Below are 72,089 nucleotides of genomic sequence, written 5' to 3'. Positions count from 1 at the left end.
AGAAGGTAATTCATACAAGTAATCCAGACTTATTTCAGTACTCATGACGTCTTTTACGATTGAAGTCGTGGCCGTTGGAGCTATGAGGCATCCTTGTTGTACTATGTATTGGGGGTCTAAGTGCGCATATCCTCTTGCTATGTAGAGGAGAATCCATAGCATAAGTCCCTTCATCGCTACCTACCGAAAAAAAATAATAATTTCCTAATATGGTCATGCTGTGGTCGATGAGAGTGATGATGTGCGTTACGGTTGATTGTTATTTCATTTATAGAAGGAGTTTAAATCGATATTTAATTCTCGTAAATGATGTACTGTAGATTTTATTGGAACAGTTGCACCTATGTTTGATTGTTTGGTATATGACCTTAATTTCTTTTTGTAATCATTGTTGTTTTCTTGCTTGGTTTTTGAGGTACGTTCGCCTTTTCGGTTGTATCCGATGCTGAATAATTATTGGATAGTTCCTTTGAAACTCGTTTTAAATGGTCAATATGAACTTGTTTCTCTTCGCCACTTGACAGTGACTTAATTAAAACTTTGTTTGCTTTTATGTTAATTACTCTGTATGGGCCCTCAAATTTTGGGATTAATTTATTGTCTCTCGTATGAATGATACCATAAACAATGTCTCCTAAGCTGATAGGTGAATTTCTTCCTTGGACATCGTTAATTGTTTTTTTACTCTTTTGTGTATGTCCTGGAATTCACGTAAACGGAGTTTAGAGTAATCATCGTAATTGTATATGGGCAGAATGTCACCTTCTAGGAGCTCATATGGTAGTTTTTTATCTGTCCCATATATAATGAAATGTGGTATGTCACCTGTAGATTTATTTATAGTTCCATTAATCGAGGCTTCTACTCTGGGAATCCAATCATCCCAGCTTGCATAATTTTCACTGAGAATGTGTCGTAGTACATCTAATACTTTTTTGTTTTGTCTCTCTACTAACCCATTAGATGCTGGGTGATAGGCTAAAATGTTAACCTTTTTGGTGTTGTATTGTTTACATATTTCTTGTTAGATCTCAGAATTAAATTCTCCTCCATTATCACATATTAGTACCTTTGGGGTAGTAAAGCGACATATTACATTATCTGTTATTGCCTTTGCTACTGTCTCTGTTGTCTTATCTTTAATTGGAGCTAAAATGACCTAACGGGAAAAATGATCCGTTGCTACGAATAGGTATAGGTTATTATTGTATGATAATGGCATCTGAGTAAATCAACAGCGACAACGCGACAACGTCCCATGGCTGATTAGGTACAGGGTAATTACCCATCGGTGCAGGTGTGATTGGGTATCCTTTGTGTTTTGCACATGATTCGCATCTGTCTATATGATTGTTTATATCTTTTCATAATGAAGGCCAGTAATATAACAGCTGGGCCTGTTTGAATCTTATCCTTTCCAGGATGTCCTGCATGTGGGCTATCGTGTATCGTTCATAATACTTGGGGTATCATGTCATTAGGTACTACCAACTGGTTAGTATTTCTTTGGCGTTTTGGTTGTTTAGGGTTAATCTTGTATAATGTATTATTGACCATTGTGAATTGTCCGAGTGGTACATGCAGTTTGGGTAATTGTATGTCATCTCCACTTTCTAACTTGTATATAACTTTAGACCATATTGGGTCAAGTTTTTCTGCTTTTGCGATATCATCGTGGTTTGGGATATATCGTTTGAGATCTAATGCCGCGACTGAATGGTGTTCGGGTTCCTAGATAATGCGTCAGCTACTATGTTCATTTTACCTTGTATATAATGAATTTGTACATTGTAGTTTTCAACCGTACATTTCCATCTTGCTTTCCTCCCAGAAAGGAGTTTTTCTTTAAACATACCCCCTAGTAGTTTATGGTCGGTGAATAAGTGGATTTCGTAACCATATACCAAATCTCGAAACTTTTGTAATGCAAAAAGCACTGCAAGTGCCTCTAAGTCTGTAGTGCAATAATTTTTCTCTGAACCTTTTGTTTGTCTGCTGGAAAATGCAATTGGTTGATTCTTTCCTATTTTATCTTCCTGCATCAGTAGAGCCCCTAATCCTTTAACTGATGCGTCTGTACATATAAGAAATGATTTTGTGTAATCCGGATATGCTAAACAAGGTGCATTTGTTAGTTTAATTTGTAGATTGTTAAATGCCCTTTTTTGTTCTTCTTCCCATTGGAATACAGCATCTTTTTTGAGTAGCTGGAATAGAGGAAAAGCTATATGAGAGAATTGTGGTACGAATGACCTGTAGTACCCAGCTAGACCTAAAAATTGTCTAACTTCGTCAGTCGTAGTGGGTTCAGGAAAATCTCTCACTGCCTGTATTTTGTCATCAGTGGTCTGAATACCATTAGAACTTAATTTGTGGCCTAAGAAATTTATTTCCTTAAAGCAAAATTTGCATTTAGAAAGCTTAATTTTTAAACCAGCATCACTAAGCTTTTGTAAGAGTAAGTCTAATTTCGTGAGATGATCCGTAATATTCTTCGTTGCGATTATAATATCGTCAAGATAAACAAATATTCCTTGTCCTAAAATTCCGGACAATACGTAATTCATAAGACGCTGGAATGTGCCTGGGGCTGTTCTCAGTCCCATTGGCATCCTCGTATATTGGTAGTGGCCTCTGTTTGTGGAAAAGGCAGTGTATTTACGTGACTCCTCTGCAACCGGTATTTGATAATAGCCATTTAGGAGATCGATTGTAGAGAATATATTATTCTCCGGTCCAATATTCTGTAGAACGTCGCTTAGCAATGGCATGGGAAATCGGTCTGGGATTGTGTGATTGTTTAGTTTACGGTAGTCTACTACCGCACGCATTTCTCCATTTCGTTTGGGCATGAAGTATAATGGGGCATTCCACGGGGAGACTGAAGGATCAATAATTCCAAGTTTTAACATTTCATCGACATACTGATTTGCAAGTGTACTTTGGGAGTGTGGGATGCGGTAGGCTGTTACGAAAATTGGTGGTGTTTCTGGGTGCACATTAATCTTATGATTAATCAGGTTAGTACACCTTAATTTTTCTCTGGGTAATGCTACGGTGTCCCTGTGTTTCCAGCAGGGTTAACATATCATTTTCTTCATCAAATTCACCTGAGTGCATTAAATTCTCTTTTATGCTTTCTCTATCCGCAGATTTTATCTCACTTGTCACTCCAGCTATAACTATTTCCTTCACAGGGGCGGGACATTTTTCAATATTAACTATGCAAGTCCCCTATTCAACTGAACTTCCCCATTCATGTGATTAATTATGAATATCTGAGTTTGCCCTTCGTCGTTCATCTGACATAATGCGTTTTCTACTGACAATCCCTTTACTTTACATAATTCTTCTAAGACAAGACCAGTACTATTCCGTAATTTGCTCTTTATGGTAACTTTCATAGAGGAATTAGGTGGTATAACTAAATAATTGGTGAGATGGGCTGGAAAAACTGATAAATCAGTACTGTTATCTGGGTCACTAATTCTGGAGGCTGGGGCTGGTGGTGGGAGTGGATCTATACACTCATCTGTTTGTGTATGTTTGTTTAAGCTTTTAATATTACCAATTCTTTTTGGTTCTCTTTTACTAATCGGTGAGGGCTCTAATGGTATTTCCTCTATGAATTCATTGTCAAAGTCTATTCCATTCATTTGTGGGAGTATAGTTATGTTCTCAGCTCTCATGGATCTTAAGCCCAGTAACATATGAGCTTTAATTGCTAAGTTTTCAACGATATAGAAAAATGCAGAGAATGGTCTTGTAGTCTCTGTGAAACTGATATTTAACCTTATCATACCTTTTACTATAATTTTTTTGCCATCTACCGTATATAAATCTAAATCAGCTTCTTCCAGAAAAGTTACTTTCTTCTTACTTTTAAGAATTCTATTTATTTCTTCTTGTGTTATTAAGTTCACTGGAGAGCCTGTGTCTAAAAATAAGGAAACGTTTTGATCCTTACGTACAGCTGGTATCAAAATACACTCATTTCCCAACATGCCTCCTATGTGAATTTTAGACTTGCTTTTCATTACGTTTGTTCGTTTTTTGTCATGACTTGGTCTTCCCCCGATTTAAACATAGACACAATTTTTTCTACTGTTTTGCAGTTACTGGTCCAGTGCCCTTGGTATCTATGATGCCTACAGTAAGGACCAAATCCTTGTGTCTTTTGTCTATCCTCTTTTGCTTTGATAAAGCATTCATACCTTGTGTGTCCTGGTTTTGCACAAAAATGGCATAGAATGGACCTATCTTTTGTCTGTGATGTACGAGATGACTTCCCAAATGTAGTGTTGTTTCTGGCGCGAGAACTGCTCGGGCTGCGCGAAAACTTATGAAACTGCCTGTAGCCTGGTGTTTGTGATCGAACCCTCATCACGTTTAGTTGTTTGCTCTGCCTGCTTTCGGGTCGCGATCGATTTTGTTCTCTGTTTGGGGTCGGTGTAGATGTTTTCACAGCTGATACTGTCTCAGGTACTCTCATTCTACTAGAATGTGCAGGTGTGTCGACCATACCTGCTTTACTGCACTGCATCTCTACCTCGTTCATTAAGTCTAGTAAGCACATGCCTGGGGTGTACGCGATCGTCTTGGCGATCTTAAGGGTCCTATCAGGTAATTTACACAAGGCAGCTACATAACCAATGATGTCCACGACGAGGTCTGGGGACATCTTTCCATCATCTGTTATCCAATTTGAGTTTTCCAAAGTAACTAACAATGTTCTTTTGATTGTGGAGACATCAGCAGTTATTTCACTGAGCACATGGTTTGTAGTGTGCTCCCTGACAAGATCTACAATCTTATGTAATTCTGGAATTATACCTGGCAAGAAGTTCATACCTCCAGAAAATTTCTTCAAAAATTCAGTTTTAAATTCATCATATGTCCTAGCCTTGAGAAGCTTGTCTGATCTCAACAAATTGCTTGCTGGACATCTTTCCTGGCTTATGCAAGATGAAAAAGTGTCCATTTTCTTTTGTTCATCGAGTATGTGGCGCTTGATGAACATTTGTTTGCACTGACTGACCAATGAAATGACGTCAATACGATCTATTTCTGTGCCAGAGAATTTTGGGGCAGTTTTATCTTCATAGTAAACATAAACATGAGGTGGGGAAGTTTGATCCGTGGTATTTGTTTTATTATTCATTTGCACTGTATGCTCTGTTAATTTAACTTGGACTTGTTTATCGTTGTGTGAGGGAATGGTGGAATAGGTTCGGCCGGAATGGTGAACCCTGTTAAGTGTATTGGCATACGTGTGCAAGTCAGCGACAAAGTCCTCACTTGCTAAGTCAGGGGGGGTTTCCCACTCATCACCTGGAACTGACGTATTTGTTTCTTGATCTTTAGTTTCTCTTGAGTTTTGTACAATGGGTGTGTTGCCTTGGTGCTCTCCTAATTGTGAATCTGTTGTTGGAGCTAATTGATTTTCATCTGGTATTAACGTGGGTGGTGGCGAAAATATCCCTGTCATTAAGATATGGTGTTATGAAATACGCCTTTTGTTTATGTCTTAACTAAATAGATGAGTAAATGAGTTGTAATAAATGATAGACAGTGAGTGTATAAGTGTATATATAGAAATAAGTAATGGAGTTGAATATACCTAATTTTAGCACTGAGAAGAAATGAGTAAGTATAATTTCACCCACTTGATACAGATCGGAGAGGCGTGTCGATGCAACTGTCGATCTCGGAAGAAAAATGCAAGGTTGATTGAAGATCTCTTGCTAATTCTAGGGCTGTGTTGATGGACAATATTACTCAGGGAGTTCCATGGCCTGGTGCTTGTGGTGGTTAACAGCTATTACAGGCAAACCTCAGCATAGAACGTCGAATTTCCAACTCAATACTGTGGAATTAATGAGTATGAGTAGGAGCTATGTGAATAATGAGTAATGAGTAGTGGGTGAGAAGTGCCTGGTGTCAGTCACACGTTGCTTGGCGTGGCATTATGTCAGCAAACTCGCGTTGTGATGTCATCTCAGCATTCTTGGCACATGGTGATGTCGGCTTCCCACACTGGTAGCTGTGGTGAGTAACTGAGTAGCGATGCATAACCTGGGTGAAGAAAGGTGAGTAAGACGCGTTATAAATGTGGCTCTGGTGTTTTGCTGTGTGTCTTGACCTCTGCGTCAGCAATGGAGGTAGGCGGGAGAGAGTGTTGGGGTTTTGTGTGCTTGTTGCTTTGGTCTTTCTTTTTCTTTACTTGCTTTGTTTTTTATTCTTCTTGCTGCTGCTTGAAGTTACGTGAAGATTATAGAGTTGTTTTGTAGACTTGTAGGCTCATTGCCTTGTAGGCTGTATTATGTAGGAAATCACTGTAGAACTGAAGCTAATCTTGTAGAGTCTCGCCTGCTTTTGTAGAAATTCACTGTTGATTCAGAGACAATATCCGTACGTTTGCTGCCACCAAATGTAGTTCTCATTTCTTGTAGTAGGAATTAAAGATGAATACAGGGAGTTTATCTTGGTTTATTATCTTCAGAGAAAATCTTAAATTGAGCAGTGTATGTATTACAGAGACTGAATACACTAAGTAAGTCTAGTTGGACCCCTCTTCTTGTTCAGTCTCTCCACTACCTGTCGGTTCTATAGCTCGCCTCCTTCTGAGCTCTGCTTCCTAAATTCTGGTGAAGCAGGGGTCGTGTCACGTGTGTTACACTGTGGTTGGAAAGTTCTAGAAACCTGTGTGTGAGTATGTGTGTGTATGGTCACTAGGCTTTGTTTGTATGCTATCTCACTGACACACTACCTATATCATCCCCTGACTTGCTACTTCCTGTGTATTGTCAACATTTCCTCAGTTAACTTGCAAGATCATTTCCCTTTCCCAGGCTTGCCTGGAGCTCTGTCTATCTATTTATCTATCTATCTATTATGATTTGTAATTATAATATGGAGTCCTAACACAAGCTGCTCAAGGTCATTAAGGATAGAAAAGATGTAGGCTTGTTCACCAGGTGGATCAGTGAATGGAGAGGAGAGCCAAAGGTGGTGGTGAACATTGAAATCTCCTAAAATGGATATATCAGAGAAAGGAGAAATGGACAGAATGTGTTCCATCGTAGAAGTAAGATAGTCGACGAATTTTTGATAATCAGTAGAATTAGGAGATAAGTAAACAGCACAGATATATTTAGTCAGAGAGTGACAGGAAAGCCGAAGCCAGAGTGTAGAGAATTCAGAAGAATCGAGTTTAGGAACACGAGAGTAAAATGTGTCTGGATACCTCGAAATTAACAGATCTTGAAATTTACTTTTTCTTCCTTTGGGAGAATAACATTGTAAACTTGTATCCTTTAAATGCTTCTAGAAAAAAAATATCAGAATTCGAAACTTTGTCCTCTGAATGCCTACCGCTCAGTCCACAACACCTGACAGCTGATTTACTGAGTGGAGTCTCTTTTACCCAAGTTACATACATCTGTGAATACACACTATGTTGCCAGTTCAGTATCTCCGTCTGTCCCGAATCGCTGCCAAGGGATGGATTGTGTGAAATGAAACAAATTAAATTAACTGCCTGGTGTAGGACTCGAACCCGTGCCTCCAACACATCTGATATGTGCATTTTACCACTGAGCCATGGACAACGCTCATACTGCAACTCTGGCTATTTTATAGAACAAGTTGTATATATTTTGTGTGTATACAAATGCCCCTTTAACATCAATTATGATCTAGTAAGCTGAAAACAAGTTCAGTTCCACAAAAACATTACCAATAATAAGACTAGCTTTATAACAAGGCAGTTGCCTGTGGAAAACTCCCATCTGTCGAAATTTCTATATAAATTTTATTTCAGTTATCCAATATATGAAAATGATCAGTGATGGATGATGTATAAATATATCACTCAGGTGTTAGCTGCTTGATTGGCGTGATCAGCAATATATAGACTGGGCTAACATTTTATTACCATTCTTGAACCAGTTTTCGAAAAACGTTATATTTATATATCCGTCCAATACATGTTTTACACCAACAGATTATGTATATATATATATATATATATATATATATATATATATATATATATATATATATATATATATATAACCATTCCTGCCAGCAATTGATCCAAGGTATGGTTGCCGTTTCAGCCCAGTGTCGGTAAAAAGTTTTACAGTATTTATATATTGGCCCAACACAAGTTTTACGTCAATTGGCCCGATATAAACAGAATACTGTATTATGGCCAGGAATCGGTCCAGGGCATGGTTGTAGTTTTCTCTTAGTTCCATTATATGTCAGTGCTGGCCCGTCATTTCAGTGTTTGATGGGTATGTGTCGATTCATGTAAATATGTACAGTTGTATGAGACCTATTCATGACCATTACAAAACCATCTGTTGGCAAAGCTGAGAATAGCGCCGCTACTATTTTAATAACGATGGTGGTAACGCCATTACTTTTTTTAGCCAGTAGCAGAACTGAGAACGCCGCTACTTTTTGGCTGTCCTCAGCGCGCTCCTCACTACTCATGCAACAAATGCAGGTCCGGAGTCGGTGAGTACATACAGATAAGCCGACGGATTGGTTGTATTTATTATTGATGAAAAATACTTTCGTCAATTCTGTGAATTAATGATGTTTGTTCTGCATGACATTAGTAGTTTATTAATTATTATTTATTAGTAATGTGCAATAATTAGACAGAAATTTGCTAGTTAATTATAGATCATTTAAATTAAGTAAAGATAAATAAGGATGTCAGCCAGATGTAGGCAACACACAAACACACACATCTCTAACTATATCTGTCTCCCGCTCTCTCCCCCACTCTCTCTTTCAGACTAATTCTTACTCACTACGTTATTAGTTCGTAACAGTATGTTACTTTCAGTTTAAAGTAATGAAAAAAAAAAAAAACATTGCTATTGTATAAATAGCCTTTAAAAGAAAGCTTCAGTTCATTTTTACTTTCGTTTTCGTACACATCTTAAATAGGTATCATTGAAAATATAAAAAAATCTATATAATATGTATCAATGGTAGGCCACATTTTTTTGCCTTTTATTTACGTATGTTACTTTCAGTAGGTATACTAGGTAACAATGTAAATGAACATTTGTTACATTATACAGAAAACAGCTTTTTCCTGTACCTTCGGCTCTAAGCATCATTAAAGTGACGCCGACATGTATATGATGATTTTTTCTTTTTTTTTTAATTTTCAGTATATATTGACATTATTGGTGCACAACATATCCACTCAGACTGACTAATATTATCGAAAACAGTATATAATGTATTGCTATATCACATATTTTTGTTAATCCTTGCTTTGTCTACCTTTTTCTTATCCAAAGTAGCAGGAGCGACGCTACATTTCATATCAAGTAGCGAAACCAGTAACGCCACTACTTTTTCGTACCAGTAACAGGAATGGGAGCGCCGCTACTTTTTATTAGTAGCGTCCCCAGTATTGTCTGTTAGCCAGCATTGGTTATGTATCAGACCATCAAAGGCAAAACTGCAAATCCAGTTTTTTTCCCTCTTTTTACAAATTGAGAGACCACCTCTGAATTACCTTGGACTGAGCTGAACATCATTCATGTTTTTGTTCAATAGTGATATTCAGCACAATACAATGTGATTTGAAGGTGGCTTTGCAGCTTGGAAAAAGTTTGTGATAAGTCTGCTTATGTCTTCCAGCTCTCAAACATCTGCAGCTTATAATTTCTGGTTCTTTGTTAAAACATGTCTGATATATATTGCACACACAGTTCTACTGGACAGACTGCTAGACCTGTAGAGGAGCCAGTTAGTTTGAAATAATAATAAAAAAAAAAGTTTAGCATAGGAAGAGGGAAAAAAGTACAAACTACACAAAATCCATATTTAATTTACAACAGTAATAACAAAGCGTCTATTGAACTACTAAGAACACACGGAGTTTTGCCAAGTCAAATTTAGTGTAAAGAGTATAATTTGCCCAGCAAATATTGGGATGATAGACATCAGTGGTACTGCGGGTGGTGGAAGAAAGTTCGGAAAAATAAGGGGAAAATCCAGTGCAAATTCTTTGTTTTCGATGATAATAATAATAATAATAATAATACATCACCAATTGTTACTCAGAAAAGTTATTATACAATGCATAATTTTCCAATTATCAAGTAAGAATAGAATGTTTAAGATTATCGATCAACTAAGCATTTTTTGTTTCAGTGGTCTCTACTTTAAATTAAATTAACTTAAAAACTGTATAATTTATATATATAGGCAAACATTAAACAAACAGCTGGAAATGGCGTGATAAAGATTTGACTATAATTATAGACCACAATTCAGGTATATGCTAGCATTGGCAACAATATTCAGTTTCAATTCGGATTTGCCAGAATTGAAATGGAAGAGTAGTTTGTGTATTAAGCCAATGCAGGTCACATGCGATTTGCCACAACCCGGCGGTACCAATACTAATCCAGAATGAGCCGATATTGGCCCAATAACCCCATGTTATCTGGGTCCAGTGAATGGATAAAGAATCAGTATCAAGCTCATTGAGATGGGAGCGATACACAGTACCCTCGTCTAAAAGTACTGATGGTGATGATAGACGATTGCCAGAGATGATAATGATAATATCATTTGATTGGGGAACGAGTGTGTACTCTTGCTGACATTGCCAATTTTGTTACTCTCCTTCCCCCAATACACAAAAAGATGATACAAATACTGACACGGCCTCGCGGGGGGGGGGGGTCCCTACCTTTGATAATAAAGTTTATAACAAGGTTCTTACAATTATTACTTCTGGCTGGTGCAACGGGTTAATTACTGAGCTATAAGGGAAAGACTGGCTTACATTGCCAGTTGATAATTACGTTAACGAGCTAAGCAAGCTGTGAAAGCTAGAAGTTGATTTAATATTACCAATGACTGACAAATGAAAGACTGTTTAGCATACTAAAACTAAATATAATAATTACAAAATAATGGAAGTGCAAAAGTAAACTTAGTAAGGGATATCACTCGCTCTGTCACACCCTAACAATAACCTACGATAAGCACTAACCTATCAGTAAGTCTAATCTAACACTTAAATCTGTCAATGCACCCAAAAAATAATAATAATCATAAAGTAGCAAAGCAAACACTACGACACGGAAAATTTTTGCCAGAACCGTAGGTAGACTAGATAGATGGTTATCACTGCGTTGAAGAGGTGTGGCTCTCTTGCTATCGCTCTCCAACATCCATGAACTTCATGCTTTACTTGCTGGGGTCCGTGGCAGGGCTAGGATCTGCTCCACTCTGAAGTCTAGGCAAGACTAGTCACTAGAGTCAATCCATTTTATTTGGATTGACACTAGTGAAACAGGGTTGCCAGACACTTGTGACCAAAAGTGGCGGAAACAGGCCTCAAAAGTAGCGACTTTCGGTATAAAGAAGCCCAACATAATTATGTACAGTATATATACACATCTATCAATCAGTCTATCTACAGTCTCTCTCTCTCTCTCTCTCTCTCTCTCTCTCTCTCTCATATACATATATATATATATATATATATATATATATATATATATATATATATATATTGTACACTATATATACATATCTATCAATCTATCTACAGTATCTCTCACATATAGATAAATGGATAGATAGATAGACAGACAGATAGATAGATAGATATACACACACACGAGTATATACTTACAGAGGCAAATAATTAAACTATACACAGCTTACCAGTTGAATGTTGCTCCAGTGCACCTGTAAGGTTGTTCAAAGTGACGTAAGCCTAAAGTTAATTAACACAGAACTCCTTAATTACTGCATTAACTAAATTTACTTCTCTATTCCTTAAATTATTTAATTTCCTTTACATTCTCGGAACGAAGCTGTTTTCTTCTTAAAACATAACTCTGTCTGAACTTAGTAATTTTTCAACTTAACGAAACTATTTTTGGAACAAAAGAAAAGTATTTTCTTGTACATCTCATTATTATTGCATATTTAAATAATTCAGTAATTCTCCACGACTACGTCTTTACAGCTGAAGATTATCAAGAAAAACTCGCTGATGCAGAAGACAGGACTGACTATGGTGGTTATACGTTCAGTTCGAATTAAATAGCCAATCAGGGATATTACGAGAGTGCAAGAATTTTGAAGAAGGAGGATATGATAAATTCTGAATCATTTCTTTGTGTGTCTTTAAAAGGTAATTATATTTTAAATGATACATAATCACGAATCACTCTTTGACTTTTGTCTCATAAGTAGCCCAAGTCAGCCCAACTTATTTTTCAAGTAACCCAAAAAGTCGCAATTAGCGAAATTCAAAATTTAGTAGCGCAGTGCCTCCAAAAGTAGCCCAATTCGCTACTTGTAGCCCAGTCTGGCAACCTGTATCAATCTCGTGTGAATGGACTAATGGAGATGATAGAGGAGTGGAATGCAGGCAGGGGTAACGGTTTCATAACGGCTTTCTCTCCAGTGGGAGTGTAAATATACATAACGTTTGCTGGCTGGCGCACAACTGTCGTGGATTTAATGGTGTCTTCTGAAACAGTTCACTAGTTTGTAAAAATTTACCTCTATTCGAGGCACAACGTGGGACGAACGAACCCAACTGAGAGTTTCATTAGTTTCCGCACATTTCATTACAGTTTAGTCAATCTTCTAGTTAATGTCACGCACACACTAGTAGTTAGTTGTTTTTACTGAATGATGGTGCGAAAATCGTGACAGATGATGATGGTGATGACAGCATTAGATGATAATGAGAGACAGTGGATGATAAATGATATACGATTGATTACGGTGATGACAGATGAAGGACAATGGAGATGGATGAAAGATGAAAGATAATGACGGTATTATAATGGATGAATAATGGTAGACAATTAATGATGATAATGATAAAGGAGGAGGATGTTTAAGCGATATTTTTATCTAAGGTCAGTGTTTGGCAGCTGTATAAGACAGTAATATTGAAATATCTATTTTTAAACAACCGCTTCAATCTTTTTTTTTTTTTTTCTATCGAACATTAGACCAGTTTATTTTCTTTGGAGATATCCTGCAATGAAGGAGTAAGCGAAGTACGTATGTATTAAGATCTCCAGCACAAAAATAAAATTTCTATTTATCTGAATACAGTCAACTGTAAATATAAAGAATATAGTAGAAAAATGCGTCGACTTCTGTAATCTACGTTTGGTGTATGTTTGGGAATTTTTGTTACGGCATTCTTTTTATTTATTTATTTTTTTTTTTATATACTTTTGGCTCCTCGGCAAGCGACATCGTTTTTGCATTTCGCTTTTATTCTGTTCTCGCTTCCTGAACTAAACCGTTTCATACTGCACTTTTGTTCATAGTTTTTTTTTTTTTTTTTTTCCGGGCAGGTATTTTGAATCTAACATTTGGCCGAAGGCATTTTTGTAATAATAAATATATATATATATAAATATATATATATATATATATATATATATATATATATATATATATTGTAACCAGATTGACCACATTGCAATTAGCAGAAGGCATAGGAGTTATTTGCAAGCTGTTTGCGTAAGAGGGGGGCAGATATAGGTAGTGATCATCAACTTGCTGTGTCAAAGATTAAAATAAAACTTGGAGAAACGTTAATGGTAATTGTACAGGAGGTAATAATTATGATTTTGATGAGCTGAGAAGTGATGAGAACACGAAGGAAAAGTTTCGGTGGGAATGTAGGAACATGTTTCTAGTCCTGCAGACTTTGATGGAATCTGAAGACAAAGATATTAATCAAATGTGGAAAGAGGTAAAAGAGGTTTCGCATGAGATTGCTAATGTTACTATTAAGAAAAAGTGAAAAGCGAGAAGGAAAAAATGGATGTCAGATGAAACATGGAATGCAATTCAGAAAAGGATAGAGGCGAAGTTAAGAAGCGGAGAAAAACATGTTGATGGCCAGGTAGTTGAAGCACTTAGAACAAAGTACTGGAGTTTACATTCTGAAGTAAAAAGACTCGTTAGACGTGATAAGAGGAGGCTATATGATGAAAAGGCAACAGAGACAGAAATTAAATTAAGTAAAAATGACGGTCAGAGCACAAGAGCAGCGTATCAGGCCATAAAGGAGTTAACTGGGACTGAAAAGAGAAGGAAGGAAATACCTGTACGAGATAGAAATGGTAATTTGATGACTAAAGATTTCGATATAAAAGGAAGGTGGAAAGAGCATCTTGAATCTGTTCTAAATAGACCAATCCCAGCTGAAGAGAACATTTTGCCAGCCGAGAGAGATTTGCAGATAGAAATAGGGGATATAACCTTGGAAGAGGTAGCAAAACCTATAAAGAAGTTAAAGAATTATAAAGCCCCAGGAGAGGATGGAATATTTCCTGAAATGCTCATCGTGGAAAACGATGAGCTGATGAATGCGCTTTTGAAACTTTTTAATGTGGTTTGGGATAATGGTGGAATTCCAGAAGAGTGGGAAAATGGAGTGATTATAAATATACCAAAAAAGGGAGATTTAAGTGTGTGTGGCAACTGGAGGGGTATAACTTTGACATCTGTAGTTGCAAAAGTCTTTTCCAAAATCTTGTTGAACAGAATAGAGCCAATAATTGATAAAAGTTTAAGAGAAGAACAAGCGGGATTTACAAAGAGTCGAAGTTGTAATGATCAGATTTTTATTGTAGGGCATCTAATGCAACAAGCTAATGAGATGAAAATGCCACTTAATATGTGTTTTGTGGATTTTGAAAAGGCGTTTGATAGTGTTTCACGTGGAGCTATGTTGAAAATTATGAGATTCTATGGTATACCAGAAAAGTTTGTAAATACTATTAGAAGCCTGCATGAAGGTACTTTTTGTAAGGTAATGGTAGGTGGTTCTTTGAGTGATCCATTTGAAATTGGGTCAGGCGTGCTTCAAGGAGGAGTTCTTTCGCCATTGTTGTTTGTTTTGGTTATGGATTATGTTATGAGAAAGGTTGTAAGGAGAACAGGTGGAGGAATTAACTGGTAAGAAAATAAGAAGCTGATGGATTTGGACTGTGCTGATGATATTGTACTGATTTATGGAAGTATTTACGAGATGCAGAGGGTGCTTGATTGTCTGGTGGAGGAAGGAGAGAAAGTGGGATTGGTAATAATTTGTGGAAAGACTGAAATTATTAATATGAACGTGGAGAACCAAATTGATTGTGTAATTGGGAATAATGTGATGATGAATATAGAAAACTTTAAATATCTGGGAACGATTGTATCATCTAATGGATCATTAAACAGTGAAATTGAGGAGAGGATTAGACAGGCTTGGCGAGCTGTTGGAATGTTGAAATCTGTTTGGAAAAATAATAATATGCTTTTGGTACATACTAAAGTGAAAATTTACAAGACCATGGTTAGACCAATTTTAATTTATGAGCATGAGTCATGGTACAGTACAATTGCAACAGATCAGCAAGTATTAAGATTTGAGAATAAAATACTGAGAAGGATTCTTGCGGTCAAGTGGCAAGACAGAGTTACAAATGAAAGAGTGAGGGATATTAAGATAGTGGAACCAGTTAATGAATATGTGAGACTGTCTCGCTGGAAGTGGCTGGGGCACATACACAGAAAAGAAGGCAGTTTAATACAGGATGTGCCAGAGTGGACTGCTAGAGGAAGTAGAGGTAGAGGTAGGCCGAGGGAAACATGGTTGAGGACAAAGAAAAGAGAAGCAGGAGAGGAGTGTTGGTGGGACCTGAAAAAGATGGCAAGAGACAAATATTGGTGGAGAGAGTTCATCGAGGCCCTATGCATCCCATGGGGTGCCACAGGAAATGATTGATTGATTGACTGATTGATATATATCATCTTTTGGCCTATTTATTTCAGCTTGGTCCCATGCTTTATATACCGTGTTTGATACGTTTCAAGTTTACGTTTTGTTGCTCAATTATTGGATTTTTTTGTTTACCTCTAATATTATTATTATCATTATTATTATTATTGTTATTAATATTATTGTTATTAATATTATTATTAATAATAATAGCAATAGTGGTGGTGGTGGTAGTAGTAGTAGTAGTAGTAGTAGTAGTAGTAGTTGTAGTAGTAATAGTAGTAGCATCCTTATCATCATTCAGTTTTCCACTAATTATTATTATTATATTATCTGCTCTATTATCATTATTATATGTGTATGTCATCGTTATTAATCACCCGTCCCCGCCTCGTAGGGGTTCGGGTACGGGGATTGTTTTCACACGGTTTGTATGTATGTCTGTCTGTCTTTTAACAACTTTACGCGAAAACTACTGGCGCAATTTTGACGAAAATTACAGACCTGATCACCTGATTAAATTTTGGGCCAAATTGGGCCAAGGCCCAGGCTGTAAGCCCCCCAAAATGAAATCAATCAATCAATCATTTCCTGTGGCACCCTCGGGGATGCATAGGGCCTCGATGAACTCACACCACCACATCCTATCTTGTGCTAACTCCTCAAGATCTCCCCAACACTCATCTCCAGCTTCCCGTCTCATTGTCCTCACCCACGTCTCTTTTGGCCTTCCCCTACCTCTCCTACCAAGTGCCACCCACCCTGGTGTACCTCGTACTATTCCCTGTCTCCTATACACATGTCCTAGCCACTTCCATCGTGAGAACCTAACATATTCATCGACCGGCTGCACTCCCGTTATTTCTCTAATTCTACTATTTGGTATCCTTTCCCACCACTTAACTCCTAATATTCTTCTAAGTGCTTTATTTTCAAACACCAAGAATTTATTTTCCATAGTCACTGTGCTGTACCAAGACTCGTGTCCATAAATTAAGATACTCCTAACCATTACCTTATAAAGTTTGATTTTTGTATGCACAGAGAAATTGTTATTATTCCAAATATTTTTAAGCATTCCCATTGCCTGATTAGCCTTCTTTAACCTTTCCTCGAATTCAAAGTTCAAAGAACCATCCTTGGCTAAATAAGTACCTAAATATTTAAACCTATCAACTTGCTTTACAACCATACCTCCAATTACACATTCCTGCGCATTTTCCATATTCATATTGATTATTTCAGTTTTTCCACAATTAATAACCAAACCCACCTTGCGACCTTCACTCACCAAACAGTCCAACACTCTCTGCATCTCTTCTGGCCCATCACAAATCAAAACTATATCATCTGCATAATCTAAATCCAAAAGTTTCCTGTTCTCTCCCCAAAGTATACCTGCACCGGTTTCTGTTCCAACGCGTTTCATAATGTAATCAATGACCAATATAAATAGTAAAGGCGATAGAACACCACCTTGAATTACTCCGGACTTGACTTCAAACGAATCACTCAGACAACCATCAACCATCACTTTACAAAATGTGTCCTCATGCATGTTCATAATGACCCTCAGAAACTCCTCTGGTATTCCATAATGTCTCATGATCTTCCCCATAGTCTCTCTCGAAACACTATCAAAAGCCTTTTCAAAATCAACAAAACAAAGACTTAACGGTACTCTCATTTCATTAACTTGCTGCATGAAATGCCTAACTATAAAGATCTGATCATTGCAACCACGTCCCTTTCTAAAACCAGCCTGTTCATCCCTCAGAATACCCTCAACCACCGGCTCCAACCTATTTAACAACACTCTACTGAAAACTTTCAAAGCTATCGGTGACAAAGAGATTCCCCTCCAATTACCACATTCACTAAGGTTTCCCTTCTTCGGAACTTTAACAATTACACCATTCTTCCAAACTGATGGTAGTAACCCCGTCACCCATATCTTATTGAATAGCTTGGTCAAGATCATTATTAATCTATCCCCCTCCACTTTAAACATTTCCGGAAATAAACCATCCTCCCCTGGTGCCTTATTATTCTTTAACTGTTCTACTGCTTTCTCCACTTCTGCAAGCCTCAACTCTCCTGTTTCTATATTTAAATCTTCCTGAGCAGACGGTATATCCTCTTCTGGTGGTATTGGTCTATTAAGAACTGTCTCAAAATGCTCTTTCCATCTGTTTTTAATATCTCCATCTTTGGTCAATAAATTTCCTTCCCTGTCTCTAACTGGTATTTCCTTGTGTTTACCTGCATTACCACTCAGTTCTCTAATAGATTCATATGCTATTCTTTGACTCTGTCCATCATTTTTGTTTATTAAGATTTCAGTCTCTGCAACCTTTTCATCCACACATCTTCTTTTATCTCTCCTAGCTAACCTCCTTACTTCTGAATTCAAACTCCAGTACGCAGCTCTTGCTAATTCAATCTCTCGTTCATCAACGCATTGCATCTCACTCCTCAATTTAGCCTCACCTCTCTTTTTTATCATATCCCACGTTTCCTCTGATATCCATTTCTTTCTCCTGAATCTATGTCTCCTTCCAATCGTACATTCAGCAGTCTCATGCAAAACTTTGTTCACATCCTCCCACATCTCATCTACACTTCTCTCCCCCTCTTCCAACGTTTCCAACACCAAAAACCTATTTCTGCATTCTAATCTCTATTCGCCTAACTCCTTTCAATTTCGTCATAAAGACATGAAACCAAAACCTAAATGTGCGTCTTTCAAATCTGCATCCTCTAACATGCCTCATTACGCCAGGGGGGCCACCCCACAGTTAGTGGTTGGGTGATCAGTGTCAGGTGGGTCGGGCCTAAATTTTCAAATCGGCATAAAATCGTCAATTTCACCTGATTTACTCCAAATCTGATATGTGACATGTTTGACTTGATATCCTGTTGTGTTGTAAGGTCAGCACTAAAATGACTGCCGGGGACGGGTTTGCTGTGCCTTGGCATCGTTTCTTCTTTCTGTTTTCTTCTTTTAATAAATTAAAATGTTATTTGTATCTGCTGTATTTGTTAGTATAGCTGCCATTACTTTTTATATATTGTTCCTTTTGGTAGTTTCATAGTATTGATATTTTTTGCTGACTTCATTCTTCGATTATAAATTATGACATCCGAAAATCATGGAAGTTCTTGTGCCTCCTTTTTATGCAGTTTTATGAGCAGTTTTATATCCGTTAAAGTTATGTAATTTTGTCAGGGTACTGGTCGTACATCTGAACAAAAGTACTCTGTACATCTCTTTTTTTCTTTGTCTTGTTATTCATGGATAGCTTTTTCTGTTGAGTTACAAACCTACACATTACCATGATTTCCTGCTATATCACCAACAGGACTCGCTAATGCATCCATTCCTTCTTCAGTCATTTGTAGTGCAGCTCTTAGCTTTTGGTTCTTTCTTTCTTGCATGAAAAAAGCATTCTCATTGCTCTAGTGGCTTGTACGGCATTACCAATAAATGTATTTACGATTATATTCACTATTCTTGATTTTTTGCCTTAATTCCAAAAACATTTAACACGTCTTCCGGCTCTCAATGGGCGATAAACACTTCTGATGGTTTAAGATCTGTCTAAGGCAAGGTGTTTCTCTTTTACGTAGCATTTGGTATTTCAGCAAGTTTGACTTTCATAGGAATACCGTCTCTGATTTTTTAGGCCTATCGATGATGCTGCCTGCAGTTGCAGTTGCAGAGAATGGCACCATTACGTTGTTTTGACAACACCTGCACACCACAAGGCTGAATAGCTCATAGTGCAGATTTTCAAATGCTTCAGGAAACCCCTGTTTACCCCAACTTCAAAAGGGAGGAGGTGGAGTTGAGGAGTATGAAGTCTAAAAGTGAAGCACTTGTGACTATTTGTGCCAACTGCAAAGTTGGCCATTGTATGAGTGAGTGCTTCCGTGACTAGCACACTTGTGAATGCTTGAACGTTTTGGAAAACATTGTAAATACAGTAGAACCCTAGAATTCGTTCACAATTCGTTCATGGAGGCTGTACGAGTTGCTAATTGTTCGAAAACCGAATCATTTTTGTCCATAAGAAACAATGTAATTTGCATTAATCCGTTTTTTAGAATGGATGAAACGGTAGATTTCGCCATACTATAATGAATGGCAAGATCGGAGACACGGGTTCCACTTTCAAACATTGCATTGAGTTCTTTTTTCAGCTCAATTGTTGTTCTCACTGCTTTACTTTTAGCTCCAGCTGACTCACTAATCTTCTTAGGGCCCATGATTATGTACAATTTTCTAACGAAAATACGTAATTCATCACAAAGTTTAATCGAGCCTAGAAATCATGCAGAAGCTGTATTAAATCTAGCTAAATCAAACTTTCTTCAGAAGCAACCATCAAAACTACTTAACAACCCTAATAACAATAGAATATTCTGGTGAACTCTAAATTCTTTCAATAATAACTTTAACAAGTCATCTTCCATTCCCCCACTAAAATCTTCAGATGGCAACATTACAAATGACCCGCGTGGGAAAGCGGATATTTTTGCCAGCACATTTTCCAGAAATTCTATCATAGATGATACCAGCCAGAATATCCCAGTACTAGAACTTGACTCTCCCGAAATAGCCCCACTTAAAATACAGACAAGATACGTAAAATCCATTCTAGACAATTTACTTACCAACAAAGCTCCAGGCCCAGATGGAATTCCGCCAATTGTTTTGAAAAAGTGTTCCCCTAAACTTGCCTCTGATCTAGATAAATTATTCAGACTATGCATACTGTATGTACTTCTTTATTCCCAAATTCATGGAAAGAAGCCAATATCTGTAGGACTACATAATATTGTAGATAGATAGATAAATAGATAGATAGAGAGACAGATAGAAGCAGGAAGTCAAATGATGAGAAGGTGTTGTGTCTGCGAGAATCGAGCAGTGCTAAACATGCTTACACACTCTTAACACTGAGGAAAGCTGACGACAGCGGCCAGTAAGAAGATGATGCACTTAGCTGTCAGCAGTCCTCTCGTGAACAAAGATCTAGTCCACCCACGAGGAACACACGTGACACACCCCTGCTACACCAGAATTTAGGAAAGAGAGCTCAGACGGAGATTAGCCACAGAAGAGGCAACAGAGAAGGAGACAAGCGACCCTAGAGAGAGGTTGAGACGGAGATTAGCCTTAGAACAGAGAGAGAGAGAGATAGCGAGACAGGGAGGTAGCTACCCGGGACTTATACTCTTTCCATGTGAGAGACCTGTTTAATATTTCCAAGACAAATAAAAATAGTCCCATACTATTCTTTACCTCTCCCGTCACTACATGACATCTGGTGGGGAAGCTACTACAAGATATAAAAGCCGCTCGACCACAAGTCTAAAATATACTTCTCTACAAGTAACTACAAAGTCCTTATGACATTTGGTGGCAGCGAACGTATACGAACCTCGTCTACGAATCAACATTAAATTCCTACAAATTATCAAGATTAAAAACAACCAACAACATCAGCTCCTGACAGTATTCTCTCCATCCAGCCCCCTCCGTCTCCCAGATCATTACGCTGATGCAGAGGTCAAGAGATCACTCGACGCTTTGCAAGTAGCTTAATGACAAACCAGCAAATCTGCGGACATCGTCTCCAAATTAAAAGCAAATTTCTACAAAAGCAACCGAGACTACAAGATTAGCTTCAGTTCTACATTGAAACCTACAAAATACAGCCTACAGTGCAAATAGTCTACAAGTCTACGACGAATCAGCGAACTACAGCCATCTACAATCAACTACAATTAACAACTCTACGTCGTCTGTATAATCTTCTACACGCACCTACAAGTAGCGGCAGTCTTCATTCCACAACGAGTAAATCACTAGAGAAAAGGACCGAGAAAACATCGACATAGAAAAACGGAACAAACAAACGAAGAGTGAGACACGACTCATAACTCATCTTACTCACTCATCTTCACTCAAGTTACTCATCGCTACTCATTCACTCACCACAGCTACCAGTGTGGGAAGTTGAGGTCATCATGCGTGCTTGCTGAACAGACGCCACGTCAGTCAACACACCACCTGCACCACCACTCACACCATTCCCACCACGGTAAAAATTAGTGAGTTACATAGTTACTTCATTTATACAATACACAGTGATAGACAATAAGCTTCTGCACAAACATATAAAACGTACTGTATAGTTACAACTTAAATTCATATACCTACTTCAATTATCTTCATAATTCAATCATTAAATACTTGCACCAACAATAAATATTCTACACAGTTTATATTCATTCATTTATTATAACATTTATTTACTACCAACGAGTGTTACCATTTATACCTACATAAAATACGTGTTTCATACATACAACTATACATTATTATATCTACAAAGTGATAAAGAAAATATACCATCACAGTTACTCAGTGAGCGATTAAAAGAACTGTATTAAACATTTATTAATTAAAGCTACCTAGTGGAAACAGATAAATTAACTTACAAGGAAAAAAAAAAATGGCCAACACAAATGCCGTTAGCAAGAGTGAACATCTTCCACACAATCGTGAAGACAATGATTTCCACACAGTGCTGACACACATATTACCCACGATAGGTACAGGTGAACAACAAATCAGTGTGTATAGTTAATACTGTATATAGTGTATATATTTTTTATATAAAACAGCAAAATATGGGACTATTTAATATCATTTTCAATAATATCTGTGTAATATAAACTAAACTTTAACAAAGTATCCCAAGGAAATTAGCCAGTAATTATGCAACCATGAACATGGAAAAAGTGTACACAAGCAAAGAAAAACAAACTATAGAAAATCAATACATACAAAAAAGAAAGAAAGAAAGAAAGAAGAAGTAAGAAGGAAAAAAGAGAAATAGAGTAAGATCACATAACAAACATTTTGAAAATAAGTGTAAGTGTTACTACATATGCCAAAATACCACATAAACTACAAAACAAAAAAGCAAATTGTGTCTCCACAAACAAGTGGCATGGCACATCATCACTATCATCGACCGCAGCATATGTTAGGACTGCAGTTATTACAATTATGTTACACTTATTACAATTATGTAACTACAAACAATACTACAAACAATATGTACCATTTCTGTGACAGTTGCATTAACAAGATGTAACTTTTATGTAACTTTAACTACAATTTTGTAACTACAAACGATATGTAACAATTATGTAACGACAAACGATTGCATTGTGTTACACTAACTACAATTATGTACCTACAAACGATATGTAACAATTATGTAACGACAAACGATTGCATTATGTTACACTTTGCCAATTATGTAACAGTTGCATTAACAAGATGTAACTTTTATGTAACTTTAACTACAATTATGTACCTATAAACGATATGTAACAATTATGTAACGACAAAACAGTTGCATTAACAAGATGTAACTTTTATGTAACTTTAACTACAATTATAAGGCCAAGACACTTATGTAATAGTTGCATTAATGTGGTAGGTCTCCATATTATAATTGCAAATCATACTAGATAGATAGATAAATAGATAGATAGAGAGACAGATAGAAGCAGGGAGTCAGATGATGAGAAGGTGTTGTGTCTGCGAGAATCGAGCAATGCTAAACATGCTTACACTGAGGAAAGCTGACGACAGCGGCCAGTAAGGAGATGATGCAGTTAGCTGTCAGCAGTCCTCTCGTGAACAAAGACCCACGAGGAACACACGTGACACACCCCTGCTACACCAGATTTTAGGAAAGAGAGTAGAAGGAGACAAGCGACCCTAGAGAGAGGTCGAGACGAAGATTAGCCACCGAACAGGCTAGACAGAAGGAGACAAGCGACCCTAGAGAGAGGTTGAGACGGAGATTAGCCTTAGAACAGAAAGAGAGAGAGATAGCGAGACAGGAAGGTAGCTACCCGGGACTTATACTCTTATACCTGTTTAATATTTCCAAGACAAATAAAAATAGTCCCATACTATTCTTTACCTCTCCCGTCACTACATGACATCTGGTGGGGAAACTACTACAAGATATAAAAGCCGCTCGACCACAAGTCTAAAAGATACGCCTCTACAAGCAAATACAAAGTCGCTGCTTTATGATACAAAGTCTTTATGACATTTGGTAGCAGCGAACGTATACGAACCTCGTCTACGAATCAACATTAAATTCCTACAAAATATCAAGATTGAAAACAACCAACAATATCAGCTCCTGACAGTATTCTCTCCATCCTGCTCCCTCCGTCTCCCAGATCATTACGCTGATGCAGAGGTCAAGAGATCACTCAACGCCTTGCACGTAGCTTAACGACAAACCAGCAAATCTGCGGACATCGTCTCCGAATTAAAAGCAAATTTCTACAAAAGCAACCGAGACTACAAGATTAGCTTCAGTTCTACATTGAATCCTACAAAATACAGCCTACAGTGCAAATAATCTACAATCAACTACAGCCATCTACAATCAACTACAATTAACAACTCTACGTCGTCTGTATAATCTTCTACACGCACCTACAAGTAGCGGCAGTCTCCATCCTACAACGAGTAAATCACAAGAAAAAAGGACCAAGAATACATCAAGAAAGAAAGAAAACAAACAAACAAACAAACAAACAAACGAAGAGTGAGAGACGACTCACAACTCATAACCACCAGACCTCACCCTCCTCTCTCTGCTACATCCACCCAACCCCCACCGCTTACGCAGGTGTGAAGAGGTCAAGACAGCAAAACATCAAGTCCATATTCACAACTCGTCTTACCCGTCTTCACTCAAGTTACTCATCGCTACTCATTCACTCACCACAGCTACCAGTGTGGGAAGCCGACGTCACCATGTGCTGAGACGACAGCGCGCCAATCAACCCGCGAAGGACAACGCTATCACCACGTGCAACACCACTCACACCATTTTCCTCCACGGTAAAAATTAGTGAGTTACATAGTTACTTCATTTATATAATACACAGTGATAGACAATAAGCTTCTGCACAAACATAAAAAACGTGCTGTATAGTTACAGTTTAAATACACATACTTACTTCAGTTATCTGCATAACTCAAATACTTGCACCAACAATAAATATTCTACACTGTATATATTCATTCATTTAGTATAACATTTATTTACTGTCAACGAGTGTTACCATTTATACCTACATAAAATACGTGTTTCATACATACAACTATACATTATTATATCTACAAAGTAATAAAGAAAATATACAATCACAGTTTCTCAGTGAGCAATTAAAAGAACTGTATTTAACATTTATTAATTAAAGCTACCTAGTGGAAACAGACAAATTAACTTACAAGGTAAAAAAAAAAAAAAAAAAAATGGCCAACACAAATGCCGTTAGCAAGAGTGAACATCTTCAACACAATCGTGAAGACAATGATTTCCACACAGTGCTGACACACATATTACTCACGATAGGTACAGGCGAACAACAAGTCAGTGTGTATAGTTAATACTGTATATATGTATATATTTTTTATATAAAATAACAAAATATGGGACTATATAATATCATTTTATAGTATCTGTGCAATATAAACTAAACTTTAAAAAAGTATCCCAAGTAAATTAGCCAGTAATTATGTAACCATGAACAACATGGAAAAAAGTGTACACAAGCAAAGAAAAACAAACTATAGAAAATCATACAAAAAAAAAAAAGAAAGAAAAGAAAGAAAGTAAAGTAAAACAGAAAAAAGAGAAATAAAGTAAGATCACATAACAAACAAATGAAAATAAGTGTAAATGTTACTATATATGCCAAAATACCACATAAACTACAAACAAAAAGCAAATTGTGTCTCCACAAACAAGTGGCATGACACATCATCACTATCATCGACCGCAGCATATGTTAGGACTGCAGTTATTACAATTATGTTACTCCATATTATAATTATGTAACTACAAACAATATGTACCAATTTATGTGACAGTTGCATTAACAAGATGTAACTTTTATGTAACTTTAACTACAATTATGTAACTACAAACGATAGGTAACAATTATGTAACGACAAACGATTGCATTATGTTACACTAACTACAATTATGTACCTACAAACGATATGTAACAATTATGTAACGACAAACGATTGCATTATGTTACACTTTGCCAATTATGTAACAGTTGCATTAACAAGATGTAACTTTTATGTAACTTTAACAACAATTATGTACCTACAAACGATATGTAACAATTATGTAACGACAAAACAGTTGCATTAACAAGATGTAACTTTTATGTAACTACAATTATAAGGCCAACACAATTATGCATTAACACAATATTTGGTAACAATTCATAAAATGTTACAATTATGTAGTACCACAATGTTAGTACAATATTATAAGTCATAAAATTATAGCACAATTCTATATTACCAGTATCATCATACAAGTTAGGTGAAATATTAGACATTACTAAAGTGATAACTCAAATATGTAATGTATAACCTAGCAGTATTACCATTGCACAATTATATGCGTACGTCTGTTGTACATGCACGTCTTACAAAGTGTTATACAACAATCATTGCATTTATTCAAATATGTATACAACTTGTTTAAATGTATTATTACTGAATAATCACTATTTACTATGAATAATATATGTATACAATATTCATACAATTATGTTACTTTACAATATTATGTATTTCACTTAATTAGCTTATAAGTTCATTATAATGTGTATGTAGTATGTATTAATATATTATAACTATTAAATGTCGATGGTACGCCATTTTTGCGCGGCCGAGCAATGTGGTAGGTCTCCATATTATAATTGCAAATCATACTAGATAGATAGATAAATAGATAGATAGAGAGACAGATAGAAGCAGGGAGTCAGATGATGAGAAGGTGTTGTGTCTGCGAGAATCGAGCAATGCTAAACATGCTTACACTGAGGAAAGCTGACGACAGCGGCCAGTAAGGAGATGATGCAGTTAGCTGTCAGCAGTCCTCTCGTGAACAAAGACCCACGAGGAACACACGTGACACACCCCTGCTACACCAGATTTTAGGAAAGAGAGTAGAAGGAGACAAGCGACCCTAGAGAGAGGTCGAGACGGAGATTAGCCACCGAACAGGCTAGACAGAAGGAGACAAGCGACCCTAGAGAGAGGTCGAGACAGAGATTAGCCTTAGAACAGAAAGAGAGAGAGACAGCGAGACAGGAAGGTAGCTACCCGGGACTTATACTCTTATACCTGTTTAATATTTCCAAGACAAATAAAAATAGTCCCATACTATTCTTTACCTCTCCCGTCACTACATGACATCTGGTGGGGAAACTACTACAAGATATAAAAGCCGCTCGACCACAAGTCTAAAATATACTTCTCTACAAGTAACTACAAAGTCTTTATGACATTAACAAAATGTAACTACAGTTATAAGGCCAACACAATTATGCATTAACACAATCTAAGTCATACAATTATAGCACAATTCTGTATTACCAGTATCGTCATACAAGTTAGGTGAAATATTAGACATTACTAAAGCGATAACTCAAATATGTAATGTATAACTTAGCAGTATTACCATTGCACAATTATATGCGTACGTCTGTTGTACATGCACGTCTTACAAAGTGTTATACAACAATCATTGCATTTATTCAAATATGTATACAACTTATTTAAAATGTAATATTACTGAATAATCACTATTTACTATGAATAATATATGTATACAATATTCATACAATTATGTTACTTTACAATATTATGTATTTCACTTAATTAGCTTATAAGTTCATTATAATGTGTATGTAGTGTGTATTAATATGTTATAACTATTAAATGTCGATGGTACGCCATTTTCGTGCGGCCGAGCAAATGTAGGACTACATAATAGATAGATAGATAAATAGATAGATAGAGAGACAGATAGAAGCAGGAAGTCAAATGATGAGAAGGTGTTGTGTCTGCGAGAATCGAGCAGGGCTAAACATGCTTACACACTCTTAACACTGAGGAAAGCTGACGACAGCGGCCAGTAAGATGATGCAGTTAGCTGTCAGCAGTCCTCTCGTGAACAAAGATCTAGTCCACCCACGAGGAACACACGTGACACACCCCTGCTACACCAGAATTTAGGAAAGAGAGCTCAGACGGAGATTAGCCACAGAAGAGGCAACAGAGAAGGAGACAAGCGACCCTAGAGAGAGGTCGAGACGGAGATTAGCCTTAGAACAGAGAGAGAGAGAGATAGCGAGACAGGGAGGTAGCTACCCGGGACTTATACTCTTTCCATGTGAGAGACCTGTTTAATATTTCCAAGACAAATAAAAATAGTCCCATACTGTTCTTTACCTCTCCCGTCACTACATGACATCTGGTGGGGAAGCTACTACAAGATATAAAAGCCGCTCGACCACAAGTCTAAAATATACTTCTCTACAAGTAACTACAAAGTCCTTATGACATATCCACCCAATTCCGCAGAAAGGAAGTTGGAAGTTCTTCTGACCCCTCTGATTACAGACCAATAGCTGTCACTTCTTCTCTTGGTAAGGTAATTGAAACTTTAACTAATAAGCATATTGTTAAACATCTTGAATCCAACAACTTAATTAGTGATAGACAATATGGTTTTTCCCACGAAAGATCCACCATTGACATAACCTCCTAACTCATACCATCCATCAATCAATTGATCTACATTTTTTTTATGCGAGGAAGAAGGAACAAAAAGCATTGAGCCCGCAATAACATTCCCTCCAAGAGAAAACAAAATACAATACAGAGCCAAATTCAAGATCCGATCATTTCGAGATGCCTGAACACACTGCGTTTGAAAGACTGGAGATCATAGGCAGCAGGAAATACAGACAGAGGGAGACAGTTCCAGAGTTGACCTGTTGCATAAATGAAAGACTGGGAGTAACGGTTAACTCTTGCATTAGAGAGTTGCACAGAAAAGGGATGAGAGTTTGCTGCTAGACGGGTGCTACGCGCCCGTCGTAGAGGTGGAGGAATGCATGCAGACAGTTCAGAGGGGCAGTGACCATTAAAGTAGCGATAGAAAAGAGATAAAGATGCAACAGTGTGGCGAAGAGGCACAGGTTGAAAGGAGTCAGTAAGAGGAGGAGAGTTAATGAGACGAAAAGCCTTTGACTCCACCCTATTGAGAAGAGCTGTATGTGGGGAGCCAACCCACACATGAGAGTTGAACTCCACACAGGGGCAGAAAAACCCCCTGTATAGAGTCAACAATTGTGCAGGGGTAAAGAAAGAACGGAGTCGGCTTAGCACACCCAATCTCTTGGAAGCAGATTTTACAAGAGATGTAATATGATCTTTCCAAGATAAGTCCTGAGTAAATGAAACCCCAAGCATATTCAAGGATGATGCAGGATTAAGCTGAATATTATTAAACATTAGTGGGTATACCTGTGGAAGATTTTGTTAGGTTGATAGGTGTAAGAACTGAGTCTTAGGTGCATTAAAAACAACAAGATTATTTTTACCCCAGTCAGAGATACGAGCCAAGTCAGACATTAGGTGTGCCATAGCCTCATCCCTTGTTTGTTGAAGTAACTGGTGAGATGGGTGTTGTGGGAACCGAATGGAAAGTTGAAGGGTGGAGTCATCAGCGTATGAGTGGATAGGGTTACATGTACAGTTTAGAAGGTCATTGATGAAAAAAGGGAAGAGTTGGTGATAGGACAGAGCCCTGAGGAACACTACTGTTTATAGATCTAGGAGAAGAACGATGGCCATCTACAACAGGGGCTATACTGTAGAATGACCAGAAAGCAAGCTAGCGATGAAGGTACAGATAGAAGGATAGAAACCGTAACAGGGCAGACTGGAAATTATAGATTTATGCCAGACTTGATTGAAAGCCTTTGAGATGTCAAGTGCAATGGCAAAGCTTTCGCCAAAGTCCCGAAAGGAGGATGACTAGGAGTCTGAAAGGTAGGTGAGAAGATCGCCAGTGGAGCGTCCCTGACGGAACCCGTACTGACGATCAGAAAGAAGGTTGTGATAGGAAAGATGCTTTAAAATTTTTCTATCGAGAATTGACTCGAAAACTTTTGAAATACAGGACGTTAAAGCAATTGGACCATGGTTGGAGGGTTGGGAGTGGTCACCCTTCTTTGGAACTGGCTGAATGAGAGGAAACTTCCAGCAAGAAGCATAGGTACAAGCTGATAGACAAAGGCGAAAGAGTTTGCCTAGGCAGGGTGCAAGCACAGAAGCACAGTTCTTGAGAACAACAGGAGGGACCCCATCAGGCCCATATGCCTTGTTAGTATTGAGGCCAGTGATGGCAGAAAATACATCAGCTGAAGAAATTTTAATGTCAGCCATGAGGAAGTCAGAGGGGGGAAGTGATGGAGGAACAGCCCGGAATCGTCTAAGGTGGAATTGGAGGAGAAAGTCTGTACGAAGAGATCTGCTTTATCAGTAGAAGAAATAGCTACAGAACCATCAGAGTAGAGGGAGGGATGATGAGGTAAAGTTGTTAGAAAGGTTTTTGGCAAGGTGCCAGAAAGAGCGGGAAGAATTCGAGTTGGAGAGTTGTGAGCATTTAGTACGAATGAAATTATTTTTAGCAGAGCGAAGAATAGACTTAGCATGATTCCGGGCAGAAACGTAAAGATGATGTGATTCAGGAGTGGGTTGGCTCCGGTACCTTTTGTAGGCCCTCTCCTTGTTGCGGACACCATTAGAACAAGTGTGATTAAACCAAGGCTTTCTTGCGTGAGTCAAAGGATATGAGAAAGGAATGTATGCTTCCATGCCCGAGAGAATAACCTCCATAATGCACAAGGCATACTCAGATGGCTCCCGGCCATGGAAGCAATAATCATTCCAGGGAAAATCAAAGAATTACTGCCTGAGGGCCTCCCAATCCGCGGCTGCAAAATGCCCCAGACGACGTTTCCCTGGAGGGTCCACAGGCCGTACCGGAGTGATAGGACAGGTTAAGGTGATAAGGTTGTGATCAGAGGAGCCCAACGGAGAGAAAAGATTAACAGTGTAAGCAGAAGGATTAGTTGTAAGGAAAAGGTCAGGTATGTTGGAGCTCTCTCCAAGGCAGTCTGGGATATGGGTAGGATGCTGTACAAGCTGCTCTAGGTCATTAAGGATAGAAAAGATGTAGGCTTGTTCACCAGGTGGATCAGTGAAAAGGAGAGGAGAGCCAAAAGTGGTGGTGAACATTGAAATCTCCTAGAATGGAGACTTCAGAGGAAGGAGAAATGGATAGAATATGTTCCATTGTAGAAGTAAGATAGTCGAAGAATTTTTGGTAGTCAGTAGAAGTAGGGGATAAGTAAACAGCACAGATATATTTAGTCAGAGAATGACAGGAAAGCCGAAACCAGCGTGTGGAGAATTCAGAAGAATCAAGTTCAGGAACACGAGAGCAAGAGAAGTCATTGCGTATATATACACAACAGCCACCTTTGGCTTTGAAATGAGTATAGAGAAAGTAGGAGGATACAGAAAAGGGTTTGCTGTCAGTTGGCTCAGACAGCTGAGTCTCGGTTAGAAAAAGAAGGTGAGGTTTAGAGGAGGAGAGGTGGTGCTCAACAGAGCGAAAGTAAGAGAAAAGGCCGCGAATGTTGCAGAAATGAAGAAGAGAGTCAGACAGTGGTTCCAGGCACCTCGAGTCGTCACCGGGAGAGGGGCGGAAGGTGGGGGCATTTATGGTCCCCCCTGCCTGGGGACTCTGAGGCTGGGTGATGAGGTGCCATAATTTTTTGAATTTTGGATAAGGAAGTGTAGTGTGTACTGTGCATGTAGTTTGGTGCGGATAGTTAGAGAAATTTGTATTGGCGAGCATGCTGGCCTACTCTCTGCGTAACTGAGACACTGAAAAAGTTCAGCAAAGGGGGATGGTCAGGAACTAGTCCTGAGGGCTGATGAAACGGGGGCTCCAGCACTCCCTGTCATCAGCTTTCCATCCACCTCGAGTACTGCCCTGCTCGACTGGTGCTACAGTATCTCTTGATATTTCTAAAGCTTTTGACAGAGTATGGCACCGTTCTGTGCTGTCCAAACTCCCTTGGTATGGACTAACGTTTTTTGTTCCTTTGATTTCTTCATATCTTAGTGACAGAAAAATAAGAGTAAAAGTAGATGACGTATATTCCAATTTCCACTCAATTAACGCTGGCGTGCCGCAGGGGTCAGTTCTGGCGCCAACCCTATTCCTGGTTCATATTAATGATCTCTTATCTATCACCCACTATCCCATCCACTCATACATAGATGGCTCAACACTTCATAGTTCATTCACACTCAGACACCCATTTACAAAGTCTAATATCTCTACCTCCCAGCTCAGTACAGCTATCTCCATAAATCATGATCTATCTACGATCAGTGAATGGGGACAAAACAATACAATTTACTAATAGACAGATATTGCCAGATTCGTCCATTACCTTCAGTGCTACTAATATTCCCATCTCCAAAAGTATTGAAATTCTTGGCGTCTCACTTAACAGTGCCCTCAGCTGGACCTCTCATGTTAGATCACTTGCTAAAACCGCCTCAAAGAAACTTGGATTATTGTACAGAGTCCGTAACTTGTTCGCTGATGAGCAGTTAGCTATAATTTATAAGTCATGTGCGCTCTCAGCTTGAATATTGCTCACTCTTGTGGAATGGATGTGGAGAGGTTGCATTAAAACAACTAGACAAATTTCAGAACAATGCTGTTAGAATTATTCACAACTCTGCCATTACAAATAAACTACCTCCCCTGCAAGTAAGAAGGAATGTTGCCTCCCTTGCATTATTTTACAGATATTTTTTAGGCAAATACTCAGACGAAGTTGCGTCCATGGTGCCACCTCTCCATGCCTTCCCTCGTGCTACACGGGCATCTGGTAGCGCTCATGACTGGAATGTCACTCAGCCTTATTGCAGAACTTCTGCCTATCAGAATTATTTCATTCCCCGAACTGCATCTCTCTGGAACTCGCTTCCCCAGAGTTGTTTCCCTCCAAATTTCAACCCACAACTGTTCAAGCCTAACTGTTACAGATATTTTATTAACAGAGGACACCAGTAATCTGGTGTATGGACTATTTTTTTTTATTCATTTATTTTTCCTTCCTCCGTTATGTTATTATAAAAAAAAAAGAAGAATGGCTGATACATAGCTGGCGGAAGACAAAGCCAGATTGGCGACCATGTGGCACCTACGACGCCGCATCTCAGTGCGAATAACGGGTCACTGTACGAAAAATGGAGAGATTTTGGGGGAAAGAAGCTGTACGAAAACCGAGTTGTACGAGTACAGAGGCGTACGGATTCCGGGGTCCCACTGTATGTGTAAATATCCTGGTTTAGTATGTACGATAATATGAAATTAGTGTAATAGTGAATAAGGAACAATGGCAAGTAACAGTGCATTGTGCTACACACAAGTAAAGTCCAAGTGACAGGTCCTGTGCGTACCACGCCTTCAAACACGTGGACAAGTAACGTACTGTACATATGTGTGACTACCCTATTTTTGTAAGAAAATATACACTTAGTGTAACAATGAGTATGTAGACAGTACTGAGTGATATTGCAATGTACTATACACTACTGAAGTGGGTGATGCACGTTACTAAATTTTTCTGATTGTTATAGTTTTATAAGACCAAAGAGAAAACTAAGCAAATAGTAAATATTTTTGGTGATTTCAGGTAGCATATTTTCCCCTCACCTTGCAACTCTGTGTAATTATGTTAGTTCAGTACCTTGTAAGTGACTTAGTAGTAATAAATGATAAAAATTGATATAATGAGTGACAAAATGCAATAATTATGAGGAAAATGTTGTGTTGTCTTAATTTCTCTTACTGACATGGCATTTATAGTGCTATCTTGAGTGCTTGTGATTTTACTCTTCTAGGTTTCATCCATACCACAATATAATGCAACAAGCGTACTTACAACTGAGAATTAGTGACTAACTTTTTTTTAGTGTTATGGAAAGTACTCAGAGACCACATACCTCCGTCAATGCCAATGCAGGATCCGGATAAGCCCCTAATTTAATCATTTCGTACTTGGACCATGGCCAACCCATACACAAAATTTTATTGAAATTCTTTGAAAATTTTTGGAGATATCGTCTGGACAAACAGACAGATGGACAAACATAGGTGAATTCATAACCTCATTCACCTTCCATGGCCGAGGTAACTACAGTAGAGAGCACTCAATGAGCACATACTTTTTACCAGCAACAGTATAATTTATGGTTAATAAACCAACCTCCATCCAACGTCGTTGGGGGAGTTAAATGATTGTTCTGACTTGTCAGCCCTGTTACAGTGTCTCAGAGGAGGCATACCTCCGACAATGCAAATAAAATATGATTTATTCCCGCATGTGGAACTGCGGATTCACCTCAAAATCTATTCACCTCTTCCTTTACCCATTCTCTACCCGTCCACCAGATGTCATTAAAATTCGAAAATATCTTTTTGAGACACTGTAAACAAACAAACAAACAAGCAGACAAAAACAGCTGAATACATAATCCATTAAATCGTACAGTTTCGAAGTCAGGGATAAAAATAACATTAAACTCATATAAATGCATTGTTTCGGAGGGGGGGAGGCTTAAAACTGAAGGGTAAAAATTTTTTCCCCATCATGTGGCGTCACACTCGTGTGAACATTACGAGCAAAGTTTGTGGCAGATGTCCAGGGAAACCTTTACGGGATTTCAGAGGAATCACTGGCTTTGCCGAGGTTCCAGAGAGAGAGAGAGAGAGAGAGAGAGAGAGAGAGGGAGAGGGGGGGAAGACGCAAGAGGAAAAGTAAGAAGTTAAAGAGAAGAACAAGTATATGTTGAGAAAATGGGCAAAAGAATGAATGAAAGGAGTTAGGAGGAGATAAAAAGAAGAAGAAGATGATGATGATGATGATGATGATGATGATGATGATGGTGAAGAAGAAGAAGAAGAAGAAGAAGGGGAAAAGAAGAACGGGAACAGAAGAAGAAGAGGAGGATGAGGGGGAGAAGAAGAAAAACAAGAGGAGGAGGAGCAGGATGATGAGAAGGCGCTTGCAGCTGAAAACGAGTCTAAAAGTTGGAAAGAGATAGGAAGGAGATGGTGATGTTTTCATGAAAAATGTTGTTGGCTTGAAGAAGAGGAGAGAAGAGGAGAAGGAGGAAGAGGAGGCTTAGGAGAATAGAAGTGCTGTCAGAACTGACCTACTTTATTCTTCCATAATCCGTGACTCTTCAACGAAGTTTGGTTCAAATCGGATAAATGATCTCTGAGTTGACCTTGCCCTGTGATGGTGAAATTAAATTATGTTCTCAGAATCGAATCTCTTTGGCCGTGTCCTATCCTGAACCATTCCACAAACTCTGGTTTATATCGTATTAATAATATGTGACCTTGACATTTAACCCAGTGTTCTAATAATTAATTGTCAACTCCTCGGTTGCTTTTCAGCAGAGTCTGATTGAAATCAGAACTGTTTCAGTTATTTTCTTCACACAAGACATTTAAGTCGAAATTTTACTTTGTCCATTGACCCTGTCCTCTGTTCTAAAAATCAAGTAATTTAATTCTTGCCATACCATCATTTCTTCCTCCAAATCTGGGGTGAATCGGATAAAACCTATTAAAATTGTCTTTGTCGGGTAAAATTTTGACCTAACCCTGTTATCTAATCCTTTCATCTGTTTTGAACAACAGACCTACTTGACTATCCCCCAACCTTTCCACCAAGTTTGGTTTTTAAAAATCAGATGCATTACACACACACACACACACACACATCAGCGAGAAGGTACGGAACATGTATACACTGCTTGCAGATATGAGAATAGCATTCACATACATAAATGAAGACATGCTAAAAAGGATAATAACATCATTCATTAGACCAACCCTGGAATATGCATCAGTAGTCTGGAGTCCTCATCTCAAAAAGCATATAGACAAGATTGAAAAAGTTCAAAGGGCCGCTACAAGATGGATACCAAGCTTAAGGGACCTAAGCTATGAAGAAAGACTAAATAAACTGAATCTACCAACACTACAGGAGAGAAGGAAAAGAGGTGACATGATAATGCTATATAAGTGCATATCAGGAAAGGAGAAAATAGACATAAATGATTACTTAACATATGGAGAAGCATCAGCAAGAGGACACTGCAAAAAACTGCATAAGAAGAGAGGTGATAAAGACGTAAGGAAATTCAGTTTCCCAAACAGAGCAATTGATCAATGGAATGCACTACCGAATGAAATAGTGTGTGCCAAAACAATTCACAAATTTAAGGATATGTACGATAAATATGGTCTAAGACACGGGACAATACGAGCTTGACTCATTCCTGCAAAGATACAATTAGGTAAGAACAATTAGGTAAGAACACACGCATGCACGCACGCGCGCGCGCAACGAACATGGGTATAATGAAAGCATTTTTATAGCTTGGAACTGACTGAGAATTTAGTGGTAACTTTTTACTTGAAGTACTTATGTACATCTGAACAAGATACTTTTGTACTTTTATTCGAGTACAATCAGGTAAGGATACTTAAATTCAGTAACAGTTTGTAAGTACAGGAATACTTTAAGTAGCGGAGCTTGTTGTTTTTGACAACTTTATATATATATATATATATATATATATATATATATATATATATATATATATATATATATATATATATGTGTGTGTGTGTGTGTGTGTGTGTGTGTGTGTGTGTGTGTGTGTGTGCTCGCTCGCTTAAAAAGTCATGTTTCATATCACCGACGGTATTACCATGTCCAAGCAGCACTGGAACCTTTCTCCTTTTCATTGCATTAATCTCACGCTCCCGATATCTGTCAGGGTGGTCACTGTGTCTCAGATTACTATAATCTGAAAGTTAGTCCTGGCTGCTCATCTCCCTTACAACCATGGCGCCTTTCTCAGATTACCGTTTCTTGCTGTTATCAGACGCTTATATTCACCACAGGAGAAAATGACTTAGAACTAAAGGGATTATTTTCATCACCCTCATTGCCGGTAGGATGCTCGACAGAGTAATGAAATCATGTCAATACTCTGCGTGCAGGAAGAATTTATGACTGAGCACATACAGAGTGTATCACCCGTCACCAACAGATGGTCTTAGGACCTGACATTTGACTTTGCCCTGTGATCTTGGCTTTCGAGAGCTTATTAACAGAGTCGAATTATTTCATTCTTGCCTAACCTTTAACTCTTCCACCAGCTTTGGTTCAAGTCAGTTGAGGTCTGTAGTTAGGCTGGCCCAGTTACCTTCATCTTTTGTCTGTCCCTGTGGCCTTGGCCTTTAACTGAAATCAGTTAATCTTTGTATTATCCTAAATCGAATAAAAACTGTTCACTTTGGCCTTGCCATGCAACCTGGACCTTCAACCTTTCATTCTTCAAGATAATACGTCATCCTTTTGAGTGATCCTCGAGTCATCCAAAAAAATTAATTCAGCTCAGATAAAAATGGTTATCGTTATTTTCTTCACACACACACGGGTTAAAATTTGATTTCGCCTCGTGTTTTTGAACTTTGTTCTCACATTTGAATACCTTCATTTTTTTCCTAACACTTAACACATCCACCAAGTTTGCCCCAAATTAACTGGAACTGTTGTAATCATCTTGCCCAGGAACCTTGGCATTTGACCTGCCCATGTAACCCTGACCTTTGATTATTTTCAAAATCAAATCCTACTATTTGCGCCACATCTCCAACTTTTCCACAAAGGTTACCTTAAATCGAATGTAAACTTCCAAAATTGACCTTAACCTGTGACCCTGATCATTCTTCAATTGTTCACAAAAACAGGGAGTTTACTTCTTCGCTCACCCTCAGTTCTTTCACCAAACTGGTTAAAATCGGACCAGACCTGTTAAGTTAATTTGTTAACAAATGCATACAAGCACTGGACACTGATCTTATCCTATGACTGGATGTTCTCAAAACTGAGTAAAATAATTCTTACTTTAACAGCGTTTCTTCCCAGGTTGGTTAAAACTGGATAAAATTATTGAAGTTGATATTTCATAATCAGACTGACACTTACTTCTGTGACCTTGACCTTTAACCTGGTGTTCTAAAAAACAATAGATTTACCCTTTGGCAAACCCTTAAGCCTTCCACCGAATTTGGGTAAAATCAGACAAATATGTTTCAGTAGTTTCACACACACACACACACACACACACACACACACACACGTCCGAGAACTCGGACATACACTGAACCAAGCATATAAGTTTATCTACTTTGTAGGACAGGAGAACTATATTTGTGTTATTATATGTTTCCACATTAACTTAAACATCAACAGACTCAGAGATAATATGTAGACGGATGATCTATATTGTAAAAATTATTCTAAATGTCAGCTGACCATAAAACACTGGTAAGAAAACAAAGGCTTTGTTTACATCAGCTATGTTCACCCAGTTCTCCGGAGCTACACCTAAAATTACAGCACAGGGTAAATCTATCGGCAAAATGATGAATTCTGAATCCCCAGAATCTGAAGGTTTCAGGGTAAATCTAAGGAGATGGAGATAAACTTAAAGAAAAGGGTGGTGGGTGAGAGGGAGGTTATGAAGAGGTTAGAATTGTTAGAAAGAATAATACAGGTAATTTGTTAATCTAAGGGTTTCGTTTGGAATATCAAAGAAAGGTTGACTGCTCTGGAGTAGAGACTAGCTGAGAGGGATGAAACTGAGGAGGGAAAGATGCAGGCTGAGGAAGAATTGGTAGAATATAAAGCAAAGGCGGAAAGTCAAATTACGAAATTAAAGGAAAAGAATGAAGCATTAAAGAGAAGTGTCGGAGAAAGTCACGTGAAAATAGAGGAGGTGGAAATAGAAATGAAGAATATAAAGACTGCATTGCAGGTGGATGAAATCAACAGATTTTTTAAAATTATATAATGGGGGAACAAGAGACGACTAAGGAGAGATTGGAGAGAGAAGAAAATGAAGCAAAACGGAATTCTGAAGCAGCATAAGTAAGAGGGAGAACATAGTGAGAGACAACGTAGATCGAAAAAAGTAAGTGACAGTGTTTGGAGATAACGAAGATGAAATCAAGAATAGAGTTGAGAGAAAAGAGACAAAGAAAAAAAGTCTATTAATTAAGGAGTTTGATACAGAAAGAAATCGCTGGGAGGAAGAGATTGAGGGAGTTTGGAGGTTGAGAAAGTATCAAAAGGGTGGGGCAAGGCAAGGCAAAATTCAGTTCAAGTCAGTAAGGATGGCAGAAGAAGGGAAGAAGTCAACATGGTGGTTGAAGGAGAGTGAGAGGTACTAGGGGGTACTAGTGAAGAGTGAAATTTAAAAAACAATAATATCAGAAGCAAAGAATGAAAACAGTGAAAGAACAGATGAAGAAGCAACTACGTTCTTTTTGTTTTGTTTTTTTTGTTACTATTTGATATGAAAATGGTGAAATGGAGTACAAGCGAGAAAAGACAATGAAAGAAAAAATCATAAAGTAAGAGATATTATGCATGGCAAAGTAAAAGACAAGGAGAACAGTATAATAGAAATAATGTACTGTACTGTAATATAGACGTACTAATTTTAAAGAAAGTTAGAGTTAGATTATTACATCAGCAAAAAATAAAATTAATAATCATTTGTTTATGTGACAATGTTAAAATGGAAGTGAAGTACAGGTGATGGGTTGGCCTGGATATCTGAAGAAATGCTAGACAAGGAAGTGCTGGGGGAAGATTTTTAATAATGACAATAAATAATTCAAAGGCAAGACATAGAAAAAATACAAGCACTAAAAATGTACAAGCTATCACAATATAAATCTAAATACGAAAGGTAATTAGGTAGATATACCTATCTATCTATCTATCTATTTATTGCCAGATGCCTTAATTCCGTACGGGGTGGACACAAACAAATCGCCTTCACGTCGCCCTGTCCCCCGCCATTTCACTTCCCTGCTCGCAACTCACACCCCTCTCTCTCGTATACCTCTCCACTCACTCACTCCATCTCATCCTCGGCTTCACCTTCCCTCTGCCGCCCTCTCCACCTCACTCACATACACTCACCTCGTCAGTCTCTCACCCTCCATCCTCTCCACATGGCCAAACCACCACAGCGTGTTCCTCCTAACGCTTCCTATCACATCCACATCCACATCACTGCGCTCCTTTATATCCTCATTTGTCAGCCTGTCTCCCCATGTGACTTCACAGGCTTCTCTTAAATAACTAATTTCCACTGCTGTCACTCTTGTGTCCTACCAACAACGTCCAAGCTTCACTTCCATACGTTAGAGTTGATATCACAATACTGTCATGCAATAACTTTTTCACTTCCTTGCTCACTTCCCTGTTTCTTATCACTCCTTTCAAGGAACCAGCAACCTTTCTTCCTTGTTGTACCCTTTCAAGCACATCACCCTCCAAACTTCCATCTTTACTCATCACACTCCCCAATTACTTAATCATACTCACATTTTCCACCTCCTCACCATCCAGACTCACTGAACACCCACAAAAAAAAATATTCGTTGCCCTTTTGGTGTGATACATTAGGACATAAGGACCAAGGGTTCTGAACTTCTACCAGCACCAAATGAACACAGTTTCACTTACAAATAATTTCAGAGTTCATCGCACTCAGAGGTAACGACAATTTTTTTGGTGGGTGTACATTCACTAGCTCCACCTCTCTCAAAGACCATCACTTTATTCTTCCCTACATTCAACTTTAGATTCCGTTTCTTACACACTCTTCCAAACTCATCCACCAAGCCTTGCAACTCCGCATCGTCTTCACATAACAACATAGTATCATCTGCAAACAACAGTACAGGGAGTTTCCAAACACCACCCTCTCTCACTAGGGCCACTCCAACATCCACTTCCCTACCTGGTATCTCTTTTATTACCCCATCCATGTACAGATTAAACAACCATGGAGACATGACACATCCCTGTTTCAACCCAACCGTCAAAGAGAAAAATTCACTCAGTTCACCATCCCCACGGACTGCAGCCTTAGCACCATCATACATACTCTTCACAGCATTCAGTAACTTCCCATCTACTCCATATATTCTTAATACTTTCCACAATCCTTGTCTATCAACCCTGTCATATGCTTTTTCCAGATCCATGAAGGCCGCATACAACTTCTTTTCCTTCTCTAGGAACTTTTCCACTAAAGATCTAAGAATGAATATGTGATCTACACAATCTCTTCCCTTCCTAAAGCCTCCCTGTTCTTCTCCAACTAATTCCTCTGTTATATCCCTAAGTTTGTCAATAAATATCCTACCATACACTTTTCCTATTACAATAAGAAGACAAATGCCCCTATGATTACCACACACTTCTTCTTCCCCTTACCCTTTGCTCAAAGGAATAATTATACCTGACTTCCAATCCTCCGGGACTCTACCTTCCTCCCCGGCCAATCTGCACATCTTCCACATCCATACTATTACTATCTCTCCCCCGTGCTTCACCAATTCACCACACACTCCATCAATTCCCGGGGCTTTCCCCATTTTGACTTTCTTCATTGCTTCCACAACTTCTATCCTGCTGATTTCTTCCTATCTTCTCACCTCCCTCCTTCTCCCAGCCATTCCCCAACCACTTATACTCGCATTTCTTCCATTCTCTATGTTCAAGAATCCCTTAAAGTGTTCTCTCCATCTGCTCACTTTTTCTCCCTTCTCCACTAGTAATCTACCATTTTTATTTTTCACTCCCCTAGTAACTTCACTGCCACCCTGTCTTACTATCTTCACCTCTTTCCAGAACATTTTCTTACAGTCCCTCCATTTCACACTCAAATTCCTTCCAAATTCCTCATCCACTCTCTTCTTTCTCTCGTATTAGCCTTTTCACCTCTCTTCCTTTCTACATATAACCCTCTCTTCTGCCTCTCAATTTCTTCCACGCTCCTGTTTCTCATCCATTCATTGTATGCTTTCTTCTTTTGTGCCACAGCCTGTCTCTCCTCTTCATTCCACCATGCTGTTCCTTGCATGCCCTTCCATCTTCTCTTCATCCCACACACCACATCACATTCTGGATGTATTTCTTCTGTGAATATCCTGCACACACCTTCCACGTCCCCCATCTGCTCCACTTCATATTTGCCCAATCGTTCCTCCACTTGTCTCTTATATTCCGCCTTTTTCTCATCCTCTTGTAACCTTTCCACTCTCCTTGCAACTGCTCCTTCCTCCCGTCCTTCCCTTCTTCTATTTCTCCATCTTCCTTGGATCTTGATTCTGGCCACCACCACGTAGTGGTCAGAAAATCCACTCCCCCAACCTCTATAAGCTCTTGCATCCATTACACATCTTCACATCCTTTCATCCACACACACATAATCAATAATTGCCTTCCCTTCATTCAGTTCACCACTCACCCTACTCATCACTCGTCATGTATTCCTTGGATCATTCTGTGCCTGAAGAGGGTATTGGCTATCACCAACCCTCTCCCGGCACATAATTATGTCCACTAACGCACTGCCATTCTCATCTGTCTCAGCAAGGACACCCCACTCATGAACTATTCCATCCACCTTCACATTTCTACTTTACCATTCATATTATCACCAATCAAAAACACTCTCATTCCTTCCAAACTTTTCCATGCACACTTCCACATTTGTCCAGAACTCTTCTCTCACTCTGCTTGCACGATCTTGATTTGGAGCATACACACACACAATCGCCCACATTTGTATTCCGACTTTTAACATTACCCACACAATCCTTGATATAGTAGTAGCTTATATGCCACCTGGAAAAAGAACTTGAAATGATGAAGTATATGAAGTAATAAGTAGAAATATGTTGATATAGCTAGAAAAACTGGTACAGAGAAGATAAGGATTAGTTTTAAATGGAGATGTTCACTGTAATGAGGTTAACTGGAGAAAAGTAATGCAGGTAATAACACCAATACATTAAGTTGTAAATTATATGAACTGGCTATGTAGATAATTTGCTGTTCCCAAATTTTAAGGAAAGTGCAAGAACAAGAGATGATGATAAACACTCGATGTTAGAGCTTGCTTTTGCAAAAGCTCCAAATTGTTCCAAAATATAAAGTACTATTGTCACTGAGGTAAGATTTATCATATACTACTTGAACTTGTTAACTGGAAAGATGAAATATAAAAACCATGGGAAAATTGCCACAATTTTAGCAAATCTTTTTGCTTTGAGAATATACTCCAGAGAATATGACTGGGGATACTTTCATGAGGCAAAGGATGTGGAAAATTAATACCTTCAACTTAACCCTTTAACCGCGGGTGTCATCCCAGAATGACATTGCAAAAACTGGACCAAACCGCGGGTGTCATTCTCGAATGTTTGTGAATATTTTGAATACCATGCATTTTTTCCGTGCGCCAATTGTTTCAAGGGAGAGTAGCTATTAAGTTCTTTCACTCCGGCCGACCCCCACCTCCCTCCTCCCACCCCCCGGGCCCCCCACCCCACCCCTGACCAAACACGCATCAGTATCTGTCCAGCTGTGTGAGTGACAACACCGCTGATGTGGCAGTGAAGTGCGGGCAATTACAGTGCCTTTTACCTGCCTCAGTGAATACAGAGTGGGTGTTTATCGTATGTGCAGTGTTCATATATGTTTATAATATTATTATGAGAATGAGGTTGGCATTTAGTAATGGTGTGTGAGCGAAAAATAGTGATTTTAGATCGCTCACTTCTAATGGCACTGCCCATCCAGTGATAGTCAACAAAATCATGAAACCTACATCATTGCAAAGCCGAAGGTTAGTACTTTCTAATGATACCTTATTTTTCGCTCTAGATTTATTCTGTGCAGAGTTATAAAGGTTTAAAATTTGTTTACATTTTGCCTGGAACCCCCGCGGGAGAGGCCAGTCGGGGCAAAACAATGCCCGCGGTTAAAGGGTTAAGGAAGCATACATCGAGGGTGTTAGTAAATATGTTCCCATATACAGTAGGAACTAAATTCGAGAAAGAAAAGGAATGGTTTAATGATAGAGGTTGAGTAGCGACGGATTAAAGGAACGAATCGTGGAATAGTGTATGGAATATTAAGAGTAAATCAGCATGGGAGAGATTAAAAATTAAGAAATGATTTTGTGACAAGAGATGAAGCAGCTAAATATGAACAGAATATAGTGGATAAATGTAGACGTACTCCAATATTGTTTTACAGGTGTATAAAGAGCAAAAATGAAAATTAAAGATAGAATTATCCGAATAAAAGATAATAAAGAACATGAAAGAGGATACATCTGTAATATTATTAAAGTAATGAGAAATTCCAAACAGTATTTTAATTGGAAGAGGATTTTCAGAGACCGGAAATAAATGTAAACGTGTTTAAGTACTTGGGTAGTGTAATGAGTAAGGATGGAAGTTTAGAGGGTGAAGTGCTTGAAAGGATACAACAGGGAAGTGATGTCGCTGGTTCTTTGAAAGCAGTGATAAGGAATAGGGAAGTGAGCGTGGAAGTAAAAAAGTCACTGCATGACAGTACTGTGATACCAACCCTCACGTACGGAAGTGAAGCTTGGACCTTGTTGGAAGGACACAAGTCAAGAGTGACAGCAGTGGAATAAGTTATTTGAGAGGTGCATGTGGAGTTATATGGAGAGACAGACTGACAAATGAGGAAGTGAAGGAATGCTGCGGTGTGGATGTGGATGTGACAGAAAGCGTTAGGAGAAATACATTGAGGTGGTTTGGCCATGTGGCGAGGATGGAGAGCGACAGACTAACTAGGAAAGTGTATGCGAGTGAGGTGGAGAGGGCGAGAGGGAGGGGGAGACTGAGGATGAGATGGAAGGATTGAGTGGAGAGTTTTATGAGAGAGGGGGGTGTGAGTTGGGAGCAAGGCAGAGAAGTGGCATTGGGGAGGGCAACGTGGAGGCGATTAGTTTGTGGCTACCCCTTATGGGATTGAGGCATCTGGTAATAGATAGACAGAAATAAATCATAAGAGTATTGTAAATAAAATATGTTAAATTTGAACCCAATGAACTTTTCGAATTAATGAAAAACTGGATGTAACCAAAGCCATGGGAGCTGACATTTCTGTTCGTGTAATTGTGAATGTGCTGAAGAGTTAGTTAAACCCATATATGAGATAATGAATGTTCTATAATGTAGGAGATCTACGAAGAGCTTGGAAGGGACCAAATATAGTACCATTATATAAGAGTGGCAGCAGGGGAGACCCATTAACCCGAGGTGTCCTGTCAACACATGACTATGTTGCAACATTATGTAACTGTCAGTCCTGTTGACGTACTGGTATGTCGTGCAATTGCAAGGTTCATAGTTTTCACAATTTTCAAATCTCGCACTTGATTTTTGGTAAGTAGGGTCGCGCAACCTTCCCCTACCTGCCACCAAGCGGGGACACTCGGCGACCCCGCGCTACCCACACTAACCCTCGGCCCGGTCACTCACCTGTTTGCAGTGACCCAGGTCAGACATGGCGCACAAAGGTCTCTCAGAGGAGGAAATCCAAGCCGCCCTGGATACCTTCACAGGCGACAGTGATTCGCCACTCGATGACAAGGTGGTGGACAAAGATTATGTCCAACCAGAGGAGAAGGAAACAAGCAGCAGTGATGAGGAGGTCCCGTCCCCCAGGAAGTGGCGCTACGTGACCTATTGTGCTGCTAGAGAGGGCCAGCCTGCCCCAAAACAGCGTGCAACCACTTCCAGACAACCCCTACGTGATGTGGAGCATGTTTTTGAGGACGAGGATGAGGACGAATATGAGGACGGAGCCATGGGATGTGCTGCCATGTGGTACGGCTGTGAAATTATCACTCATCGCAGCCCCGAGCACACAGCACGTCGTCCTAGCAGGTATGGGCCTAGTGTTTTGTTTGGGGAGGGTGGAAGCTGAGTGGAGGGAGTGGGGAGTGAAATAGAAAGTTCTGGGGCGACAATTGAAAGTGAGAGTGGCGGGAGTGAGTCATCGCTCTCCCGTGGTGGTGTGAGGCGGTGGGGCGTATCACGTGGGGCAGTGAGGGTGCGTGATGAATCACGTGGTGTGGTGATGGAGGGGGAAGGTGAGGAAGAACCACTCCCCAGAACGTCTTATGCTCCCCAATATTCCCAGACTTCCTCCCCACAGCCCCCTGATGTTCCCCAAGGCCGTAAGGGTAAGGGAAGAGGGAATGGTAAAGACCAAGGGAAGAGGAGTGTGAGTGGGGAAGCCCGCCGCACTGCTCCTCCCCAACCTCCCCCACCAGCATCTCCTCCCCACCCCGATGAAGGCGACGATGGGGGCGAGGGTTATGTGAATTGGAATTTGGAGGATGGCAGTAATTTTTCTCCGATCATTCACCCCTTCACTGAGCAGGGGCGCACTAGCTGCACGGCTCCAGGAATTCACTGTAGTTCCACCAGCCTGGATTTTTTCCACTTGTTTTTCAGTGAGGGTTTTTTGGAGCAAATAATGGAACAAACCAACATTTTGCTAGCAGCCAGCTCTATGAGAGTGAAAGACTGGGCACAAGGAGCAGGCATTCCATCATTTATGATTAACCTGTCTCCCTTACAGAAATGTTTTTGTTTTTTGTCATGGTACTTTTGATGGGTGTTATATGTAAGAACAGAATTCCAGCATACTGGACAAGGGACCCTATCATGCAGACACCAATACTTGGCAAAAGTATGAGCCGTAATCGGTTTCAGAAAATTCTAAGCAGCCTCCACTTTTACGATGCTGATGATCCTCCCGATGCAAATGACACAGATAAGATGAGGTGAATTAGGTTGGTTTTTGATCATCTACAGCAAACATTCAGTACCTTATTTTATCCCTATAGAGACCTTGTCATAGACGAGAGTCTGGTGTTGTGGAGAGGCAATATTTCCTTTCGGCAGTACATACCCAGCAAAAGGCACCATTTTGGGTTCAAGATCTTTGTTATGTGTGACTGTAGGACTGGTCATGTGCAAGACATAGTCTTGTACACCGGTGCACAGACAGACATAATAGAGGATCGGAGTATTGGACTGTCTGGAGCAGTGGCAAAGACAATGATTGAAGACTACCTTCATCGTGGTCACGTCCTTTACCTGGATAACTGGTACACTAGCCCTCTTCTCGCACATTATCTACACCGGCATGACACTGGAATCTGTGGTACCATCAAGGTGAACCGGCATCACATGGTCAAGATGGGGGAGAAACTAGAAAAAAATGAGATGGCCTTCTTCCAGGCTAACAATATCCTAGCTACAGTGTGGAACCACAACTGAGATGCCAGCCTATTGTCCACGGTTCACCGCCCCTTCATGCACCGTACAGAGTCCGTGGATTACCGCAGCGAGAGGAGGCGCCACATCTGGAAAACTGAGTGTGTCCTTGATTATAACATCAACATGTGCCTGGTGGACCAGTCAGACTCCATGATATCCACTGTCGAGTGTGCCAGGACCACGACGAAGTGGTACAAGTAGCTCTTCTTTCACCACTCCATGATATCCTCTGTCGAGTGTGCCAGGACCACGATGAAGTGGTACAAGAAGCTCTTCTTTCACCTGCTAGACATATCTGCCCTCAATTGCCACCACCTGCATGCCATGACAACAGGAGTTCAGGAAACATTTGATGGGTTTGTGAGGGTGCTTACACGTGAGATTTTTTAAAGGTATGCGGTCGAGAGGCCCCAGCAACGCACACGCACTGCCCTTGCCGCCTAAACTCCCCTGAGAATATTCACCCACCATTTCCCCACTCCTATACCTCCCCCAGCCAAATAGACCTAGATCCCAGTGCAGGTATCATGTGTGTTGTAATTCCGGTGTGAGACCCACCACTCAGAGAAAAGACACCCACTATGAGTGCGTTGAGTGTGACGTGGGTCTCTGCATTCACTGTTGTTTTAGTGAGTATCACACCTTGATGCAGTTCTGATCTGGTGTGAATGCGATTTGATGCTCATACTCAGGAATAAATGCGACATACAGACGCTCAGTGTAATTATAAGGCCCATAGATATGTAAATAATAGTATAGAAGTGGAAACGGGTGTAATATAAGTGGAAAATTATTAAGTAAGCGAATAAATATATTCCAAGTCAAAACATTCCTAGGAAGTGTATATAGATGCGATATTCTTACGCTCAGTGGAATAAATAAGGCCTGTAAATATGTAAATAGTTGTATAAAGTGGAAACGGGTGTAATGTAAGTGGAAAGTTATTATGTAAGTGTATAAATATTACCTAAGTCGAAACATTCCTAGCGAGGGTATTTTGATGCGATATTCTGATGCTCAGTGGAATAAATAAGGCCCATTAATGTGTAAATAGTAGTATAAGGTGGAAACGGGTGTAATGTAAGTGGGGAAGTATATTGGGAGTGAAGAAAGAAAGTAGAAGTTGAAACACGAGTGGTAGCAAGTGGCTTGCTACATGAATATGCACTAGCATTTCGCTAAATACCCTCGTAAGGAATGCAAATAAGTTAAAACATTTACACTGGTTGAGAAAAGGTTAAGTGTAAAAAAAACAATACTATGAAAGTGGAAAAATGATAATGTATGTTGACAGAAGAGTCATAGCGAGTGCGCTTTGTAAGCAGATGTGCGCAATAGTTATGCTAAATGTCATTGTAATGAATGAAAACAGCTGAAAACATTTACATACAGTAAAAAATGGGAAAATGGCATTGAAACATTATTATATAAGTAGAAAAAATGATATGCTTACTGAAACAAGAAACTTAGCAACTAGTGTGTGACCAATATGACCAAACTCGCTATGCTCGCGCGATGGAACAATGCTTATTTTTCTGATATATATCATGGAACACCATTATATTGGTGTTGTGATTGTTTATTAGTTCAAAATCAATAAATGTAGATGTGTTCTTTGTTGATTCTCCCAAAATTACCTATCATAGAAAACGTGAGAGCCTCACATCAGTGACAGAATACGATACCTGGCGCTTGGTACCTCACCTGTTCCGACCACTCATGGACCCCGGTAAGCCCTTTCTTGGTGATTTTCCTTTGTTTCTCAACAAAGGCGGAGGTTTTAGCCAAAAAAAAAAAAAATCCAAAATAGCTTGAGATTGGGGGGTATTGGAGGTGCAAAATCGGGACGTGACGGGTTAAACTATAGACCAGTGTCACTTATAGGTACTTTATTAATGCATGAAAGAAGGATGCAAAGGCCAGGAGCCCACAAGATTCTTCCCTCCAAGAAAAAAAAAGAAAAAAAAAGATAACAGCCAAATTCAAGATTCGTTCATTTCGAGGCGGCTGAACACACTGCATTTCAAAGACAGGAGAGCATAGGCAGTAGGAAATACAGAGGGAGAAAGTTCCAGAGTTGACTTGTTTCATACATGAAGGATTGGGAGTCACGGTTAACTCTTGCATTATTGAGCTGGACAGAAAAGGGATGATAGTTTGTTGCTAACCCGGTGCTACACGTCCGCTGTAGTGGTGGAGCGATGTAACCAGACAGCACAGAGGGGCAGTGACCATTGAAGCAGCAATAGAGACAAAGATGCAACAGTGCAGCAATAGAGACAAAGATGCAACAGTGCAGCAAAGAGACAGAGGTTGAAGAGCGCCAGTATGAGCAGGAAAGGTTATGAGACGAAAAGCCTTTGACCACCTTTTTGAGTGGAGCTGTATGTTGGGAGCCTCCTCACACATGAGAGTTGTACTCTAAACAGGGGCGAATAAAACCCGTGTATAAAGTCAACAACTGTGCAAAGATAAAGAAGGCTCAGATTTGTAAATTGCAAATTGTGTAAAAAATAATAAGGATGAGATGAGTTGCTCATTTAGAGAAAAATAAGACAATAACCTCCAGGAAACTTTGTTTCAGAAAAGATACTTCATGTTTCAAAAACCTGACTTTTTATGAAAGTTATTGGTGAGTTACTGGAAAGAGATGAGTGGGTGGATTGTATTTAAGTGGATTTCAGGAAGCATTTGATGAAGTACCATTTGAGAGGTTGATGTGGAAAGTAAAAAAGTTAATGGTGTCACGGATTGTGCTTTGTTAAAATGAATGAGGAGTTACCTCACCAGCCGGAAGCTTAGAACTATGATTAAAGACAAATTTTCAACATGGAAGGAAGTGATACGTGAAGTGCCCCAAGGAGCAGTTTTAGCCCCATTATGTTCTTGATATACGTAAATGATATGCCCAGTGAAGTTCAATGATATATGAATGTGTTTGCTAATAATGCAAAAATCATTAAGAAACTTTTAGATGCATATATTTATAGATATTTGCAGGGGGATTAGGATCAGCTACATAATTGAAACCAGTCATGGAATATTGATGTTACCTGCAGTAAATCTAATGTAAGTGAAATGGGCAGTAAGAGAAGACCAAATTAGGATTATAAAAAGAGAAATGAAGATTTTTTAACAGAGCTACACAGGAGAAAGAATTGGGTATAATAATGAAGCAGTGATTACCGGTCGAGAAGCATACCATGAACCAAAGTAGTGGTTCATAATAGGGAGCGCCCAGGAATTTGCCGAAAACCCTAATAGAACAGTCACCTAAAAATCATGTTAGAAAGCAAACTAATTCTTGAAACAACATCCAGAGGGTTCCTTTTCAATAGTTTAGGTCAGCCGAGCACTGACAATGTGGAAAAGTGTTATAAAAAAGTTTGGTACATTCGAAATTTGCCAGTTTGTTCATATTATCATTATTCATTTTATTGTTTCACAGGTCTACAAGAAAATATATTCGGTGTTTCGGAATAAAAACTAGTCAGTCCTACTTAATGGGTCACTGTGCGTGTCCATGACCTGTTATAAAATACCTGATGGAAAGATTATCATCTAACTTCCGGATACATAGAGATTCCTTTACGCCATTGCAAGCACGCGAGAAGCCATTCAAGTACGGAATTGCTGTCAAGTATCAGTAGTGCATCACTAGCAGCGTGACTTTATTAAATTATATATTGTACTACGTTATTTGAAAGTGGAAAACTCAAGCTAGTAGATTACTTACGGGGGCAATGGAGCGCCATTGTGGGAAAGGTCTTTGCGTAATTAACATCAATGCGATTTTACAGTTACATTGATTGTTAACTCAAGACTTTATAATGCTTTTTTTTTGGGTTCATCCGTGAAATCCCAGCAGGCTTGTGTGTAGACGTCATGTGAGACAACTGAAAAGCATTGGTTTGTGCTTTGCAGTCTAATTGGAAGTGACTACGCTGTGATATCGTGACCATTTCTTAAAGCGAACTAACGCCAAACATGGATCAGTTATTTAATGTTAATGGAATTCATCGTAACAGTAATCATCTCACGAGTCAACTGCAGGGGGGTGCAGAGAAGGGAGGAGAGGAAGAAATGGTGGAGGGGGACGAGGAAGAGGCAGAGAAAGAGGACGAGGAGGGCATGGGGAAAGCACAAGAAATGCCCCCTACATCAGTTATTAATGTAACTAATGTAGTGATGTTGCATTTTCAATTTCACACAAAAAAATACTCAATGTTATTCAAATAGTTGTGAAAAGCGCACAACTGCAGATTTTAATTCAGTCTTGTAATCAATTTGAAGGTACAGATGCAGCATTTCAGATTTTACTCAATACAACTTCTTAAAAATTATCTTTGTTTAATCAGCGTGCAAAATACAGAGATTCTGAAACACTCAGTGTCTACTGTAAGAGGCCTTACAACTACAGTAAACAAAATGGCGACCATAAGTTATTATAACAACCAACAATCAGTGTGTGCAAAGCCACAACACCACAGCAATGAAAATGAATAGAAAATGCCAAATGTTTAATGTCATAACATAAAAGCTTTAATGGTAACGGAAACGCAAGAATATTGATTGTTTCATTCGTAAATGAATTATAAAAAAGTAAGGAATCTAGGTAAATAAAAGAAATAATTTCAAAATGGGAAATAGGGTTTGCTGAAAAAAGTAAATAAACAAGGAAGGGTCGCTGGAGTACCCGCAAAACCAGAAAGGATTCAAGTAACGTTGACAATGTAAATCCACAAATCCCTATTTTTGACTCTTTACAGACTGTTCATACAAGAGTAAAAGGAATTTGTGGGTTTACATTATATGAAACCCTGCAGATTTTGCATGCTATCCGGCGGTCCTTCCTTATTTGTTTACATTTTTTAGCGATCCCTGTTCCCCATCTTTAAATATTTTTTTATTTACCTAATAAATATGATAATTAGTGGAGAATGTAATCTGTTAATGTACATAACAACAACATTTAATTATATGAGTGAGGAAATGTTAGGTATGTTGATAATGACAATGTTAAGGTCAAGACTGGAATATGCATGCGTGGTGAGGTCTCACCACACAAACATATACTGTAAATAACGTGGGGCAGGTCCAAAGAGCGGCTACAAAAATGATATCAAGTTTAAGGGATTTGCAGTATGAAGAGAGACTGTAAAGGCTGAAACTGACAACAGTACAGGAACAAATATGATAATGCTGTAAAAGTGTACGCATGGTACGGAGAACACTGATATGAGTTTATCACAAAGGATGAGGGGCGAACGGAAGGACACAGTTTTGAATTAAAGATCCTAACTGGCTTGTGTGATGTAAGAAAACAAAGCCTCCCGAACAGAAGTATAAACGGAATAATTGGATGAGAATGTGGTTTGTTCAAAGAATATCCATGCTTCCAAAGCAAAACTGGATGATTATATCATTCGAGGCGTGACAACACAAGCTTAACTCAATCCTATAGAACAACAATAGATAAACACAAATAAGTAAATACACAACTCCACCCCAAACGCACATCCCCCTCTCCCTTGTTGCTCACGCTCTCCCTCCCCCCCTCAAAAAAAAAAAAAAAAAAAAAAAATGGTTTGGGTGAATCAGCCGCCTTGTCCACGTGATTAGCCAACTTCCTGACCCGCCCTGGGAGAAATTCTGATTAACCACTTGACTCTGAGAGATTTTTTTTATATATAATTCTTGCTGCCATCATCATGACAACTCCCACACACCACCACGCCTCTTCTTCGTACCATTATCACCACCACCACCAAACTATTATTGTTGTTGTAACCCCTGACTCATCTGGTAGCCAACCCAGTGGACTGCAGGAAACCACCATCACCCCCTCATTATCATCATCATCATCATCTCAAATCCTTAACCATCACAATATCATCACCTTCTCCTCTCTTCCTTCACACCACTAGCACAACCAGTCACAGCACAACATCCTCCAAAGCAACAGTCATTATCTTCACCATTATCATCATAATCATCATCCTCACACCACAACCACGCTATTCCACCCTTCCTTCCCTCTCTAACCACCATCACCACCACCATCAACGCTCACCGCCATATCTCTAAGCTTCCTCATTCAGAAATTAATTCTGGAATTACTCGGACAGTTTCCTACTAGTCAATTATTTGCCTCTTGCGAGTGTTTGACTGCAAGGCAGTTGAAAATACTGACATCAATATCAGCAAAAAATAAAATAAAAATATAAAAAGGGTTTAAAACAGAAAAAATATTGTGTGGAAATGACATTGCATCCAACATTTGCTGAACAATGTTTGGGTTAGATTTTACACTAACTATGAAACGTACCACAAGTAAGACAGTCCATCCCTTTACAGTGTTTGGGAAATTGCTTAATATTTTCCGTATTACGGCCAAATCGATGCATTGTATTTTTCAACATGGACGATATGTGATGGCAAAGCTGTCTCCACACGATATTTCTCTATTTTAAACTCGCGTATTCTCACAGTACAAATTTTATCAGTGTCGATATTTTCAACTGGCTTGCAGCCAATCTCTCAAATAATCAATTCGCTGCCGAAATGAGACCTTCATCAGGCTGTAACTTTTAGTGCAAGTCCTTTTATTCTTGCTACTGCCTGACTTTTTTCTTGTTTCATTCAGTGTGATTAGTTTTAATATACTTCATTATACAATGAAGTCTTATAATATTTCACTTCCCACCCCCAGATGATTTTATTCAACTGAGAGTGAGTCATAGAACCCTAAGAGTATTAATGCGTGTGCAGAAAATCTGCCATAACAATTCAGTCGTTGAAATACTCTGTTGATTCATGTCTTTAGGACTAAGTGAAGTAACCTGAGATGTAGGGGAAAAATCGGCTGGGACGATGGCGAGAATCTGGCTACTTTAGAATAAACATACCCTGTGAATATCGGCGTTGTAGGTACATTGATATAGTTTCCACCCTTCACGTGATGAAGTCAGAGGAGGGTATTGTTATCACTGGGATCAAAGGAATAGGTGGCATAGAGATTTCGTTTCCGGAGCAAATATCAGAAATTATTAACTATAGATATATGAAACTTCACATAGTTAAGGTGGTTTTTGACAGGTAGAATGTTGTCTTATGTAGGTTTTCTTGTTTTTTTGGGGGGGGGGAATCAGAGATTTCAATGCTCCCTATGGAAAAAATCTGAGGCCAAACTCCATAAGTATTCACTGTAGTGCCATGAAATTTCACATACTTATGTGCCTGATTGTGAACTGGTGCCTTTTGACTAGTACAATGTTGTGTCTTATTATTATTATTATTCTTTTTTTTTATAATGAAAATATTTTTAAAAATCGTTTCCGGGCTATGACTTTCAAACTAATACAGGTACAGGCCTCAAACTCTCCACAAATATGTGTTAACATGCTTCCTGATGCCCTTTAGTAGTTAGAATAATAATTATAATGTTATGAAATTGCAAAAATACATAAAACTTAGGTGGGGGCGCTCATTTTCCACTCACTCGATATAGTGCTGCTTTGGGTGTCTGCCCTTTCCTCTCTCCCTTCCCTCCTGTTCTGTCTTTCCTTCATTCTTTCCACTTCCTTCTGCCTATGGGTAACTCAACACTGAGCGACAAGCCAAATGGATTCCTGTACACCAGGAAACCATTTACTACGTGGGTGGTAACTATATAACCAAATTATGGCGCCTGGTGTTTCAGTGGGTAAAAAGTAAGTAATAGTGTTTGGAGATAACGAAGATGAAATCAAGAATAGAACTGAGAGAAAAGAGACAAAGAAAGCAAGTTTATTGATTATGGAATTTGATTCAGAAAGAAATGGCTGGGAGGAAGAGATTGAGGGAGTTTGGAGGTTGAGAAGTATCAAAAGGGTGGGACAAGGCAAGGCAAAATTCAGTTCAAGTCAGTAAGGATGGCAGAGGAAGGGAAGAAGTCAACATGGTGGTTCAAGGAGAGTGAGAGATGCTAGGGGACAGTAGTGAAGAGGGACTTGAATCGGAAGAAAAGAGTGAAATTTAAAAAACATTAATATCAGAAGCAAAGAAATGAAAACAGTCAAAGAACAGATGAAGAAGCAAGTACGTTCTTTTTTATTTTTGGGGGGGGTTACCATTTGATATGAAAATGGTGAAATGGTGTACAAGCGAGAAAAGACAATGAAAGAAAAAATCTTAAAGTAAGAGATATTATACATGGCAAAGTAAGAGACAAGGAGAACAGTATAATAAAAATAATGTATTGTACTGTAATATAGACGTACTAATTTTAAAGAAAGTTAGAATTTGATTATTACATCAGCAAAAAATAAAAATAATAATCATTTGTTTGTGACAATGTTAAAATGGAAGTGAAGTACAGGTGATGGGTTGGCCTGGATGTCTGAAGAAATGCTAGACAAAGAAGTGCTGGGGGAAGGGTTTTAATAATGACAATAATTCAAAGGCAAGACATATAAATAATTACCAGAACTAAAAATGTACAAGCTATCACAATAGAAATCTAAGTATGAAAGGTAATTAGGTATATCCATCCATCTATCTATCTATCTATTGCCAAAAGCTTTAATTCCATACGGGGTGGCCACAAACAAATCGCCTTCACCTCGCCCTGTCCCCCGCCATTTCAATGCCCTGCTCCCAACTCACACCCCGCTCTCTCATACATCTCTCCACTCCATCCCTCCATCTCATCTTCGGCCTCCCCCTCCCTCTACCCCCCTCCACCTCACTTACATAAACTCTCCTCGTCAGTCTCTCATCCTCCATCCTCTCCACATGGCCAAACCACCTCAGTGTGTTCCTCTTAACGCTTCATATCACATCCACATCAACACAACAATGCTCCTTTATATCCTCATTTGTCAGCCTGTCTCTCCATGTGACTCCACAGGCTCCTCTTAACCCGTCACGTCCCGACCGATTTCCACCCTCCGATACCCCCCAATCCCGAACTATTTTGGATTTTTTTTTTTGCCTAAAACCTCCGCTTTTGTTGAGAAACAAAGAAAAATAACCAAGAAAGGGCTTACCGGGGTCCATAAGTAGTCAGAACAGGTGAGCCTCCCTGCATCAGGTATCTTATTCTGTCATTAACGTGTTAGGCTCTCTCGTTTTCTTTGGTAAGTAATTTTGGGAGAATCAACAAACAACACGTTTACATTTATTGATTTGGAACTAATAAACAATCACAATAACAAAGTAATGGTTCTCAATGAGATATATAGGAAAAATAAGCCTTATTCCATTGCGCGAGCATAGCGAGTTTTGTCATTTTGGTTACACGCTAGTTACTAAGTTTCTTGTTTCAGGAAACATAATTTTTTCTACTTGCATATTACTGTTTCAATGACATTTTGCCATTTTTGACTTTATGTAAATGTTTTCAGCTGTTTACATTCATTACGATGATATTTAGCATAATTATTGTGCATATCTGCCTACTAAGCGCATTTGCTATGAATCTTCTCTCAAAGTACATTACATTTTTTTTTCTTTCATATTATTGTTTTCATGACATTGACCCATTCTTCAACCAATGTAAATGTTTTCACTTATTTACATTCCTTACGAGGATATTTAGTGAAATGCTAGCGCATATTCACGTAGCAAGCACACTCGCTACAACTTATATTTTATTTCTTCACTTCAAGTGCACTTCCCCACCTATATTACACCCGTTTCCAGTTTATACTACTATTTACATATTTACGGGCCTTATTTATAATACTGAGCGTCAGAATATCACATCTATATACACACGCTAGGAATGTTTCAACTTAGATTATATTTATGCACTTAAATAATAATTTTCCTCTTACATTACAAGTGTTTCCACTTTATTCTACTATGTACATATTTACGGGCCTTATTTATTACACTGAACATCAGAATATTGCTTCTATATGCGCTTGCTAAGAATGTTTCGACTTAGAATATACTTATGCACTTAGATAATAATTTTCCACTTACATTACACCTTTTTCGCTTTATATTACTGTTTACATATTTTCGGGCCTTATATTTACACTGAGCGCCTGTATGTCGCATTTTTCCCTGAGTATGAGCGCCATATCGCATTCACACCATATTAGTACTGCATCAAGGTGTGATATTCACTGAAACAAGAGTGAATGCAGACACCCACGTTACACTCAACACACTCATAGTGGGTGTCTTTTCTCTGAGTGGTGGGTCTCACACGGGAAGTACTACACACATGACACTTAAGTTGAGGCCTAGGTCTATTTGGCTGGGGAAGTATAGGAATGGGAAAATGGCGGGCGGAAATTCTCAGGGGAGTTTGGGCGGTAGGGGCAGTCCGGGTGCGTTGTTGGGTCCTCTCAACCGCATACTGGGCTATAATCTCACGGCTAAGCTCCCTTACAAACCCTTCTAAGGTTTCCTGCACTCCTGTTGTCATGGCATGCAGGTGGTGGCATTTGAGGGAAGTTATAGAGAGCAAGTGAAAGAAGAGCTTCTTGTACCACTTCATAATGGTCCTGGCACACTCGACACTGGATATCATGAAGACTGACTGGTCCACAAGCTGCATGTTGATGTTATAATCCAGCACACACTCAGGTTTCCATATGCGGCGCATCCTCTCGCTGCGGTAATCCACGGACTCTGTACGGTTCATCAATGGATGGTGAATCGTGGACAAGAGGCAGACATCTCTGTTGTGGTTCCACACTGTGGCTAGGATATTGTTAGCCTTGAAGAAGACCACCTCATTTTTTTTCTACTTTCTGCCCCATCTTGACCATGTGACGCCGGTTCACCTTGATGGTACCACAGAGTCCCGTGTCATGCAGGTGTAGATAATGTGCAAGAAGAGGGCTAGTGTACCAATTATCCAGGTAGAGGACGTGACCACGATGAAGGTACTCTTCAATCATTGTCTTTGCCACTGCTCCAGATAGTCTAATACTCCGATCTTCTATTATGTCTGTCTGTGCACCGGTGTACAAGACTATGTCTTGCACATGACCAGTCCTACAGTCACACATAACAAAGATCTTGAACCCAAAATGGTGCCTTTTGCTGGGTATATACAGGCAAAAGGAAATATTGCCTCTCCATAACACGAGACTCTCGTCTATGACAAGGTCTCTATAGGGATAAAATGAGGCATGGAATGTTTGACATAGGTGATCAAAAACCAACCTAATTCGCCTCATCTTATCAGTGTCATATGCATTGGCAGGATAATCAGCATCAGAAAAGTGGAGCCGGCCTAGAATTTGCTGAAACTGATTACGGCTCATGATCTTGCCAAATATAGGTGTCTGCATGAGAGGGTCCATTGTCCAGTATGACGGAATTGTGTTTTTACGTATAATACCCATCAAAAGTAGCAGGGCAAAAAATTAAAAAAATTCTGCCAGGGAGACATGGTAATCGTAAATGATCGAGTGCCTGCTCCCTGTGCCCAGTCGTTCACTCTCACGGTGCTGGCTGCTAGCAAAATGGTTGGTTTGTTCCACAATCTGATTCACAATAACCTCACCGAAGAACAGGTGGAAAAAAATCCAGCCTTGTGGAGACACAGTGAATCCTAGGAACCATGCAGCCAGTGCACCCCTGCGCAGTGAAGGGGTGAATGATGGGAGAAAAATCACTGCCATCTTCCCAATTGCAACTCACATAACCCTCTCCCCCATCATCCCCATCGTCGTGGTGGGTGGGGGAGGTTGGGAAGGAGTGCAGAGGGCTTCCTCAGTCGCACTCCTACCTCGGCCTTTACACTTCCCCCTTCCCTTACCCTCACGGCCTTGGGGAACATCAGAGGGCTGTGGGGAGGAAGTCTGGGAATATTGGGGAGCATAAGACGTGCTGGGGAGTGGCTCCTCCTCATCTCCCCGCTCCATCACCACACCACGTGATTCACCAAGCACCCTCATTGCCCCACGTGATACGCTCCACTGCCTCGCACCACCACAGGAGAGCGGTGACTCACTCCTGCCACTCTCAGTTTCAATGGCCACCCCGACACTTTCAATTTCACTCCCCACTCCCTCCACGCCACTTTCGCCCTCCACAAATACAACACTAGGCCCATACCTGATAGAATGACGTGTTGTGCGCTCGGGGCCGCGATGTGTGATGAGCTCACGGCCTTACCACGCGGCAGTACGTCCCATGGCTCCGTCCTCGGTTTCGGGCTCTACATCATGTAGGGGCTGCAGAGAGGTTATTAAACAATGTTTTGGTGCAGGCTGGCCCTCTCTAGTGGCAGATGTGGCGTAGCACTGCTTCCTCAGGGACGGGACCTACTCATCACTGCTACTACTTTCCTCCTCCTCTGGTAGGACATATTCCCTGTCTGCCACCTCGTCACTGAGGGGCGAATCACTGTCGCCTGTGAAGGAGTCCAGGGCGGCTTGAATTTGCTGCTCTGAGAGACCTCTGTGCGCCATGTCTGACCAGGGTCACTGCTAACATGTGAGTGACCAAGCCGAGGGTGAGCGTGGGTTGCACGGGGTCGCCAAGTGTCCCCACCTGGTGGCAGGTAGGGGAAGGTCTCGCAACCCTATGTACCCATAATCAAGCACAAGATTTGAAAATTTTGCAAATTATGAACTTTGCAATTGCGTGACGTACCACTATGTTGATGGGACTAGCTGTGACAAAACGTTGCGACGTATCCATACGTCGACGGGACACCTCGGGTTAAATAACTCATTTCCACTGCACTCACTCTTGTGTCCTACCAACAACATCCAAGCTTCACTTCCATACGTCCGAGTTGATATCACAATACTGTCATGCAGTAACTTTTTCAATTCCATGCTCACTTCCCTGTTTCTTATCACAACTTTCAAGGAACTAGCAACCTTTCTTCCTTGTTGTACCCTTTCAAGCACTTCACCCTCCAAACGTCCATCCTTACTCATCACACTCCCCACGTACTTAAACGTACTCACATTTTCCATCTCCTCACCACCCAACCTCACTGTACATTCATTGGTTTCACCTGTCTTTAAGACCATCACTTTACTCTACCCTACATTCACCTTTAGATTCCATTTCTTACACACTCTTCCAAACTCATCCACCAAGCCTTGCAGCTCCCAATCGTCTTCACTTAACAACATAGTATCATCTGCAAACAAGAGTACAGGAAGTTTCAAAACACTATCCTCTCTCACTAGGGCCACTCCAACATCCACTGCCCTACCTTATATCTCTTTTATTACCCCATCCATATACAGATTGAACAACCATGGAGACATGACACATCCCTGTTTCAACCCAACCTTCAAAGAGAAAAATTCACTCAGTTCACAATCCACATGCACTGCAGCCTTAGCACCATCATACATACGCTTCACAGCATTCACCAACTTCCCATCTACTCCATATATTCTTAATACTTTCCACAATCCTTATCTATCCACCCTGTTATATGCTTTCTCCAGATCCATGAAAGAAGCATACAACTTCTTTCCCTTTTCTAGAAACTTTTCCGCTAAGATCCAAGAATGAATATCTGATCTACACAACCTCTTCTCTTCCTAAAGCCTCCCTGTTCTTCAACTAATTCCTCTGTTATTTCCCTAACTCTGTCAATAAGTATCCTGCCATACACTTTTCCTGTTACACTAAGTAGACAAATGACCCTATGATTACCACACACTTCTTTTTCCCCTTTTCCTTTGTACAAGGGAATAATTATACCTAACTTCCAATCCTCCAGGACTCTATCTTCCTCCCAGGCCATTCTGCACATCTTCCACATCCATTCTACTACTATCTCTCCCCCGTGCTTCAGCATTCCACCACACACTCCATCAATCCCTGGGGATTTCCCCAATTTGACATTCTTCATTGCTTCCACAACTTCTATCCTACTGATTTCTTCCTGTCTTCTCACCTCCCTCCTTCTCCCAGCCATTCCCCAACCACTTATGCTCGCATTACTTCCATTCTCTATGTTCAACAATTCCTTAAAGTGTCCTCTCCATCTGCTCATTTTTTCTCCCTTCTCCACTAGTAATCTACCATTTTAATCTTCAGTCCCCTACTGCCACCCTGTCTTACTCTCTTCACCTCTTTCCAGAACAATTTGTTACAGGCCCTCCACTTCACACTTAAATTCCTTCCAAATTCCTCATCCACTCTCATCTTACTCTATCTCTTACTAGTCTTTTCACCCCTCTCTTCCTTTCTACATATAACTCTCTCTTCCACCTCTGAAATGCATATTTTTCTTATCCATTCATTGGATGCTTTCTTCTTTTATGAGACAGCATATCTCACCTCTTCATTCCACCATGCTGTTCCTTGCACCTCCTTCCATCTTCTCTTCACCCCACACACCACCTCACATGCTGCACATATTTCTTCTGTGAATATCTTGCACACTCCTTTCACGTCCCCCATCTGCTCCAATTCATATTTACCCAATCGTTCCACCACTTCTCTCATACATTCAGTCTTTTTCTCTTCCTCTTGTAACCTTTCCGCTCTCCTTGCAACTACTCCTTCACCTCGTCCTTCCCTTCTTCTATTTCTCCATCTTACTTGGATCTTGATTCTGGCCACCTCTAAAGTAGTGGTCAGAAAGGCCACTCCCCCAACCTCTATTAGCTCTTGCATCCATTACACATCTTCACATTCTTTCATCCACACACACATAATCAATCATTGCCTTCCTTTCATTCAGTTCACCACCCACCCTTCTCATCGCTTGCCATGTATACCTGTGGATCATTCTGTGCCTGAAGAGGGTGTTGGCTATCGCCAACCCCCTCCCAACACAAATGTCCACTAACGCACTGCCATTCTCATCTATCTCAGCAGGGACACCCCACTCACCAACTATTCCATCCACCTTCACATTTCCGACTTTACCATTCATATCACCAATCAAAAACATTCTCATTCCTTCCCAAATTTTCCATGCACACTTCCACATTTGTCCAGAACTCTTCTCTCACTCTGCTTGCACGATCTGGCGTTGGTGCATACACACGCACAATCGCCCACATTTGTATTCCAATTTTCAATGTTACTCACACAATCCTTGTTATAGTAGTGGCATATATGCCACCTCGAAAAAGACATAAAATGATGAAGTATATGAAGTAATAAGTAGAAATATGTTGATATATCTGGAAAAACTGGTACGAAGATATAGATTAGTTTTAAATGGAGATTTTCACTGTAACGAGGTTAACTGGTGAAAAGTGATGCAGGTAATAATATCAATACATGTAGTTGTAAATTACATGAATTGGCTATGTAGATAATTTGTTGTTCCCAAATTTTAAGGAAAGAGCAAGAACAAGGGATGATGATGAACAATCGATGTTAGATCTTGTTTTTTGCAAAAGCTCCAAATTGTTCCAAAATATGAAGTACTGTTGTCCCCGAGGTAAGAGTTATCATATACTACTTGAACTTGTTAACTGGAAAGATGAAATATATAAACCACAGGAAAATTGCCACAATTTTAGCAAATCTTATTTTCATGCTCTGAGAAGATACTTCAGAGAATATAACTAGGGATACTTGCAAGAGGCAAAGGACGCGGAAAATTAATGCCTTCAATTAAAGGAAGCATACATCGAGGGTGTTAGTAAATATGTTCCCAAATATGGAGCTAAATTTGAGATGTTGAGTAGCGACGGATTAAAGGAACAAATCTTGGAATGGTGTATGGAAAACTAAGAGTAAATGAGCATGGGGGACAGAAAAACTTAAGAAATGATTATGTGATAATCAAAAGAGATGAAGCAGCTAAACAGGAACAGAATATAGTGGATAAATGTACACGTACTCCAAAATTGTTTTACAGGTGTATAACAGCAAATGAAAATAAAAGATAGAATTATCCTACTAAAAGACAATAAAGAACATGAAAGAGGAGACATGTGTAATATTATTACAGTAATGAGAAATTCCAAACAATATTTGAATAGGAAGAGGATTTTCAGAGATCGGAAATATATGTGAATTTGTTTAAGTACTTGGGTAGTGTAATGAGTAAGGATAGAAGTTTAGAGAGTGAAGTGCTTGAAAGGATACAACAGGGAAGTAATGTCGCTGGTTCTTTGAAAGCAGTGATAAGAAATAGGGAAGTGAGCGTGGAAGTAAAAAAGTCACTGCATGACAGTATTATGATACCAACCCTCACGTACGGAAGTGAAGCTTGGACCTTGTTGGAAGGACACAAGTCAAGAGTGAGAGCAGTGGAATGAGTTATTTGAGAGGAGCATGTGGAGTTACATGGAGAGATATACTGACTAATGAGGAAGTGAAGGAGTGCTGTGATGTGGATGTGACAGAAAGCACTGGGAGAAATACATTGAGGTGGTTTGGCCATGTGGCGAGGATGGAGAGCGTCAGACTAACGAGGAAAGTGTTTGCGAGTGAGATGGAGGGAGCGAGGGGGAGGGGGATGATAGTTGGTTGCTAACCGGGTGCTACACGCCTGCTGTAGTGGTGGTGAGGGATGCAAGCAGACAGCCCAGAGGATCAGTGACCACTGATGAAACGACAGAAAAAAGACAAAGATGCAACAGTACAGTGAAGAGACAAAGGTTGAAGAGCACCAGTAAGAGCAGGAAAGGTTATGAGACAAAAAGCCTTTGATCACCTTATTGAGAAGAGCTGTATGGTGGGACCCTCTTCACACGTGAGAGTTGTACTCTACACTGGGGCGAATAAAACCCGTGTATAAAGTCAACAACTGTGCAAGGGTAAAAAAGTCACAGAGTTGTAAATTGCACACTGTGTAAAAATAAGGATGAGATTGGTTGCTCATTTAGAGAAAAATAAGACATTAACCTCTAAGCAATTTGGTTTCGGAAAAGATACTTCATGTTTCAAAAACCTGACTTTTTATGAGTTATTGATGAGTTAAAGGGAAGAGATGAATGGGTGGATTGTATTTAAGTGGATTTCAGGAAGCATTTGATAAAGTACCATTTGAGAGGTTGATTTGGAAAAAAAAAATTTAATGGTGTCATAGACTGTTTTATTAAAATGAATGAGGAGTTACCTCACCAGCAGAAAGATTTGAACTATGAGTACAGACAGGTTTTCATCATGGAAGGACGTGATACATGAAGTGCCCCAAGGAGCAGTTTTAGCCCCATTAAGTTCTTGAAATACGTAAATGATATGCCCAGTGCAGTTCGGTGATGTATACTGTATGTTTGCTAATGATGCAAAAATCATGAAATAACTTTTAGATGAAAATAGTTATAGATATTTGCGCGAGGATTAGGATCAGCTACATAATTTAAACCGGTCATGGAATATTGATGCTAACTGCAGTAAATCTAATGAAAGTGAAATGGGCAGTCGGAGAATATCAAATTGGGAATATAAAATGGGAAATGAAGATTTTAGAGCTACACAGGAGAAAGATTTGCGTGTAATAATAAAGCAGTGATTACCGCTTGAGATGCATTTCATGAACTGTAGTGGTTCATAATAGAGATGGCTCAGGAATTTGCCGAAAACCCTAATAGACCAGTCACCTAAAAATCATGTTGGAATGCAAACTTATTCTTGAAACAACATCCAGAGGTTCCTTTTCAATAGTTCAGGTCAGCCAAGCATTGACAATGTAGAAAAGTGTTATAAAACAGTTTGGTACATCCGAGATTTGCTAGTTTGTTCATGTAAATATTATTCATATTATTGTTTCATAAATCTACAAGAAAATCTATTCGGAATTTCGGGATAAAAACTAGTCAGTCGTACTTAAGGGGTCACTGCGCTACTTGGGCAATAAAGTAGTGTGCTGCCTACTTACATATATATGAATAAATCGTGTGCAGTTAATAAAAGATGATTACCTTCAGGATTCTGATGTGTGTGTTTTAGCATGCTTTAAAGGAGTAAGCAGTTCCTCTGAAAATAATGTACTGAACGATTGCTTAGTTGGTGAGTCAGTCATATTAATCCAAACAAGCGGCAGTGCGGTACGACACTATAAACATAATAGAGTACGAGGAGTTGAAGTTTAAACTTATTAAACCGTACAGTGGAGCCAGGGAAACATTTAAAAGAAATATTTGTGTTAGACTTTGGTTACTAAGATGACCAAGACGTCCAACAGGTCTATATTGTTAGGAAAAGTCATACGTCAGGCAGGGCGGCATATCGAGAGGTGTTGCTAAATATGTGGCTACACATCTATTTTCTTTTGTGGATAATATCGAATGACAAATATTTTAATCACTGTTATCTTGCTTTATGGATGGTTCTAGTAAAATTGCCTAGGTTTTGTCTCTATGTTATGCTTACAGAGATGAGTAAACTAACGAAAGTGGAGTTTACAAAATGACACTTATAATACATTATATAATAATCAAAGGGCTCCCATGTTGTAATTTCTTTGTAGCATATCATGCTATCTGGGTAATTTGATGAGTAAAATATGTTTTGAGGTGTATTACTTTTTGTCAAAATTAAAAAGAAATTAAGCACTGGCTACTTTTCAAGTGCTTACCCCGCATCAGAGCTGGGCGACGAAAACGAACCTAGTGGCAGATTTCTGAAACAGGATTTGGTGAAGTCTCTAACTGGAAGTGACCACGTTGTGATATCCTGACCATTATTTAAAGCGAACTAACGCCAAACTTGGATCAGTTTTTTAATATTAATGGAATTCATCGCAACAGTAACCATCTCACGAGTCAACTGCAGGGGGTGCAGAGGAGGGAGGAGAGGATTAGATGGCTGAGGGGGACGAGGAAGAGGCAGGAGAAGGAAACGAAGAGGACATGGGGGAGGCACAAGACATGACCCCTACATCAGATATTAATGTAATTATGTAGTAATGTATTTTCAATTTCTCACACAAAAAATACCCAATATTATGCAAAGTAGTTGTGAAAAGCACACAACTGCAGATTTTGATACTGTTTTGTAATAAATTTGAATGTATAGCTTTTCAGATTTTACTCAGTACAGCTCTTAAAAGTTATCTCTGTTTTATCAGCTTGCAAATACGATAATGATGTAAAAGTGTACGCATGGTACAGAGAACACTGATAGAATCGAGTCTATCATAAAGGATGAGGGGAGAAAGGAAGGACATAGTTTTGAATTAAAGATCCCAACTGGCTTGTGTGATGTAAGAAAATAAAGCCTTCCAAACAGAAGTATAAAAGGAATAATTTGGATGAAAATGTGGTTTGTGCAAAGAATATCCATGCTTTCAAAGCAAAACTGGATGATTATATCACTGAAGGCGTGTCAACACAAGCTTAACTCAAATCATATAGAACAGCAATAGGTAAACACGAATAAGTTAATACACATCTCCATCCCACACGTACTGTACATCCCCCTCTCCCTTGTTCCCGACACTCTCCCTCCCCCCCCCCCCACCACCACCACCCAAAAAAAAAAAAAAAATGTATGGTGACGGTTGGGTGAGTCAGCCGCCTCTTCCTCGTGATTAGCCAACTTCTTGACCCGCCCTGGGAGAAGTTCTGATTAACCACTTGATTCTGAGAGATTTTCTTTGTATGTAACTCTTGCTGCCATCATCATGATAACCTCCACACACCACCAAGCCTCTTCTCCTTAGTACCATTATCATCACCACCACCAAACTATTATTGTTGTTACCCCCGACTCATCTGGTAGTCAACCCAGTGGGCTTCAGGCAACTATCATCACCTCCTTATTATCATCATCACCTCAAATCCTTAACCATCATCATATTATCACCTCCTCCTTTCCCTCACACCACCAACACAACCAATCACACCACAACATCCTACAAAGTGACACTGTCATCATGTCCACCATTATCATCATAATCATCATCATCCTTACACCACAACCACGCTATTCCACCCTTCCTCCCGTCTCTAACCACCACCACCACCACCGTCACGCCTCCTAGCTTCCTCATCCAGAAATTAATACTGGAATTCCTCATACAGCTTCCTACTGGTCGATTATTTGCCTCTTGCGAGTGTTTGACTGCAAGGCAGTTTATTGGCATCGGTAATTTTCGTATTACCAGCAAAAACACGCTTAAAACAGAAAAATACTGTGTGGAAATGGCTTTGACATTGCATCAAGTATTTGCTGAACAATGTTTGGGTTAGGGTGCGTCCACATGTGTGCTCAACCAGGTGTTGGCAACATGTATGCAACACAATAACGAAAACGTTGCAAACATGTTGGGAACAGCAGCGTCCGGATCATGTTGGCAACATCATGATGAAGTCTCAGTTGCCTCGTATGGTCACAATTATTCAGCTGCACTGAAACATATTTGCATACATTTGTCCAAATACTGCTGTCATAAATAGACTTTGTGTCATAAAAGACTGTGTAGGTTCCTTTGTGGTTGAGTTATATATATATTTTAGATTTTGGGACGAGCGGTTTTTATATCTTGGAGTAGCTTCCCATTTGTCATGTAGTGACAGGAGAGGTAAAGAATAGTATGGGACTATTTTTATTTGTCTTAGAAATATTAACAAGTCTCTCACACAGAGCGTAAGTATAGAGTCCCGTCCCGCTATCTATCTCTCTGTCTCTCTCTCTCAAATTGCCAAGCCCTTCTCACTGTGACCTGTCCCTTCTCAGGCCTGTCTCCTTCTAAGCTTTCTTTCCTAAATTCTGGTGAAACAGGAGACGTATCACGTGTGTTCCTCGTGGATGGAAAGTTTAAGAAGCCTGTGTGTGAGTATGTGTGTGTATGTGTGTGTATGGTTACTAGGTCTTTGTTCACGAGAGGACTGCTGACAGCTAACTGCATCATCTCCTTACTGGCCGCTGTCGTCAGCTTTCCTCAGTGTAACTTGCAACCTCATTTCCTTTTCCCAGGCTCGCAGAGGGCTGTCTATCTATCTATTTATCTATCTATCTATTATGATTTGTAATTATAATATGTAGTCTTGACATCTGCTCGGCCGCGCGAAAATGGCGTACCATCGACAGTTAATAGTCCTAATATATTAATATATACTATATACACATTATAATGAACTTATAAGCTAATTAAGTGAAATACATAATATTGTAAAAGTAACATAATTGTATGAATATTGTATACATATATTATTCATAGTAAATAGTGATTATTCAGTAATATTACATTTTAAACAAGTTGTATACATATTTGAATAAATGCATTAAAGTAAATTATTTTATAATTACAAATCATAATACTGCTGCAAACATCTTCCTGAACACGTTGCCAGCTGTGTTGCCAACATATGTTCGAGTACACGTGTGGACGCACTCTTACATTTTACAGGAAATGTGGAACGTGCGGTATCTAAGACCGTATATCCCTTTACAGTGTTTGGGAAATTACTTATTATTTTCTGTATTACGGCCAAATTGACGCATTGTATTATTCACCAAGGACGTTATATGATGTCAAAGCTATCTCCACCCGATATTTCTCTATTTAAACTCAGTGTATTCTGATAGTACAAATTTTATCAGTGTTGATATTTTCAACTGGCTTGCAGCACAAACTCTTAAGTAGTCAGTTCGCGGCAGAAACGAGACCTTCACCAGGCTCTAACTTTTAGTGAAAGTCCTTTTATTCTTGCTACTGCCTGAAGTTTTTTTTTTTTTCATTCAGTGTGATTGGTTTATATATATTTTATTATACAATGAGGTCTTATAATATTTCACTTACCACCCCCAGATGATTTTATTCAACTGACAGCGAGTCATAGAACCCTAAGAGTATTAATGCGTGTGCAGAAAATCTGCCATAACAATTCAGTAGTTGAAATACTCTGTGTTGATTCATGTCTTTAGGACTAAGTGAAGTAACCTGCGATGTAGGGGAAGAATCGGATGGATCGATTGTGGGAATCTGGCTACGTAAGAATGAACATACCCTGTGAATATCGGCATTGTGGGTATATTGGTATAGTTTCACTCTCCACATGATGAAGTCAAACGAGGGTATTGTTATAGCTGGGATCAAAAGAACAGATGGAGTAGAGATTTCGTTCCCGGAGCTAATTTCAGAAAGTATTAACAATAGGTATGTGAAATTTCTCATATATAGTTATGGTGGTTTTTGATAGGTAGAATGTTGTGTATTAGGTAGTTTTTGTTTTTGAAAAAAAAAAAAATCAGAGATTTCAATGCCCCCTATGGAAGAAATCTGAAGCCAAATTCCACAAGTATTTGCTATAGTGCCATCAAATTTCACATGATGTGCCTTATCGTGAACTGGTGCCTTTTGACTAGTACTATGTTGTGTCTTAAGTTTTATTTATTAATTTTTTTTTATCATGATTATTTAAAATCGTTTCTGGGCTAAGACTCAGAAACTGATACAGGTACAGGCTGCAAACTCTCCAGGAATATGTGTTAACATGCCTCCTGGTGCCCTTGGTAGTTAGAATGCCATGGCATTATATAATGTTATGAAATTGAAAAATACATAAAAAATAGGTAGGTGCACTCACCATCCAATCACTCAATGTAGTGCTGCTTTGAGTGTCTGCCTTTTCCTCTCTTCCATCCTTCCTTCCACTTCTGTCTTTCTTTCCTTCATTCTTTCCTCTTCCATCTGCATATGGGTGACTCTACACTGAGTGACAAGCCAAAAGGATTCCTGTACACCAGGAAACCATTTACTCTGCTGGGTGATAACCATATAACCAAATTATGGCGCTTGGTGGTTTGTGCAGGTTTAAATGCAAGGGATGGTTGGGATTTATTGCTCACGTAATGCGATTCAGGGATGAGTGAGGCTGGTCACTCTCATCTTAACCCCCAAAGTACTAATAGGATCGATCAATCCTTTTCCAAAATTATGCTTGATGCCTAATAGGATCAATAGAAGAGCCTTTGTAAAAAAACTGCGGACACTAGGCTTTGGCCCGATTGTGACGTATTTCGATGCAAACCAGTGAGCACTAAGTCCTGAGTAGAGAGGGGGGAAGATCTTGGCACCTACCCTTGGTGGGGGGTGATTCCTCCACCTTCCTCTCGCCACCTACCTCTACCCCAAACCTTTTGTTCCCTCTTCCCCTCCCTCGTTTGTGACTGGACTCAAAGCTCCTCATACCAACTCTATAAAGCTGATTTTTCCACACTCCCCCCACCATCCTCCCTCCACCTTTCTCCTTCATTCTCCCTCCTCCACCGCCTTCATACCCCCTTCACCTCCAGCTTCTACTTTCTTGCTGTGGCTATGTGGTAAACATTTGACATGAGAATGATATATACATTTTCTGGTGTGTAAAATCAATATCTTTCATTCTATAATACCAAAATTAATGTTGGTGCATTTTTTTTCCTCTTCCTATATGCAAGGTTGCCTGTCAATTTTTTGAAGATCCTTGACAGGCTATAGCTCAGTAACCAGTTGGTCTAGAATGCTCTGGTCTGTGGCATAAGGTGTGTAAATTCAAGTTCTAAACCTTGGGCATAATACTTCTTACTTCTGTAAGAGTCGAAAAATCGGCTCCACAACAGGTTTCATGGAAGCTCGGTCTAGTGTGGGACGACACTGGATTGGATGATGGATGGATGGATGGATGGACATAAAACTGAATTTTTTAATACATTCTTCTATTAATACTTTGTAACTGCTAAACATAGGTGGCAGAAATAGGACATGGTAAATGATTATATGAATATCTAATAATGTATGAAGTTTTTATGAATTAACTATTTTATAATCATAAAAAATGCCTACATAAATGAAAAAAGTGCGTCATAATTTAACCAGATCTGCTCATAACTTCTTTATTACCAGGGATAAACTACTGAAATTTTAAAGTTTTAATGTCTCTGTGTTATACGGGAGGTGGGGGGGGGGGCGTTATGCACTTGGTTATGTGTGCAGGGAGGTGGGGGGGTATGTACTTGGTCAGATGGAGGGCTGCAGCAGCATAGTGTTGCTTATGCTTTCACCTTATCTTGGCCCAGATTTTTTTTTTTCAGCTTTGAGGATGAGTGTTCCCATCCCTCTACTAAATAAAGGTGTGGATCACACACACACACACACACACACACACACACACACACACACACACACACACACACACACACACACACACCTCGTTTTTCCAACACGACTGCAGCTAAGTGAAACTCCTGACCTCACAAAGTTCCCGTGATAACTCTTACTCTGTGTGTGTGTGTTCTTACCTTACCTAATTGTTCTTACCTAATTGTATCTTTACAGGAATGAGTCAAGCTCGTACTGTCCCGTCTCTTAAACCATATTTATCGTACATATCCTTAAATTTGTGAATTGTTTTGGTACACACTATTTCATTCGGTAGTGCATTCCATTGATCAATTGCTCTGTTTGGGAAACTGAATTTCCTTACGTCTTTACCATCTCTCTTCTTATGCAGTTTTTTGCAGTGTCCTCTTGCTGATGCTTCTCCATATGTTAAGTAATCATTTATATCTATTTTCTCCTTCCCTGATATGCACTTATATAGCAATATCATGTCACCTCTTTTCCTTCTCTCCTGTAGTGTTGGTAGATTCAGTTTATTTAGTCTTTCTTCGTAGCTTAGGTCCCTTAAGCTTGGTATCCATCTTGTAGCGGCCCTTTGAACTTTTTCAATCTTGTCTATGTGCTTTTTGAGATGAGGACTCCAGAATACTGATGCATATTCCAGGGTTGGTCTAATGAATGTGTTATTATCCTTCTTAGCATGTCTTCATTTATGTATGTGAATGCTATTCTCATATTTGCAAGCAGTGTATACATGTTCCGTACCTTCTCGCTGATGTGGTCAGCCGGATATAGTCTGTTATTAATAATCACACCTAGGTCTTTCTCTCTTTCTGATGTGTATAGGGTTTTATTTCCTAACTTATAATCCCAGTCAGGTCTTTTTCCACTTTTACCAAACTTGATTACATGACACTTGTCCACATTGAATTCCATTTACCATGTACTACTCCATTCATGAAGTATATTTAATTCTTCTTGTAGCTCTTTACAAGAGTCTGTGTGAGTAATTCTCCTTTGTATT

This window comes from Coenobita brevimanus, chromosome 19 (assembly GCF_032717465.1).
Source record: "Coenobita brevimanus isolate Jiangsu-jjx chromosome 19, ASM3271746v2, whole genome shotgun sequence".
NCBI classification, from domain to species: Eukaryota; Metazoa; Arthropoda; class Malacostraca; order Decapoda; family Coenobitidae; genus Coenobita; species Coenobita brevimanus.
Note: the sequence above shows the minus strand (reverse complement) of the source record.